General features: G+C 42.3%; 4 protein-coding genes and 1 pseudogene across 8 annotated transcripts in view; 3 read left to right on the forward strand and 2 right to left on the reverse strand.

Annotated features, from left to right (window-relative positions):
• The first annotated feature begins 12,192 nt into the window (after positions 1–12,192).
• Positions 12,193–36,041, forward strand: zgc:65811 (uncharacterized protein LOC393524 homolog). 5 transcript variants are annotated; one of them, XM_048991548.1, is made up of 8 exons: positions 12,193–12,473; positions 13,784–13,886; positions 14,430–14,527; positions 15,433–15,507; positions 16,345–16,449; positions 16,897–16,986; positions 17,456–17,536; positions 17,728–18,890. In XM_048991548.1, exons 1-8 carry the CDS (start codon positions 12,408–12,410, stop codon positions 17,851–17,853), a joined length of 744 nt encoding a protein of 247 aa, XP_048847505.1. In that variant the 5' UTR covers positions 12,193–12,407; the 3' UTR covers positions 17,854–18,890. The 5 variants fall into 5 exon arrangements, with proteins under 5 accessions (XP_048847505.1, XP_048847508.1, XP_048847504.1 ...); XM_048991551.1 differs by having other exon boundaries at positions 12,194–12,473; positions 18,289–18,890; XM_048991547.1 differs by lacking the exons at positions 13,784–13,886; positions 14,430–14,527; positions 15,433–15,507; ... (2 more) ...; positions 17,456–17,536; positions 17,728–18,890 and adding exons at positions 30,742–30,844; positions 31,390–31,487; positions 32,394–32,468; ... (2 more) ...; positions 34,416–34,496; positions 34,907–36,041 and having other exon boundaries at positions 12,203–12,473.
• Positions 36,042–48,898: 12,857 nt separating this feature from the next.
• On the forward strand, positions 48,899–55,655 carry LOC125718311 (epithelial membrane protein 2-like). The gene is made up of 5 exons (XM_048992080.1): positions 48,899–49,219; positions 51,126–51,208; positions 51,908–52,007; positions 52,350–52,490; positions 54,167–55,655. Exons 2-5 carry the CDS (start codon positions 51,131–51,133, stop codon positions 54,322–54,324), a joined length of 477 nt encoding a protein of 158 aa, XP_048848037.1. The 5' UTR covers positions 48,899–49,219; positions 51,126–51,130; the 3' UTR covers positions 54,325–55,655.
• Positions 55,656–55,927: 272 nt separating this feature from the next.
• On the reverse strand, positions 55,928–62,257 carry LOC125718416 (germ cell-specific gene 1-like protein). The gene is made up of 7 exons (XM_048992270.1): positions 59,649–62,257; positions 57,643–57,690; positions 57,140–57,327; positions 56,896–56,920; positions 56,609–56,759; positions 56,102–56,305; positions 55,928–55,988 (listed from the first exon to the last, which is right to left on the reverse strand). The coding sequence occupies exons 1-7, from the start codon at positions 59,944–59,946 to the stop codon at positions 55,928–55,930; spliced, it is 975 nt and encodes a 324-aa protein (XP_048848227.1). The 5' UTR covers positions 59,947–62,257.
• On the forward strand, positions 58,658–58,740 carry LOC125718550 (U4 spliceosomal RNA; annotated as a pseudogene).
• Positions 62,258–63,469: 1,212 nt separating the features above from the next.
• tcf20 (transcription factor 20) overlaps positions 63,470–71,595 on the reverse strand; it is a 12,244-nt gene continuing 4,118 nt past the window's right edge. Inside the window, exons 2-6 of the mRNA XM_048991986.1 lie at positions 64,947–71,595; positions 64,594–64,687; positions 64,403–64,452; positions 63,926–64,027; positions 63,470–63,603 (exon numbers count right to left, since the gene is read on the reverse strand). The exon at positions 64,947–71,595 is cut by the window's right edge and continues 783 nt beyond it. Of these exons, the coding sequence (XP_048847943.1) occupies positions 63,968–64,027; positions 64,403–64,452; positions 64,594–64,687; positions 64,947–71,595 (6,853 nt within the window). The 3' untranslated portion in view covers positions 63,470–63,603; positions 63,926–63,967. The remainder of the gene's footprint in view (positions 63,604–63,925; positions 64,028–64,402; positions 64,453–64,593; positions 64,688–64,946) is intronic.

Genomic DNA, 71,595 nt, shown 5'->3' on the forward strand with positions numbered 1-71,595 from the left:
ACCATTTTTCACCATTCACCATTTTGACTGGCTACAGCCCTGTTCCCAGTCATCAATTTCATTTTGCATACAGCTCACATATGCTCTGTTTGTTCAAATTAAAACTGGGGATGCTGGATGCCGTTGTGTCTGCATTCATAGCTGATGCACTGAATGCATCACATTGTTACCCCCCCTTGCTGAGTAAATGTAAAATGTAACCACAAACAAGCAGAATGTGTAAGGTAGTGAACGTATTCTCCGCCATTAGTTCCAGTTCGTCGTGCTGTTGAGCTTCCTGCTGACCTTCACGATTGCGGCTGGGACACTGGCCATCGTGAAGAGCGAGGAGGTAAGTGGGAAAGAAAGAGGGGCGGGGGGAGAAGGTATGCAGCAGCCAAATCTAATAAGTACTAAATGATTTAACCAGTGTGATGGGTGAAAAGTGCAACAGGATTTTCTGTTTGCGGCCATTAGTAAACTGCGGACAAGCACAAATTTGGTAGCGGGTGAGGGGCACTTTCCAAACAGCGTCCTAAGGGCAGAGGGGGAGAGAGAACAGCAAAGTATCCTCCGGTTAGCTAATGTTGCCTGGTGCCACATAACTTATTGCTACTGCAAAAAAGGTACATGTGGCCTACATTTACAGAAGGAAATGGCTCCTTACTGTCATACATCACAAATATAGGTTATAAAGCAATGCAGTGAATCGCTACAGCAGCCATTAAAGCACGAGTACCATCATATTCACAGCTGAGAGGTGTTAGGTTGTTACCCTGTTGCCACACCTGTAACAAGTTATTCCTAATAAATAAGCACTGTACAGTCTTGCATGATTATGCGGTCAACTATCCTAATACAGTTATATCCCGTTATAACGAACTTCAAGGAACCTGGCAAAACAGTACGTTATATCCAAAGTCCGTTATATCAAGAGCTGTTGTATGGCCAGAACACAACCACAGGACATCATTTACTCATGCCATACCCCAGCAGACACACATGTGGTATAGATTATTATATTATACATATAGTAAATCAACTTTATCTAACCAGATGCGTGACCGGCACGCCTCGAGCCATGTAGGCGGGGCTTGCATGTCCGTTATAGCGAACAAAACTACAGCCAAAAGCGTTTGTCCGTTATAAGAGAAATTCCCTTATATGTGAGTCCGCTATATCCGATGCTTTTTCTGCATGTTCTTAAAGCCGCACGGCCGGGACCAGCGGACCTCGTCCGTTATAGACAATATTCCGTTATAAACGAGTCCACTATAATGGGATTACTGTATGTAATCAACAAAATAAGTTAATTTAGGAATACAAGAAGGAATCAAAAAAGCACAATTTCGAGGAAGTTAAGATTTTCAAATACAATTTCCTTATATATACATATATCTTACGTTGTTTGAAAACGTGTGTATTTATGTCTTAGCAGTAGGTGGCGCAAATAACTCCATCTATAATTGCCTATGCTAAGTGTATCCTGTTACAATGCTGTCTGGGGCAGGACAGAAAGTGGGTAGATTGATGTGAATATATGGACAGTCAGAATGAGAGAGAGTGAGGTGGAAGGTGCATTATAGGTGCCGTCACAGTGACCTGATCACCTGTCACACGGTCCGGCAGGTTGGAAAGCTGCTCTCGGATGCATACACAACCACATACGCTCAGTATGTCGACAAGGTCGGAGACCCCAGCATGGCCATCATGCTGCAGTTCTTCCACAACATGGTAAACCCCCGAGCTCTTCATGCAGTACCAAACCTACCTAACATGAATCTCTTCATATCATTATGCCTTGTTACGGAAATGAGTCAAAATGAGTACAAGAATTATGTAGAACAAACGTTTCCTACAATTTAAAATGCAGGTTTTTTATACATTACAGTAAGAAACCAAATTTGAAAAGTATTGTCTATACAAAGTCCTCTTAACGAGGCCAGGTGTATCTTGTCTGATTGTATTTGTGTATATATAGACACATACACAAACTTGGACAAGAAATATAATGTGTGTTCAGACTTGTTCAGACAAGTATGCAGACACAGTTATTTTTTATGTTACCAAGGAAACCGAACACACACTGTATAATAAAAAAAAAAACAATATATATGCTCCTGTATTGTAGAGTGACTGATCTCACTATTGTTTTTAACATATTAACCTTCTCTTTTCTATTCTGGCCCTTCTTTCCTAGTTTGATTGTTGTGGAATCTTGGGAAGTATTGAACCCGTGGTCAGAGAAACGTGCCCTAAAAAAGGATTTTTGGACTCCTTCTCTGTACCGGTGAGTCCATTTCTCTGATTAATGTCATCCAGCTGTTGGAAATGCCCAAAGTCCCATCCATCATATATTGTGCAATCGTTACGCTGCAAAAAAAGTAACAAAAGTTCCACATCATATTGTCACATTTGGAAGATATAGCGGAATTTTTGTGCTCTGTTGTGGGGCGGATGGGTGCATGGGGGGTAAAACAAACAGGAGTACAGTAAATGACAAGAACATGGGGTAAATAAAGTCGTGCGATATGGGGATGAGGTAGCTATGTGGGATGTGCTAATTGACATTTATACAGTAATACACCATGGATTTGTGGCCTTCTGGATTTAAAGCATAAATTTTCCTTGAAAGAATTTTCATTGTTGGTAGCAGTGTTAAAGAAAGGAAGTCCTCCATTGTGTGTGCAAGAGCATTATGGGAAAATGTACACCTCCATTGTTTTTTTACCATCAGCCATGTCCTGTAGTCATTGTGACCACAAATTACTGAGGACCTTTTATCGGAGGATTATTTGGAATGTTGGCCTTGATGGTAGGTACAATGATATGTATTGAACACTAATGTACATTAAAAATAAATTTAGCATGTGTTTTTTGTAGGAATCCAGTGAGACTGCCGAACACAGCTATAGAAATGGCCAGTTAATATTAATAAGGCTACTATATTCAAAGAAATACAGAGGAGCAAGGATTTACTTGAACAGCACGAATGGATATAAAAAATGGATGGATGGAAGAATTAACATGGATATTCTCCTGCCCCCCCCCCTTCTGTGTCTCATTGTATTGGTCACTGATTTTGGTTCCTTCCTTGTTCACCCTCCATGTCAGATATTGGCGCTGATTTGCAGCATCTTCCTTCGCAAAGGGATCTCATCTTCATCTGATGACGGCTACAACATTACGGCCTCCACCACCGTCCAAGGGATACCTCTTGGGAAGACGCCAAAGCCCTGCAGCATCATTCCTGCCAGCCTTCACCAAGCCAGGGCCCACACCAGGATGTGTCCCCTGCCTGCTTTGTGGGGACTATTCCTGTCTTGTTTTATGTAGTTCGCAGTCAAAAAAAGATGAAACGTCAATATTATTCTGTTACAAGTTTTACCAGACTTGCCTGCTTAAAAATGCTTGTACTTTACAGTGCTGCAGACTGACATTATCAAAACATTGAGCTGATGTCATGTGATGTCAGTGAAACAAGGAAGCAAGGAAGTAATAAGCTGATTTCCAGCTATTATCTCACAGGCCGCAGTGTCGCTCGCGGAAACATGAGGACTGCAGGGTCCAGTTAAGGTTTCTGTGGTTCTCAACCCCCATCCGTGCATGTCAGTCACTGTCAACCACTGCTTAGCTTTGTCGCGTCTGCTAGCGTGCTACCATTAACCTGAGATTTTGCTAATTGTTTCTAATTATAATAATTCCTACCTCCATACCTTACATTAATCTCTTATTATGTCCCACCTTGGCGGTAACTTTAACGGAAAGGAGGGTAGATATGGCAAAGATGACTGGATGTGTCACGTCCAGGGGTAGACGAGCATGTGGGAAACGGGGAAGAATGAGGCAGGCAGGCGAGAATGCAGGATACGAGGGTTTATTCAGATGCGCAGGGCAGATAGGGACGAACATCAATGACAGGTCTGGGGAATACGGACTCAGACGCCGACTAAATACACAGAACATATCAGACTGATGGAAAACAGCTGGGCACAATCAGGGACGCACACGTGGATGATCAGGGGGTGTGGCACACACGAGGACTGGACGCGCAGGTCATGACAGGATGTTTAAACTAACAGCTAAATACAGCTTAAAACGCTGAAGAGCCATTTTCGTAACTGACAGCAGAACAGGCTTCATACGAAAATATTTTTTTTGTTCTTTTGGAAGCACAGAAGCTGGCTACTCCGACCCATCAGTAAAGTATGATGCTATAAATGTAAACTGCATCAAATACTTTTCCCCGGTGGGCCTTTGGTTAAATACAAAATTCATTGTAGGCGACAGGTGGAAAATAAGACAACTTTGTTACTGTTCTTAAGCACATTTGGCAGTTATCTATACTTGAGTTCTTTCCGTTTTATTTTACTACTTTTTACTTTTATTCACTACATTTCAAAAGAAATGTTCATGTTCTCTACTCCATTTTTTTTAATAGCGTTACAGTACTCACCAACAGTAAATCAACTTATGTGATTTTTCAGCTGCCATAAAACGCAGCGCATTCGTCAAGCATCATTTTCGGAATCTACTGTTCCAAACATCACCTCTGGTCTACACTGTTGCTTCTGTCTCTTTCCTGGCTTTTTTCTGTCATGGAAGGAAAAAAGCTTGCGTTAAGATGCAAATGAAGGAGCAGTCAATCGTAGATAAAATATGTAAATGTGTGAATCTATATATGAAATGACTGTCTGCTCACCTATTCTGTTATCATGTCTATTCATGTAGACTTGACACCTTATAGTGAAATATACACTCACCGGCCACTTTATTAGGCACACCTTGCTAGTACCGGGTTGGACCCCCTTTTGCCTTCAGAACTGCCTTAATCCTTCGTGGCATAGATTCAACAAGGTACTGGAAACATTCCTCAGAGATATTGGTCCTTATTGCCATGATAGCATCAAGCAGTTGCTGCAGATTTGTCGGCTGCACATCCATGATGCGAATCTCCCGTTCCACCACATCCCAAAGGTGCTCTATTGGATTGAGATCTGGTGACTGTGGAGGCCATTTGAGTACAGTGAACTCATTGTCATGCTCAAGAAACCAGTCTGAGATGATTCGAGCTTTATGACATGGTGCATTATCCTGCTGGAAGTAGTCATCAGAAGATGGGTACATTGTGGTCATAAAGGGATGGACATGGTCAGCAACAATACTCAGGTAGGCTGTGGCATTGCAACGATGATCAATTAGTACTAAGGGGCCCAAAGTGTGCCAAGAAAATGTCCCCCACACCATTACACCACCACCACCAGCCTGAACCGTTGATACAAGGCAGGATGGATCCACGCTTTCATGTTGTTGACGCCAAAGTCTGGCCCTACCATCCGAATGTCGCTGCAGAAATCGAGACTCATCAGACCAGGCAACATTTTTCCAATCTTGTATTGTGCAATTTCGGTGAGCCTGTGCGAATTGTAGCCTCAGTTTCCTGTTCTTTGCTGACAGGAGTGGCACCCGGTGTGGTCTTCTGCTGCTGTATCCCATCTGCCTCAAGGTTCGACGTGTTGTGCATTCGGAGATGCTCTTCTGCATACCTTGGTTGTAAGAAGTGGTTATTTTGGTTACTGTTGCCTTTCTATCAGCTCGAACCACTCTGGCCATTCTCCTCTGACCTCAGGCATCAACAAAGCATTTTCGCCCACAGAACTGCCGCTCACTGGATGTTTTCCATTTTTCGGACCATTCTCTGTAAACCCTAGAGATGGTTGTGCGTGACAATCCCAGAACATCAGCAGTTTCTGCAATACTCAGACCAGCCCGTCTGGCACCAACAACCATGCCACATTCAAAGTCACTTAAATTACCTTTCTTCCCCATTCTGAAGCTCGGTTTGAACTGCAGCGGTTCATCTTGACCATGTCAACATGCCTAAATGCATTCAGTTGCCACCATGTGATTGGCTGATTTGCATCAACAAGCAGTTGGACAGGTGTGCCTAATAAAGTCACCGGCGAGTGTATATATAAACTAGATTTAAAAAGGGTTCAACGTATGGCCGAAAACGAGCCAAGAGCACCATCTAGTGGGCTCATTCCGCAGGAAGGAAATTATGTGTCAGGACTGAAGACCATCATGTTTAGAAGTTAAAAAGTACTCCACGTGCTTCGTAACCAAAAACTGGCAGATTTAAACTCTCTTGTGGTGACCCAGCCTTTTCCACAGCTCTCTGGCAGTCCCACACAAACAGCAATCTCTTTGTCTCCCCTCCACATTTCCTGTTTCATCTGGAACCAATTTCACCCTTGTGCATTGTCCCCCTGGGGAACAATTGTCAGCGCGCATCTTAAAGGGAGAGTGGGCAAAGTGACCAGTAAAAAAAAATTCAAAAAACAAAGGATATATGATACAAAGTTAGAACCCTGGACACCCCCACCAAAGGCGCACGAAAGCAGCACCCTCCATAAGGCCTCCACACAGAAAATCAGCTTTGTTTCTGACTGCAGAGATTATCGTCATCATCTGCCTAGTTGTGATTAAACACCCCTGGGGGGTGAGAGGCGCTCACTTGTAATATAATATCGCAAAGATCCACCAAAGCAGCTTAGTCACACGGCAGCAGGATCCCCTCACACTCCTGGACACTCCGTTATTCACGGGGAAACTTAAAAAAGAAAGCAAAAAAATAAACAAATAAGGGAAAAAGTGTCCCCTGTTTTCCCTCTCGTTTTCTTTGTTTTTTGGAAAAGAAACTCGTAATAAAAGAAAAAATAAGTCATGGGAGAGGATCGTTTGAAAAGAGTATGAGGGTGCAATTGTACGGCTGGGGTGCAGGCAGGCGAAGAGCAGACAAAAATGGAGGAGGAATGTAGGTAAGTAAATATAACTAGGAGGTGGCCAGGAGTGAGAGAGTAACGAGGGACCATCCTCATCCAGAAAGTCCATTAAACAGGGAGACGAGAGCAAGCGGCAGGGTGTCTGATACACTACAAAGGATGAGAGGGAAGAAAAACACTCCAAATTTGACATGTCAGCAAGAATAACATGACCAAGGAAGGCAGTGACGGAATGGCTGCGCTGTAGCGGTGACGTGACGTCCGGCCATCGCTGGCTCCATCTCGGAACGGACTGAGAAGCAGAACCCAGGATCGGTCCCCCCTCCCCCGCCAGAGACCGGCCTGGTTAATGCCCTCCCCTAAATGAGCTTTGATCTTGTTAGTGCAACACAAAGCCTCTTTACCGCCAACGATAGGGAAAATGGGCTCTGGGAGGGAGGGAGCGGCTGGGGAGGGGGGGTTGGGTGGTGGTAAAGTAAACACTGTACACTGTGGATGACGCCGAGCAGATAAGTGCATCGATACTGTACAGGCTGACAGGCACAGAGCATTTCATTGGGTAAAAGAGAATCTGTTCACCAGGAGTCAATTAATTTGGAAATTTGCCTTGGGGGTGGGAGGGGGGGCTTTTCAGGGGATGCAGAGAAAGTACTGGGGAGGAAGCAGAAAGAACAGTGCTGAGCACATTCTCCTGCCCATTTGGCCTCACCTGCCCCCACCATCCCACCCCCGCCTGCTCAGGCCCAGTCAGCCACCAGCTCACTCGTCCCACTGTAAGGGTGTCTCCGTGGGATCCTCGCAATCAGCAGCCGTGACCTTTCCTAACCCCCCCCTCACACACACACACACACACGCTCTTCCTCGCCATCACCGTTCCCCCACCATCTGGGTCATGATCCACACAGTGACTTCACCGGCTGCAGGCCCATGTGGCAGGCATGTGTGTTTGAGGGGGGAAGGGAGGGGGGGCCTCATCTCTGTGATTTGACCCGTCCGAAAAAAAGACAGATGCACCACTTCGTCCGGCCGATCAGGGTTAGCGGGTGATTAGTAAGGAATCCTGAGATCACCACTCCAGCGGTTCGGTCAGTGTGTAGGACGTGGGCTTACAATGAGGTCCTAGGTTACAAAAATTGTCACTGAATAACTGGGTTTGCATTCTGCGTTATATCACGTTAAGAGGTCTAAATGGGTCAATTTGGATCGAGAGAGGGCGCATTTTGACAGTCTTAATGCAGCATTGCATATTGTTGGCCCGAATATTTCAACAGATTTTCTTATAAAAATAGCTGGGGACGACATGAAACACTTCACATTGTCTAAGATAAGATAAGATAAGATAGGACTTTATGGATCCCACAGTGGGAAAATTTGTGTGTTATCACAGCTCCAGACAGATAGCAAGAAAGAGTTACAACAGTAAAGAATATAAAAAATACAAGAATAAGAATACAGAATAAAAATAATATAAAATAAGATAAAACACTAATACAATAGTAGTAATAATGCCTATGTACACCCATACACCGTATGAAATATGGATAGTGGGTTGTGGAAAAGTGCAAGTAATAATAAATATCAACTATTTAACTACTATAGCTACAATTTACTATTCAGGTAGTGCTGGGTATTGGTATGTACATATATACACCTGTGCAATGCACATACATCCATACATACATACATCCATGCATTATATACAGATATGCCTCTACATATATGTAAACTGTAGATGCAGAACCATATACATACACATATACATGCACATGCCCATACCTCTATAAGGCGCGTTATGTATGAAGTGGTAAGTAATGGTGACCTTAGAGGTAGCATCTGGGTGACTCATGACATCATGATGTGTTATAGAGTCTAACTGCTGTCGGGATGAATGATCTGCGAAAGCGCTCCTTCCTGCAGCGAGGGTGTATCAGTCTCTGACTGAAGGAGCTGCTCAGCGCACTTACAGTCTCATGCAGGGGGTGATGAGGGTTGTTCATGATGGATGTCAGCTTCGCTAACATCCTCCTCATACCCACCACCTCCACAGTCTCCAGAGGGCATGTCTATGGCCTTGTCCTCAGTGCTGATCCATATATGATATAGTATTGGCACAATCGTAGTAATAAGGCAGCCTCTTACCTGTCCGATCTCAGCGACAGTCCCCGACCCGTCTATCCTTGGTCGCTTGCATTCAGCCCCGGCCAGTTCTGGCAGAGATACTGCGGTCGTTTGTCCGTCAGGCTCCGGATCACCTCTTTTCATACCTCTTACAGATGCTGATCCTCCGGCCGGGTTTTCATTGTCAACGTCCCTTTCCCGGTCCATTATTCCCCGGGATACAGGTAAAAGAATTGATGTGACGTCGGTCGACATTAACATTGAACGATAGTGTCCTGCAGAAAAGTAAATTCTCTACCTTTCCCGTTGCCTCCTTGCCCCTTTTTATGGAAGTCCTGCCTTGAACGTGCCGAACGCTATCTAATCTCAGTACAAGTACCCTTCCCTTTACGCGAAAAAAACGGAATGATAATGAAAAATATTTAGCACCATGAAAGCCGTAATTCCAAGGCGTGGAGACTGAAAAACATAAATGGCAGGAAAACTTACAGTGTATCGATCAGCAATGTGCGTGATTGCTTATGGCTGTGTTTGCGTGATTAAACAAAATGTGCAGCGACAGGCCGGCTTGCAACGCAAAAATACATAACCCTAAAAATAACAAGGCATCAGTATATTGTGACACCAGAATCGAATTTATATTTACTTCAGTATTTTAATATTTAACTTCTAAAAATAATTACGTGGGAGTGAAAACGTGAGTATGGCATATACTTACTACATCGGGAAATACAATCTTTTTGCGTATTCCACTATATATTAGGTAGCCTATAGGAAGTTACTCTGCAGATTATGTAATAATGTGAACTATTTCGTTGTCTTCGAAAAGGCAGCTGCAAGACGTATCACATTTGCGAGAACATTTCTCTGTCCCTCAGTAAATCTTTCTATATACACTCACAGCTGATTACGTTCTATCGGGCACAAGAAAAAAAGACCATCGCTATAAAACCAGCGTTCGATTATGCACAAATTGTCGTCATTCGTCGTGTAATTGGAAGTATTCTTTCAGACACATTCACACAATTCATAGAACAGTCTTAAATAAGTCCGGATCGGTTCTTCTTAATTGCACATTCCGCTAACTCAAAGTGGATATTTCTGTCTATGAACGCCACTCCAATCCTGTTACTTGATACGATTCCTTTCTTCTTTCGTACAAAAGGGTATCCCGACATAAACAAATCATTCGTTCTTATGCGGCCTCCTCTTTCCTTCCTTTATTTCTTTCTTTGTTGCGGCCCGTCTTTTCCTTTTCCAATCCGCTCCGGTTATTCTTACGGCGTGTGCGCTGGCTGCTAGGAAAACGACTAGGTCCCTGTCGTGCGCCTAATCCCCAACTCCTTCCACCCCCCAAATGTACTCCGTTCTCTTCCCCCCTCCTTCTTCGCTTTAATACACACCGATATGGGTGAACACACAGGCGTATAGGTTTTCCCTTGAATTTTACATATTCTGTTAAGACACGTTGTTGGTCACTTATACCGCATACAACAATATTTCAAATAACGCCACGCTGCAAGTAATTAATAGCTTGCAGGTTACAAAGTGTCGTCCCATTTTGAATGTATCAAACTATGGGGCGCTCTAAAATGTGTCCTTGAGAGGTACAGTGGGCTGTCCCACATGTCAGTCAAAAATTAGTTTAGTGTCCAATATTAATTATTGAGGGTCTATCTATCTTTTAAATATTCAGAGATCTGTGCTACCTATGATATATTTCAATTGTAGGATATAGGCACACTGATTTATTGAAAAAAAACTACTTTGGAGCTCATTTTCTCAAAACTTTGTTTTTGTGGGATAGCCCACTTTGCCTCTCATGGACAATATCATCGGGCAGATCATATATCAAAACGTATGGATATAGCTAATATTGATAACAGGCGGGGGAGGGACAAAAAACATGAGCGAGGAGTCAAAGGAAAGAGGTGATTCACTCCTTTTGGAAGTCGACGACATAACAGTAAGATGGCGGATGTTCCGCAAGCGACGTCGAAAGACCAGTAAATAACACAACAGGGCGCGCTGCAGCGGCTACACTGACGTCGTGGTGCGGGCGCGACGCACAGCGGACGTGAACAGTAGTGTTCAGTGAATGCCGAAGCCTGTCGGTAAACCACACCCTGGGTTGTTCCCTACCTTGTGCCTGAAGCCTCCGGGACAGGCTCCGGACCCCCCGCGACCCTGAATAGGATGAGCAGCTTTGGAAAATGGATGGATGGATGGATGGATGATCTTCATGGTGGTGTAAAACTGTGCTATTAAGTCTGTCAGAATGTCTTAGTTTAGCCATATCAAAACCCTTGCTACAATCACCACACTGGAATTCTGTAAACCTTTATAAATTACGAAAGGAATAATTTAATTACTTAGGAAAATTCCGACTATGTTATATCACTCTGTAGTAGAGAGTGTGGTGCTTTTTGCAGCTGTGTGCTGGAGCAGAACCCGAAATGCCACAGGAAATCCTTTCTACCTGTGGCAATAAAACTGTATAACTTTCCTTTTCTGTATAGGTGATCTTTTTCACCATTTCTGTCATTCTGTCAATATTATCTGCTTTTTATTTACTCACCTGTATGCTATTGAATATTTGTTTCATCCCCTCATTACAAACTGCTGTCTCATTTTATTTAATGGCACAAACACTAAGTCACTTTTCATAACCACTTACACTAATAGTCTGTTATTTTATTATATCTGTTATAGTAATCAGTTACTTTGTTAGATTTATTTTGTTATTCTGTTTTGCACTATTATTACTGTTCTTTTAAAGATCTTTACTGTCTTATCTTTATTCCTCTTGTTGCACTGAGCACGTTTATGACAAAGGAATTTCCCTCGGAATAAATGAAGTTCTTATCTTATCTTGTCTTATCATCTTAAGGAACTACTAAGGAACTATTATAGGAACTACTTAAGGAAGTATACTAATGAACTACTGAAGGAATACACCAGTGAAATACCGATCTCACGTTTGTTCATCATTAATGAATCTTTTGCCTCAGATAGCTACTACATTTGTTCATGATTTGTACTTCAGTAGTAACTGAGTTACTATCAAATACTCGTTTCCCCGTCAAATGTTAAAATGAAGGAATGCTGCATGATTCATAAATGATCAGAACCGTCTATGTATTTTCATTAGCAATTAAAATTTCGATTTTATTTCGATTGCGCCACCAAGCTTAAGATTCGATTGCCTTTTTGCGAAAAACAAGTGTCGTTGGTTTAGTTTTCTTCTTTAAGGTAGAGAAAGTGATTTCCATCTCAGCCAATGGAGTCACGCGCTTGGGGTTCGGTCGATCTCGCAAGGAGTTTAAAAACAGAAGCGGGTCAGAAGACAGACCATTTTTACCTGTGGTATCCTTCCTTGTTTCTTTCCAGCTATTAAATATATTTCAGTTTTTATTTCAGTGATTTCTGCAGTCTGTTGATAACAAGGCGGAGTAACATTACCCTAACGGTGGGAAAAGGTGTTGTGAACCACGCAGGCACCCAGAGCAATCAGAATTTGCGAAAATGGCACTCGGCGGATGTTCCCAGCTGTGTAAATGTATTCTTATTCTCGTCAATATCGTGTTGGGCGTAATCGCAATGCTGATACTAATTACGTTACTAATCCAACCTCAGTGGGCGGTTTTATTGATTTGCTAAGAGCCGGACAGAAGCACATTGAGCATCAGCTTACCTGCCATCCGCGCAACAGCGTACATGTATGCTTACAAAGAGCGGTCCTGTTCTGGGCGAGTTTCTAAGCACGTTTATTAAAGTCTACTTCTGACTAAGTTTCTCACATTTTACTCTAAATAAGTTGTTTTGTCAATCTACAAGAACTGGAATGCAATGAGGAAATCCGTAATTTTCTTCACTACGTGAAACGGTGGATGTAGGCCTATATAGAGACAGATCATAAGTGCTGGCGAACTAGTGATTAGTTTTTTTTTTAACTCTTAAACTCTTTTAACGCCCTTAGTCTAATTCGCCTTAGGCGAGGCGACCTTAATTTCTATTGGTATTAATAGCTTGTTAAAATTATTGTTCAGAAAAAAATAATTATATATATTCTCTACCGTGCCTCAGTTTTCGGGAATATTTGCACTTTCAAAATTACTTTTCAATGTTTTTGAAATACTTAAATGAAATCTGAAAGTTTGGTAAGAAGTGTCACGCGGGGCAGGACAGGTGCGCTGTGCGTGCGTGGCCGGAGCGGTTCGGAGAGCACATAAAGCAAGCCTCAGGCAGGACACGGGACGAGCTGGTTTTACTTCGGTGATCGGGACAGGAAAAACAGCACGGTCACAGAAATCACCGACAGACGTAACATTGCTCAATGACAGACAAAGGGTTCATCCACACCAGAGACTTAAATACACGGAAATAAGCAGAAGAGAACAAGACACGACTGGGCACGATCAGGGAATCACACGTGGGTAATTAAGGGGCGTGGCACGCAAGAGGAGCGGACGGGCCGGGCGTCACAAGAAGCATGACAGGCTCAAACGTAAAACGTAATTAGTACCGACCGCTCGATGTTAAGAAAGCAGACCACCTGGAGGTTGAGTTGAATACCCCTGCACTATACCATAATCCTCTGAGGGATTTCCAGAAGAGCGCAAACAGACAAAGCGTTGGAATTGTCTTCATGCGGAGTAGTCCCTGGATTTTTTCTGTTTTAATTTTGGGTTCCCTCGTTTAAGAAATTGTGAAAATCCATACTTCAGGCATTGCACTATGTCACATCATAACGGTAACGACAGTGATTCAGTGGTCGGGGGTCACAGGAGACTCAAGCTGCCTCAGATCGCGGTACTGTCAGGGAGCTGGGATAAAATTAATGCACTGAGCGGAAAATATGACAGCTCTTCGAGCCTAACAACCGCCTTGTTTATCTGCAGCTTATTGGCTTTGCAATAATGGCACTTGGACTGTGGGTGAGATTCAGCGCTCAGACAAGAGGAATCTTCAATGTGGATCTGCACACGACGTCCTTTGCCATCGGTACAGTGTCCTTTATATATACTGCTCTCCAAAAAGTTACTGATATCTTTTTGGACGGCTAGATGGACACTGCTACGGTTCCCAAACCTCTCCTCAGGGGCACCTCAGCCATTCCATATATTTGTTAAATTTCACTACCAGCTCAAGTAATTCATTTGCTTTAAATTAAATCTGATTGAGGTATTGATTAGCCACCAACTTTAATATCGTGTAAAAACAGAATTTTCTTTGACCAATACTTTGTTTTATATGTTATTTATAAATATCTTAAGCAAGAAAGAGAAGAGTAGGTGCAGGAAGTTGCCTTGAACATCCAAAACTCTTCTGCTACCAAGTCTTACGTTTGTACATTTTTGTGTCCAAACACTCACATTCAAAGCTGCCACATTTAAAGCTAGAGAATTCACATAAATGTTACATAACATTAATTTAGGAATTTAACATAGTTCACATTTCTTTAACAGACATTTCTTTTTACTCATGTTTTCAAAGTAGTATATTTTCTCGTGTACCAATCTGAGTTTTTTCTGCTCTCTCCTTCAGTTGTGACCCTGCTTATCGTTCTCGGTGCATTGATGATGGTGATCTCTGCATTTGGGAACTTTGGAGCCTGTAAAGAGAGTAAAGGTGTCCTGACTGTGGTAAGAGGAAAAAATACCAGTAACGATTAAGAACAGCCACAGCAAACAGCACATAGACGTCTCATTGGAAATGTAGGTCTTAATTAAAAATATCCCCACCCCCAAATACACAGCATATTATGATGCAATACTCCAAATGTCCTTAGTATTAATACTAATTCTCTTTACCCAATGAGTTTAGTTCGGACCTCGGTAAAAAAAATTAAGAGCTAAAAATAATATTTGAAACTAAATATTCACCTTAATAAAAAAAGCATTTTGCAAGGGAGGGTGCGGGGGGGCTCCACATCATTCGGTAAGACAAAACAATGATCGTTATCTGTAAAAAACACCCTGAAACAGCAATGTGGTATAGCGCCTGGGGTATAGATAACTGTACGAGACATGTTAAATAAGAGGCCAAAACCCACTTTTAAATAAATGAACAGCTTATGAAGGGGATGGTATCACTAATAGTGTCCACAGAAACATTTCAAGCCAAACTTGGATATCAAAACAAAGATGTTAGCTTGTAATGGTGTTCATTCAAACGATAGCTCCACATGGCTTGGTAAGCTAACCAGACTCAATATCATTCAAAATCTGTTTCTTGCAAACAGAAACTGGCCTCATATATGTAATGTGTGATTGACGAAACCCACCCCCCTCAGCCCCTCCCACCCTCCCAGACCTCACCATTTTGACTGGCTACAGCCCTGTTCCCAGTCATCAATTTCATTTTGCATACAGCTCACATATGCTTTGTTTGTTCAAGTGGGGATGCTGGATGCCGTTGTGTCTGCATTCATAGCTGATGCACTGAATGCATCACATTGTTACCCCCCCTTGCTGAGTAAATGTAAACCGTGACCACAAACAAGCAGAATGTGTAAGGTAGTGAACGTATTCTCCGCCATCAATTCCAGTTCGTCGTGCTGTTGAGCTTCCTGCTGACCTTCACGATTGCGGCTGGGACACTGGCCATCATGAAGAGCGAGGAGGTAAGTGGGAAAGAAAGAGGGGCGGGGGGAGAAGGTATGCAGCAGCCAAATCTAATAAGTACTAAATGATTTAACCAGTGTGATGGGTGAAAAGTGCAACAGGATTTTCTGTTTGCGGCCATTAGTAAACTGCGGACAAGCACAAATTTGGTAGCGGGTGAGGGGCACTTTCCAAACAGCGTCCTAAGGGCAGAGGGGGAGAGAGAGAACAGCAAAGTATCCTCCGGTTAGCTAATGTTGCCTGGTGCCACATAGCTTATTGCTACTGCAAAAAGGTACATGTGGCCCACATTTACAGAAGGAAATGGCTCCTCACTGTCATACATCACAAATATAGGTTATAAAGCAATGCAGTGAATCGCTACAGCAGCCATTAAAGCACGAGTACCATCATATTCACAGCTGAGAGGTGTTAGGTTGTTACCCTGTTGCCAGAAGTGTAACAAGCTATTCCTAATGAATAAGCACTATACAGTCTTGCTTATGTGGTCAGGTACCCAAATACGTAATCAACAAACTATTTAGGAATACAAGAAAGCATCAAAAAAGCACATTTTCGAGGAAGTAAAGATTTCCAAATACAATTTCCTAAATATATATATATTTGTTACATTGTTTGAAACCTTGTGTGTTTCTGTCTCAACAGTAGGGTGTGCAAATGTCCTCCTCTATAATTGCCTATGCTAAGTGTATCCTGTTACAATGCTGTCTGGGGCAGGACAGAAAGTGGGTAGATTGATGTGAATATATGGACAGTCAGAATGAGAGAGAGTGAGGTGGAAGGTGCATTATAGGTGCCGTCACAGTGACCTGATCACCTGTCACACGGTCCGGCAGGTTGGAAAGCTGCTCTCGGATGCATACACAACCACATACGCTCAGTATGTCGACAAGGGTGGAGACCCCAGCATGGCCATCATGCTGCAGTTCTTCCACAACATGGTAAACCCCCGAGCTCTTCATGCAGTACCAAACCTACCTAATATGAATCTCTTCATATCATTATGCTGTGTTACGGAAATGTACATCTTCTGGCAGCCTGGCCAAAAAAACCACTTTTAAATTTAGCCGGTGCTGAAGCGCACTTTCCCAAATGTGTCAAAAATGAGTACAAGAATTGTGTAGAACAAATGTTTCCTACAATTTAAAATGCAGGTAGGAAACCAAATTCGTAAAGCATTGTCTCTACAAAGTCCTCTTAACGAGGCCAGGTATAGCTTGTTTGACTGTCTTTGTGTATATGTAGACACATACACAAATTTAGACAAGAAAGATAGAAAGAAGAAAGAAAGAATGAATGTATATACTCCTGTATTGTAGAGTGACTGATCTCACTATTGATTTTAACATATTAACCTTCACCTTTCTATTCTGGCACTTCTTTCCTAGTTTGGTTGTTGTGGAATCTTGGGAAGTATTGAACCCGTGGTCAGAGATACGTGCCCTAAAAAAGGATTTTTGGACTCCTTCTCTGTACCGGTGAGTCCATTTCTCTGATTAGTGTCATCCAGCTGTTGGAAATGCCCAAAGTCCCATCCATCATATATTGTGCAATCGTTACGCTGCAAAAAAAGTAACAAAAGTTCCACATCATATTGTCACATTTGGAAAATATAGCGGAATTTTTGTGCTCTGTTGTGGGGCGGATGGGTGCATGGGGGGTAAAACAAACAGGAGTACAGTAAATGACAAGACAGCACATTATAAAATAAAAATACATGGAGTAAATAAAGTCATGCGATATGGGGATGAGGTAGCTATGTGGGATGTGCTAATTGACATTTATACAGTAATACACCATGAATTTGTGGCCTTCTGGATTTAAAGCATAAATTTTCCTTGATAGAATTTTCATTGTTGGTATCAGTGTTAAAGAAAGGAAGTCCTCCATTGTGTGTGCAAGAGCATTATGGGAAAATTTACACCTCCATTGTTTTTTGTCCGTCAGGCATGTCCTGCAGTCATTGCAAGCAAAGATTACAGAAGTCCTGCTTTTATGGGAGGATTCTTTGGAATATTGGCCTTGATGGTAGGTTTAATGATGCTTATTGAACACTTAAGCATAATGCACATAGAAAATGGACGGATGGAAGAATTAACATGGGTGTTCTTCTGCCCCCCCCCCAACTCAACTCATCCCACCCCTCCCATTCTGTGTGTCTTTGTATCACTTTGTATCGCTTTGTATGGGGTTCCTACCCTGTTGACCCTCCACATCAGCTATTTGCGCTGGTTTGCAGCCTCGTCCTTCGCAAAGGGATCTCATCTTCATCTGGTCCCCCTTACATCCTTATGTCCTCCACCACCTTCCAGCAAGAGATGCCTCATGCTGAGCCCAACTATTAGCTACAACCAACATCCAACTAATCCTGTTTCTTTTTACTGTCTTCCAAGTTGTGGGTTTCACTAGTGATGGTTAAATCAAGCCTCACAAACCATTTTCTGTATTTTCTGACCCCACTTGTTCAAAAAAGGCACAAAGCAAACCAAGAGCTCCATCTAGTGGGATCAGAAAATACAGCAAATGGTTCATGAGGCTCGGTTTGGCCATCACGGGGTTTACAGTCTTTCCTTTAGCTGATGTTGGCACTTTTGCTACATAATCTGTTTTATTCTGTGTGCACGATGGTATTCCCTTGATTCAGTTTTCCTAAATTTTCTGAACGTTTAATAGGAATTTCTCGATGTCTGTCTCTATCTGGTACAGAGTACACAAGCATTCAAAGTTTGGTCCCCTAAGTCCCAAACCCTCTCCTTGTTTGCATACCCACCATTTCCCAGGTGTTTGCTATGGTGTGTTGCAGCATCTTCATGAATGGCATTAAGCATAGCCAGGCAAGCTTCCCTGTCTACTAGCTGAATATCTGCTACAAACAAGACGCCAAAGGCCTGCATCATTCCTGCCGGCCTTCACCAAGCTGCAGTCAACACCAGGACTTGTAAAATGCCTGCTTTGTGGCCATTCCTGTCTTTTTTAATGTAGTTTGCAGTCAAAAAAGAGAGATGAAACGTCAATGTTATTTTGTTACAAACTGTGCCAGGCTTACCTGCTTGGAACATGCAAGTGAAACAAGGGAGCAAGGAACTAATAACTAGCTAGTAACTGATTTGTTTTTACACAGCTGCCTCTTATCTCATAGGCCTTAGTGTCTCTCACGGAAACCTGATGAGCTCCGCAGGGTCCAGTTAAGGTCTCTGTGGTTCTCAACCTCTGTCTGTGCATGTCAGTCAGTCGACCAGGTGTTCTGTGGCCGGACCGGACCGATGCGGAGAGCTCGAAACCCGGGAGGCTCTGCTTAGCTTTGTCGCGTCTGCTAGTGTGCTACCATTAACCTGAGATGTTGGTAGTTGTTTCTTTAATAATTAAAAAGGTGTTTCCCCAAGCTGTGCCTTGTGCTTATTTGATTTTAGAGAAGCCAGAAGAAAAAAACTATATTCCATTAGTCCTATGGAGCACAAGACATTTAAAAATGTACTGGAGTCAGTGCTGCTGAGAGGAGAACACTGGCAGCTGGCAACAAACAAGACAGGGATGGACCTGTGCACAAATGGACCAAGGAGGTTTTTGATGCCAGCTTTTTGATTTTTTTTGTTCTTTTGGAAGCACAGAAGCTGGCTACTCCGAATCCTTCAGTAAAGTATGATGCTATAAATGTAAACTGCATCAAATACTTTTCCCCGGTGGGCCTTTGGTTAAATACAAAATTCATTGTAGGCGACAGGTGGAAAATAAGACAACTTTGTTACTGTTCTTAAGCACATTTGGCAGTTATCTATACTTGAGTTCTTTCCGTTTTATTTTACTACTTTTTACTTTTATTCACTACATTTCAAAAGAAATGTTCATGTTCTCTACTCCATTTTTTTTTAATAGCGTTACAGTATTCACCAACAGTAAATCAACTTATGTGATTTTTCAGCTGCCATAAAACGCAGCGCATTCGTCAAGCATCATTTTCGGAATCTACTGTTCCAAACATCACCTCTGGTCTACACTGTTGCTTCTGTCTCTTTCCTGGCTTTTTTCTGTCATGGAAGGAAAAAAGCTTGCGTTAAGATGCAAATGAAGGAGCAGTCAATCGTAGATAAAATATGTAAATGTGTGAATCTATATATGAAATGACTGTCTGCTCACCTATTCTGTTATCATGTCTATTCATGTAGACTTGACACCTTATAGTGAAATATACACTCACCGGCCACTTTATTAGGCACACCTTGCTAGTACCGGGTTGGACCCCCTTTTGCCTTCAGAACTGCCTTAATCCTTCGTGGCATAGATTCAACAAGGTACTGGAAACATTCCTCAGAGATATTGGTCCTTATTGCCATGATAGCATCAAGCAGTTGCTGCAGATTTGTCGGCTGCACATCCATGATGCGAATCTCCCGTTCCACCACATCCCAAAGGTGCTCTATTGGATTGAGATCTGGTGACTGTGGAGGCCATTTGAGTACAGTGAACTCATTGTCATGCTCAAGAAACCAGTCTGAGATGATTCGAGCTTTATGACATGGTGCATTATCCTGCTGGAAGTAGTCATCAGAAGATGGGTACATTGTGGTCATAAAGGGATGGACATGGTCAGCAACAATACTCAGGTAGGCTGTGGCATTGCAACGATGATCAATTAGTACTAAGGGGCCCAAAGTGTGCCAAGAAAATGTCCCCCACACCATTACACCACCACCACCAGCCTGAACCGTTGATACAAGGCAGGATGGATCCACGCTTTCATGTTGTTGACGCCAAAGTCTGGCCCTACCATCCGAATGTCGCTGCAGAAATCGAGACTCATCAGACCAGGCAACATTTTTCCAATCTTGTATTGTGCAATTTCGGTGAGCCTGTGCGAATTGTAGCCTCAGTTTCCTGTTCTTTGCTGACAGGAGTGGCACCCGGTGTGGTCTTCTGCTGCTGTATCCCATCTGCCTCAAGGTTCGACGTGTTGTGCATTCGGAGATGCTCTTCTGCATACCTTGGTTGTAAGAAGTGGTTATTTTGGTTACTGTTGCCTTTCTATCAGCTCGAACCACTCTGGCCATTCTCCTCTGACCTCAGGCATCAACAAAGCATTTTCGCCCACAGAACTGCCGCTCACTGGATGTTTTCCATTTTTCGGACCATTCTCTGTAAACCCTAGAGATGGTTGTGCGTGACAATCCCAGAACATCAGCAGTTTCTGCAATACTCAGACCAGCCCGTCTGGCACCAACAACCATGCCACATTCAAAGTCACTTAAATTACCTTTCTTCCCCATTCTGAAGCTCGGTTTGAACTGCAGCGGTTCATCTTGACCATGTCAACATGCCTAAATGCATTCAGTTGCCACCATGTGATTGGCTGATTTGCATCAACAAGCAGTTGGACAGGTGTGCCTAATAAAGTCACCGGCGAGTGTATATATAAACTAGATTTAAAAAGGGTTCAACGTATGGCCGAAAACGAGCCAAGAGCACCATCTAGTGGGCTCATTCCGCAGGAAGGAAATTATGTGTCAGGACTGAAGACCATCATGTTTAGAAGTTAAAAAGTACTCCACGTGCTTCGTAACCAAAAACTGGCAGATTTAAACTCTCTTGTGGTGACCCAGCCTTTTCCACAGCTCTCTGGCAGTCCCACACAAACAGCAATCTCTTTGTCTCCCCTCCACATTTCCTGTTTCATCTGGAACCAATTTCACCCTTGTGCATTGTCCCCCTGGGGAACAATTGTCAGCGCGCATCTTAAAGGGAGAGTGGGCAAAGTGACCAGTAAAAAAAAATTCAAAAAACAAAGGATATATGATACAAAGTTAGAACCCTGGACACCCCCACCAAAGGCGCACGAAAGCAGCACCCTCCATAAGGCCTCCACACAGAAAATCAGCTTTGTTTCTGACTGCAGAGATTATCGTCATCATCTGCCTAGTTGTGATTAAACACCCCTGGGGGGTGAGAGGCGCTCACTTGTAATATAATATCGCAAAGATCCACCAAAGCAGCTTAGTCACACGGCAGCAGGATCCCCTCACACTCCTGGACACTCCGTTATTCACGGGGAAACTTAAAAAAGAAAGCAAAAAAATAAACAAATAAGGGAAAAAGTGTCCCCTGTTTTCCCTCTCGTTTTCTTTGTTTTTTGGAAAAGAAACTCGTAATAAAAGAAAAAATAAGTCATGGGAGAGGATCGTTTGAAAAGAGTATGAGGGTGCAATTGTACGGCTGGGGTGCAGGCAGGCGAAGAGCAGACAAAAATGGAGGAGGAATGTAGGTAAGTAAATATAACTAGGAGGTGGCCAGGAGTGAGAGAGTAACGAGGGACCATCCTCATCCAGAAAGTCCATTAAACAGGGAGACGAGAGCAAGCGGCAGGGTGTCTGATACACTACAAAGGATGAGAGGGAAGAAAAACACTCCAAATTTGACATGTCAGCAAGAATAACATGACCAAGGAAGGCAGTGACGGAATGGCTGCGCTGTAGCGGTGCCGTGACGTCCGGCCATCGCTGGCTCCATCTCGGAACGGACTGAGAAGCAGAACCCAGGACCGGTCCCCCTCCTGGCCTCACCTGCCCCCACCATCCCACCCCCGCCTGCTCAGGCCCAGTCAGCCACCAGCTCACTCGTCCCACTGTAAGGGTGTCTCCGTGGGATCCTCGCAATCAGCAGCCGTGACCTTTCCTAACCCCCCCCTCACACACACACACACACACGCTCTTCCTCGCCATCACCGTTCCCCCACCATCTGGGTCATGATCCACACAGTGACTTCACCGGCTGCAGGCCCATGTGGCAGGCATGTGTGTTTGAGGGGGGAAGGGAGGGGGGGCCTCATCTCTGTGATTTGACCCGTCCAAAAAAAAGACAGATGCACCACTTCGTCCGGCCGATCAGGGTTAGCGGGTGATTAGTAAGGAATCCTGAGATCACCACTCCAGCGGTTCAGTCAGTGTGTAGGACGTGGGCTTACAATGAGGTCCTAGGTTACAAAAATTGTCACTGAATAACTGGGTTTGCATTCTGCGTTATATAACGTTAAGAGGTCTAAATGGGTCAATTTGGATCGAGAGAGGGCGCATTTTGACAGTCTTAATGCAGCATTGCATATTGTTGGCCCGAATATTTCAACAGATTTTCTTATAAAAATAACTGGGGACGACATGAAACACTTCACATTGTCTAAGATAAGATAAGATAAGATAGGACTTTATGGATCCCACAGTGGGAAAATTTGTGTGTTATCACAGCTCCAGACAGATAGCAAGAAAGAGTTACAACAGTAAAGAATATAAAAAATACAAGAATAAGAATACAAAATAAAAATAATATAAAATAAGATAAAACACTAATACAATAGTAGTAATAATGCCTATGTACACCCATACACCGTATGAAATATGGATAGTGGGTTGTGGAAAAGTGCAAGTAATAATAAATATCAACTATTTAACTACTATAGCTACAATTTACTATTCAGGTAGTGCTGGGTATTGGCATGTACATATATACACCCGTGCAATGCACATACATCCATACATACATACATCCATGCATTATATACAGATATGCCTCTACATATATGTAAACTGTAGATGCAGAACCATACACATACACATGCCCATACCTCTACAAGGTGCGTTATGTATGAAGTGGTAGGTAATGATGACCTTAGAGGTAGCATCTGGTGACTCATGACATCATGATGTGTTATAGAGTCTAACTGCTGTCAAGATGAATGATCTGCGAAAGCGCTCCTTCCTGCAGCGAGGGTGTATCAGTCTCTGACTGAAGGAGCTGCTCAGTGCACTTACAGTCTCATGCAGGGGGTGATGAGGGTTGTTCATGATGGATGTCAGCTTCGCTAACATCCTCCTCATACCCACCACCTCCACAGTCTCCAGAGGGCATGTCTATGGCCTTGTCCTCAGTGCTGATCCATATATGATATAGTATTGGCACAATCGCAGTAATAAGGCAGCCTCTTACCTGTCCGATCTCAGCGACAGTCCCCGACCCGTCTATCCTTGGTCGCTTGCATTCAGCCCCGGCCAGTTCTGGCAGAGATACTGCGGTCGTTTGTCCGTCAGGCTCCGGATCCCCTCTTTTCATACCTCTTACAGATGCTGATCCTCCGGCCGGGTTTTCATTGTCAACGTCCCTTTCCCGGTCCATTATTCCCCGGGATACAGGTAAAAGAATTGATGCGACGTCGGTCGACATTAACATTGAACGATAGTGTCCTGCAGAAAAGTATATTCTCTACCTTTCCCGTTGCCTCCTTGCCCCTTTTTATGGAAGTCCTGCTGAACGTGCCGAACGCTATCTAATCTCAGTACAAGTAGCCTTCATTTTACGCGAAAAAAACGGAATGATAATGAAAAATATTTAGCACCATGAAAGCCGTAATTCCAAGGCGTGGAGACTGAAAAACATAAATGGCAGGAAAACTTACAGTGTATCGATCAGCAATGTGTGTGATTGCTTATGGCTGTGTTTGCGTGATTAAACAAAATGTGCAGCGACAGGCCGGCTTGCAACGCAAAAATACATAACCCTAAAAATAACAAGGCATCAGTATATTGTGACACCAGAATCGAATTTATATTTACTTCAGTATTTTAATATTTAACTTCTAAAAATAATTACGTGGGAGTGAAAACGTGAGTATGGCATATACTTACTACATCGGGAAATACAATCTTTTTGCGTATTCCATTATATATTAGGTAGCCTATAGGAAGTTACTCTGCAGATTATGTAATAATGTGAACTATTTCGTTGTCTTCGAAAAGGCAGCTGCAAGGCGTATCACATTTGCGAGAACATTTCTCTGTCCCTCAGTAAATCTTTCTATATACACTCACAGCTGATTACGTTCTATCGGGCACAAGAAAAAAAGACCATCGCTATAAAACCAGCGTTCGATTATGCACAAATTGTCGTCATTCGTCGTGTAATTGGAAGTATTCTTTCAGACACATTTTTGAAATTCATAGAACAGCCTTAAATAAGTCCGGATCGGTTCTTCTTAATTGCACATTCCGCTAACTCGAAGTGGATATTTCTCTGTCTATGAACGCCACTCCAATCCTGTTACTTGATACGATTCCTTTCTTCTTTCGTACAAAAGGGTATCCCGACATAAACAAATCATTCGTTCTTATGCGGCCTCCTCTTTCCTTCCTTTATTTCTTTCTTTCTTGCGGCCCGTCTTTTCCTTTTCCAATCCGCTCCGGTTATTCTTACGGCGTGTGCGCTGGCTGCTAGGAAAACGACTAGGTCCCTGTCGTGCGCCTAATCCCAAACTCTTTCCACCCCCCAAATGTACTCCGTTCTCTTCCCCCCTCCTTCTTCGCTTTAATACACACCGATATGGGTGAACACTCAGGCGTATAGGTTTTCCCTTGAATTTTACATATTCTGTTAAGACACGTTGTTGGTCACTTATACCGCATACAACAATATTTCAAATAACGCCACGCTGCAAGTAATTAATAGCTTGCAGGTTACAAAGTGTCGTCCCATTTTGAATGTATCAAACTATGGGGCGCCGTTTGTAAAGGTACTAAACATTTTTGTACTTGCCACTTTTTCAACATTTAGTGCAATTTTCTGACATTTAGCTAGAAGTCAATGGTGTTGTGGATCATCAGGTTTTTCTACTGTGTAGATTATGTTCAAAATTGTTTATCATATGTAAATATAAATGGTATGTCTATATATAAATGTTAAATGTATATGTTAAATATAAATCTTAAATGTTAACTTATATATAAATGTTAAATGTAAAACTTAAATGTTAAATATAAATGTTATATTCTAGAGAACGGTATGCAAATTAGCCACTCCATCTGCAGAGAAATGGGCGGTACCGACGAGAGCGCGCTAAGTGGTTGCAGGTTAGGGCTGATGTAGGACAACATGACGAATTCCACTCACTTTGAGCGGGTTTGGTTTGTTAAGAATTTATTTTATTAAACATAAATTTTCCTCATAAATTTTACTCACACCTTAGCGCGCTCTAGTCGGTGCCGTCCATTTCTATGCAGATAGGAGTGGCTAATTTGCATACGTTCCCAACATTTTGAGTCTACATTGAATATTTATATTTAACATTTATATTTACATTTACGTTTTACATTTAACATTTATAAGAACACAAGAACTATACAAACGAGAGGAGGCCATTCGGCCCTTCAAGCTCGCTTGGGGAGAACTTAACTAATAGCTCAGAGTTGTTAAAATCTTATCTAGCTCTGATTTAAAGGAACCCAAGGATTCAGCTTGCACTACGTTATCAGAAAGACTATTCCATACTCTGACTACGAAGTGCTTCCTTAAATCCAGTTTGAAGTGTTCTCCCGCTAATTTCCACCTATGGCCACGAGTTCGTGTATTTGAGCTAATGCTGAATTAATTTTATATTTAACATTTACATTTAATATTTATATATAGACATACCATTTATATTTACATATGATGAACGATTTTGAACATAATCTACACAGCAAAAAAATCTGATGATCCACAGCACCATTGACTTCTAGCTATCCATCCATCCATCCATCCATCCATCCATCCATTTTCCATACCGCTTATCCGACTGGGTCGTGGGAGGTCCGGAGCAATAGGCACGAGGCAGGGAACAATCCAGGACGGGGGGCCAGCCCATCACAAGGCACACTCACACACCATTCACACCAACGGGCAATTTAGCAAGTCCAATTACCATGTTTTTGGACTGTGGGAGGAAACCGGAGTACCCTGAGAAAACCCCACGACGATGAAAAAGTGGCAAGTACAAAAATGTGTACCTTTACAAACGGCGCTCCATATCAAATATATGTTGTTTTATCTCATTTTCCACTTCAACCTGTATATACAATAATCGAGTGTGAGAATTCCTTCGTTTTTGGCTGTTTTCAGGAGCCTCGTTTTGCTCTAAAATGTGCCCTTGAGAGGTAAAGTGGGCTGTCCCACATGTCAGTCAAAAATGAGTTTAGTGTCCAATATTAATTATTGAGGGTCTATCTATCTTTTAAATATTCAGAGATCTGTGCTACCTATGATATATTTCAATTGTAGGATATAAGCACACTGATTTATTGAAAAATAAAAATCTACTTTGGAGCTCATTTTCTCAAAACTTTGTTTTTGTGGGATAGCCCACTTTGCCTCTCATGGGCAATATCATCGGGCAGATCATATATCAAAACGTATGGATATAGCTAATATTGATAACAGGCGGGGGAGGGACAAAAAAACATGAGCGAGGAGTCAAAGGAAAGAGGTGTTTCACTCCTTTTGGAAGTCGACGACATAACAGTAAGATGGCGGATGTGCCGCAAGCGACGTCGAAAGACCAATAAATAACACAACAGGGCGCGCTGCAGTTGCTACACTGACGTCGTGGTGCGGGCGCGACGCACAGCGGACGTGAACAGTAGTGTTCAGTGAATGCCGAAGCCTGTCGGTAAACCACACCCTGGGTTGTTCCCTACCTTGTGCCTGAAGCCTCCGGGACAGGCTCCGGACCCCCCGCGACCCCGAATAGGATGAGCAGCTTTGGAATGGATGGATGGATGGATGGATGGATGATCTTCATGGTGGTGTAAAACTGTGCTATTAAGTCTGTCAGAATGTCTTAGTTTAGCCATATCAAAACCCTTGCTACAATCACCACACTGGAATTCTGTAAACCTTTATGAATTACGGAAGGAATTATTTAATTACTTAGGAAAATTCCGACTATGTCATATCACTCTGTAGTAGAGAGTGTGGTGCTTTTTGCAGCTGTGTGCTGGAGCAGTGTGGTGAAGACAGCTGATGCCAACAGGCCGAACAAGCTGATTTAAAAGGCTGGTTCTGTCCTGGGTGTCACACTGGAGAACCTGGCGGAGATGTCTGAGAGGAGAATGCTGAAAAAGCTTCTCAGTATCATGGACAACAACAACAACAGCAACAAATTTATTTTTATATAGCGCATTATCACAACATTACATTGTCTCAAAGCGCTTTACAGCATCCCCACCCAAAGCCCCCAGTGAGCAAGCCATAGGCGACAGTGGCAAGGAAAAACTCCCTAGAAGGAAGAAACCTTGGGAGGGACCAGACTCAAAGGGGGAGCCCATCCTCCAGGGGCCGGCAGGGATAGTCAAATAGAGAGATGGTTAAGTGCCAGAGATGGGCCAAGTCACATTGTCCTAATCATAAGATTTGGGAAATAACTGGAGAGCAAGGAAGATGACAAGCCAATGCCGATGCCGAGTCTTCTTCCAATTGCCAGGCAACCAGAGGTAAGGCAGCGGGTCATACATGGAAGATCAGAATGGCGAGCTGGATGCAGGGACGTCACTGGTGGTGGCGACGTCACATGTGGCCGGGTGTGCTGGATATCTTGATAGATTGAGGTCTCCAGGCATCACCCCCCAGGAGGAGTAGGGGAAATAAAATGTACAATTAGGCAAAGTAGAGGAGGCTATTGGCAGTGCTAAAAGCTAGGTGAGTGCAATATGAAGTGCAATGTGCAAGCTCCGGCAGATATGGCTATGGCAGCATCAGTATGAGGGAGAGGCAAGTGGGAATGTAGGCATGGGGAGTCCCTGAAATTTTGGCTTTGGTTTATCCAAAGCCAATGGCGCCGATCCCCACCCAGCTCTACACCTCACACTACAGGTCTGACTGGGAGTGAAGAGTTAGCTAGGGCTAGAACTAGTGTCCCTATACGCTAAACTAAACAGGTGTGTTTTTAGTCTGGACTTGAATATTGAGAGTGAACCTGAAACCCGCACATCTGGTGGAAGACCATTCCACAGCTGAGGAGCTCTGTAGGAGAAAGCTCTACAGCCTGCCGTAGCTCTTTCTACCCTAGGCACTAACAGATATCCCATGGCTTGAGAGCGAAGCAAGCGTGGAGGGTTGTGTGTGGTCAGCAGATCACCAAGGTATTCTGGTGCAAGGCCATTTAGTGCTTTATAAGTTAATAGCAGTATTTTATAGTCAATTCGAGACTTAACTGGCAGCCAATGAAGAGAGGATAAGACCGGTGTAATATGATCAAATTTTTTAGTGTTTGTTAGAACTCTGGCTGCAGCATTCTGACAACCCCTCGCACCCCATGCACACCTCCAGGATGTCATAAGAGCACGCACAGCAGAAGACTCATTGCCTGAAAATGCAGAACCCGAAAAGCCACAGGAAATCCTTTCTACGTGTGGCAATAAAACTGTATAACTTTCCTTTTCTGTATAGGTGATCTTTTTCACCATGTCTGTCATTCTGTCAATATTATCTGCTTTTTATTTACTCACCTGTATGCTATTGAATATTTGTTTCATCCCCTCATTACAAACTGCTGTCTCATTTTATTTAATGGCACAAACACTAAGTCACTTTTCATAACCACTTACACTAATAGTCTGTTATTTTATTATATCTGTTATAGTAATCAGTTACTTTGTTAGATTTATTTTGTTATTCTGTTTTGCACCATTATTACTGTTCTTTTTAAGATCTTTACTGTCTTATCTTTATTCCTCTTGTTGCACTGAGCATGTTTATGACAAAGGAATTCATTTGTTCATCATTAATGAATCTTTTGTCTCAGATAGCTACTACATTTGTTCATGATTTGTACTTCAGTAGTAACTGAGTTACTACCAAATACTCGTTTCCCCGTCAAATGTTAAAATGAAGGAATGCTGCATGATTCATAAATGATCAGAACCTTCTATGTATTTTCATTAGCAATTAAAATTTCATATTTTTTATTTTATTTTATTTCGATTGCGCCACCAAGCTTAAGATTCGGTTGCGTTTTTGAGAAAAACAAGTGTCGTTAGTTTCGTTTTCTTCTTTAAGGTAGAGAAAGTGATTTCCATCTCAGCCAATGGAGTCACGCGCTTGGGGTTCAGTCGATCTCGCAAAGAGTCTAAAAACAGAAGCGGGTCAGAAGACAGACCATTTTTACCTGTGGTATCCTTCCTTCTTTCTTTCCAGCTATTAAATATATTTCAGTTTTTATTTCAGTGATTTCTGCAGTCTGTTGATAACAAGGCGGAGTAACATTACCCTAACGGTGGGAAAAGGTGTTGTGAACCACGCAGGCACCCGGAGCAATCAGAATTTGCGAAAATGGCACTCGACGGATGTTCCCAGCTGTGTAAATGTATTCTTATTCTCGTCAATATCGTGTTGGGCGTAAGTATTATAATTTTATTATCACCATTAGTGTTTTATTTGCACAGGTCCGCCGTAAGGTAACCATAGTCGCAATGCTGATACTAATTACGTTACTAATCCAACCTCAGTGGGCGGTTTTATTGATCTGCTAAGAACCGGACAGAAGCACATTGAGCATCAGCTTACCTGCCATCCGCGCAACAGCGTACATGTATGCTTACAAAGAGCGGTCCTGTTCTGGGCGAGTTTCTAAGCACGTTTATTAAAGTCTATTTCTGACTTTAAATTAAGTTTCTCACATTTTACTCTAAATAAGTTGTTTTGTCAATCTACAAGAACTGGAATGCAATGAGGAAATCCGTAATTTTCTTCACTACGTGAAACGGTGGATGTAGGCCTATATAGAGACAGATCATACGTGCTGGCGAACTAGTGATCAGTTTTTTTTTTTTAACTCGCCCTTAGTCTAATTCGCCTTAGGCGAGGCGACCTTAATTTCTATTGGTATTAATAGCTTGTTAATATTATTGTTCAGAAAAAATAATTATATATATTCTCTACTGTGCCTCAGTTTTCGGGAATATTTGCACTTTCAAAATTACTTTTGAAAATAATGTTTTTGAAATACTTAAATGAAATCTGAAGGTTTGATAAGAAGCATGACAGACTCTGAAACGTAAAGCGTAATTAGTACCGACCGCTCGATGTTAAGAAAGCAGACCACCTGGAGGTTGAGTTGAATACCCCTGCATTATACCATAATCCTCTGGGGGATTTCCACAAGAGCGCAAACAGACAAAGCGTTGGAATTGTCTTAATACGGAGTAGTCCCTGGATTTTTTCTGTTTTAATTTTGGGTTCCCTCGTTTAAGAAATTGTGAAAATCCATACTTCAGGCATTGCACTATGTCACATCATAACGGTAACGACAGTGGTTCAGTGGTCGGGGGTCACAGGAGACTCAAGCTGCCTCAGATCGCGGTACTGTCAGGGAGCTGGGATAAAATTAATGCACTGAGCGGAAAATATGACAGCTCTTCGAGCCTAACAACCACCTTGTTTATCTACAGCTTATTGGCTTTGCAATAATGGCACTTGGACTGTGGGTGAGATTCAGCGCTCAGACAAGAGGAATCTTCAATGTGGATCTGAACACGACGTCCTTTGCCATCGGTACAGTGTCCTTTATATATATACTGCTCTCCAAAAAGTTACTGATATCTTTTTGGACGGTTAGATGAACACTGCTTCGGTTCCCAAACCTCTCCTCAGGGGCACCTCAGCCATTCCATATATTTGTTAAATTTCACTACCAGCTCAAGTAATTCATTTGCTTTAAATTAAATCTGATTGAGGTATTGATTAGCCACTAACTTTAATATCGTGTAAAAACAGAATTTTCTTTGACCAGTACTTTGTTTTATATATTATTTATAAATATCTTAAGCAAGAAAGAGAAGAGTAGGTGCAGGAAGTTGCCTTGAACATCCAAAACTCTTCTGCTACCAAGTCTTACGTTTGTACATTTTTGTGTCCAAACACTCACATTCAAAGCTTCCACATTTGAAGCTAGAGAATTCACATAAATGTTACATAACATTAATTTAGGAATTTAACATAGTTCACATTTCTTTAACAGACATTTCTTTTTACTCATGTTTTCAAAGTAGTATATTTTCTTGTGTAGCAATCTGAGTTTTTTCTGCTCTCTCTTTCAGTGGTGACCCTGCTTATCGTTCTCGGTGCATTGATGATGGTGATCTCTGCATTCGGGAACTTTGGAGCCTGTAATGAGAGTAAAGGTGCCCTGACTGTGGTAAGAGGAAAAAATACCAGTAACGATTAAGAACAGCCACAGCAAACAGCACATAGACGTCTCATTGGAAATGTAGGTCTTAATTAAAAATATCCCCACCCCCAAATACACAGCATATTATGATGCAATACTCCAAATGTCCTTAGTATTAATGCTAATTCTCTTTACCCAGTGAGTTCAGTTTGGACCTCGGTAAAAAAAATTAAGAGCTAAAAATAATATTTGAAGCTAAATATTCACCTTAATAAAAAAAACATTTTGCAAGGGAGGGTGCGGGGGGGCTCCACATCATTCGGTAAGACAAAACAATGATCGTTATCTGTAAAAAAACACCCTGAAACAACGATGTGGTATAGCGCCTGGGGTATAGATAACTGTACGAGACATGTTAAATAAGAGGCCAAAACCCACTTTTAAATAAATGAACAGCTTATGAAGGGGATGGTATCACTAATAGTGTCCACAGAAACATTTCAAGCCAAACTTGGATATCAAAACAAAGATGTTAGCTTGTAATGGTGTTCATTCAAACGATAGCTCCACATAGCTTGGTAAGCTAACCAGACTCAATATCATTCAAAATCTGTTTCTTGCAAACAGAAACTGGCCTCATATATGTAATGTGTGATTGACGAAACCCACCCCCCTCAGCCCCTCCCACCCTCCCAGACCTCACCATTTTGACTGGCTACAGCCACGTTCCCAGTCATAAATTTCATTTTGCATACAGCTCACATATGCTCTGTTTGTTCAAGTGGGGATGCTGGATGCCGTTGTGTCTGCATTCATAGCTGATGCACTGAATGCATCACATTGTTACCCCCCCTTGCTGAGTAAATGTAAAACGTGACCACAAACAAGCAGAATGTGTAAGGTAGTGAACGTATTCTCCGCCATCAATTCCAGTTCGTCGTGCTGTTGAGCTTCCTGCTGACCTTCACGATTGCGGCTGGGACACTGGCCATCATGAAGAGCGAGGAGGTAAGTGGGAAAGAAAGAGGGGCGGGGGGAGAAGGTATGCAGCAGCCAAATCTAATAAGTACTAAATGATTTAACCAGTGTGATGGGTGAAAAGTGCAACAGGATTTTCTGTTTGCGGCCATTAGTAAACTGCGGACAAGCACAAATTTGGTAGCGGGTGAGGGGCACTTTCCAAACAGCGTCCTAAGGGCAGAGGGGGAGAGAGAGAACAGCAAAGTATCCTCCGGTTAGCTAATGTTGCCTGGTGCCACATAGCTTATTGCTACTGCAAAAAGGTACATGTGGCCCACATTTACAGAAGGAAATGGCTCCTCACTGTCATACATCACAAATATAGGTTATAAAGCAATGCAGTGAATCGCTACAGCAGCCATTAAAGCACGAGTACCATCATATTCACAGCTGAGAGGTGTTAGGTTGTTACCCTGTTGCCAGAAGTGTAACAAGCTATTCCTAATGAATAAGCACTATACAGTCTTGCTTATGTGGTCAGGTACCCAAATACGTAATCAACAAACTATTTAAGAATACAAGAAAGCATCAAAAAAGCACATTTTCGAGGAAGTAAAGATTTCCAAATACAATTTCCTAAATATATATATATTTGTTACATTGTTTGAAACCTTGTGTGTTTCTGTCTCAACAGTAGGGTGTGCAAATGTCTTCCTCTATAATTGCCTATGCTAAGTGTATCCTGTTACAATGCTGTCTGGGGCAGGACAGAAAGTGGGTAGATTGATGTGAATATATGGACAGTCAGAATGAGAGAGAGTGAGGTGGAAGGTGCATTATAGGTGCCGTCACAGTGACCTGATCACCTGTCACACGGTCCGGCAGGTTGGAAAGCTGCTCTCGGATGCATACACAACCACATACGCTCAGTATGTCGACAAGGTCGGAGACCCCAGCATGGCCATCATGCTGCAGTTCTTCCACAACATGGTAAACCCCGAGCTCTTCATGCAGTACCAAACCTACCTAATATGAATCTCTTCATATCATTATGCTGTGTTACGGAAATGTACATCTTCTGGCAGCCTGGCCAAAAAACCCACTTTTAAATTTAGCCGGTGCTGAAGCGCACTTTCCCAAATGTGTCAAAAATGAGTACAAGAATTGTGTAGAACAAATGTTTCCTACAATTTAAAATGCAGGTAAGAAACCAAATTCGTAAAGCATTGTCTCTACAAAGTCCTCTTAACGAGGCCAGGTATAGCTTGTTTGACTGTCTTTGTGTATATGTAGACACATACACAAACTTAGACAAGAAAGATAGAAAGAAGAAAGAAAGAATGAATGTATATACTCCTGTATTGTAGAGTGACTGATCTCACTATTGTTTTTAACATATTAACCTTCTCTTTTCAATTCTGGCCCTTCTTTTCTAGTTTGATTGTTGTGGAATCTTGGGAAGTATTGAACCCGTGGTCAGAGAAACGTGCCCTAAAAAAGGATTTTTGGACTCCTTCTCTGTACCGGTGAGTCCATTTCTCTGATTAGTGTCATCCAGCTGTTGGAAATGCCCAAAGTCCCATCCATCATATATTGTGCAATCGTTACGCTGCAAAAAAAGTAACAAAAGTTCCACATCATATTGTCACATTTGGAAAATATAGCGGAATTTTTGTGCTCTGTTGTGGGGCGGATGGGTGCATGGGGGGTAAAACAAACAGGAGTACAGTAAATGACAAGACAGCACATTATAAAATAAAAATACATGGAGTAAATAAAGTCATGCGATATGGGGATGAGGTAGCTATGTGGGATGTGCTAATTGATATTTATACAGTAATACACCATGAATTTGTGGCCTTCTGGATTTAAAGCATAAATTTTCCTTGATAGAATTTTCATTGTTGGTATCAGTGTTAAAGAAAGGAAGTCCTCCATTGTGTGTGCAAGAGCATTATGGGAAAATTTACACCTCCATTGTTTTTTGTCCGTCAGGCATGTCCTGCAGTTATTGCAAGCAAAGATTACAGAAGTCCTGCTTTTATGGGAGGATTCTTTGGAATGTTGGCCTTGATGGTAGGTTTAATGATGCTTATTGAACACTTTTGTACATTTAAAGCAAATTTTGCATATGTTTTTTGTAGGAATGCAGTGAGACTGCCAAGCACAGCTAGGGAAATGGCCAGTTAATATTAAGGCTAAAAAACGTTAATAAACGTTAAAAATATTAAGGCGATCGTCCTTCGCAAAGGGATCTCATCTTCATCTGGTCCCCCTTACATCCTTATTCAAAGAAATACAGAGGAGCAAGAATTTATTTGGACAGCATAAATGCATATAGAAAATGGATGAATGGAAGAATTAACATGGCTATTCTTCTGCCCCCCCCCCAACTCAACTCATCCCACCCCTCCCATTCTGTGTGTCTTTGTATCACTTTGTATCGCTTTGTATGGGGTTCCTACCCTGTTGACCCTCCACATCAGCTATTTGCGCTGGTTTGCAGCCTCGTCCTTCGCAAAGGGATCTCATCTTCATCTGGTCCCCCTTACATCCTTATGTCCTCCACCACCTTCCAGCAAGAGATGCCTCATGCTGAGCCCAACTATTAGCTACAACCAACATCCAACTAATCCTGTTTCTTTTTACTGTCTTCCAAGTTGTGGGTTTCACTAGTGATGGTTAAATCAAGCCTCAGAAACCATTTTCTGACCCCACTTGTTCAAAAAAGGCACAAAGCAAACCAAGAGCTCCATCTAGTGGGATCAGAAAATACAGCAAATGGTTCATGAGGCTCGGTTTGGCCATAACGGGGTTTACAGTCTTTCCTTTAGCTGATGTTGGCACTTTTGCTACATAATCTGTTTTATTCTGATGGTATTCCCTTGATTCAGTTTTCCTAAATTTTCTGAACGTTTAATAGGAATTTCTCGATGTCTGTCTCTATCTGGTACAGAGTACACAAGCATTCCCCTAAGTCCCAAACCCTCTCCTTGTTTGCATACCCACCATTTCCCAGGTGTTTGCTATGGTGTGTTGCAGCATCTTCATGAATGGCATTAAGCATAGCCAGGCAAGCTTCCCTGTCTACTAGCTGAATATCTGCTACAAACAAGACGCCAAAGGCCTGCATCATTCCTGCCGGCCTTCACCAAGCTGCAGTCAACACCAGGACTTGTAAAATGCCTGCTTTGTGGCCATTCCTGTCTTTTTTAATGTAGTTTGCAGTCAAAAAAGAGAGATGAAACGTCGATGTTATTTTGTTACAAACTGTGCCAGGCTTACCTGCTTGGAACATGCAAGTGAAACGAGGGAGCAAGGAACTAATAACTAGCTAGTAACTGATTTGTTTTTACACAGCTGCCTCTTATCTCATAGGCCTTAGTGTCTCTCGCGGAAACCTGATGAGCTCCGCAGGGTCCAGTTAAGGTCTCTGTGGTTCTCAACCTCTGTCTGTGCATGTCACTCAGTCGACCAGGTGTTCTGTGGCCGGACCGGACCGATGCGGAGAGCTCGAAACCCGGGAGGCTCTGCTTAGCTTTGTCACGTCTGCTAGTGTGCTACCATTAACCTGAGATGTTGCTAATTGTTTCTTTAATAATTAAAAAGGTGTTTCCCCAAGCTGTGCCTTGTGCTTATTTGATTTTAGAGAAGCCAGAAGAAAAAAACTATATTTCAGCAGTCCGATGGAGCACAAGACATTTAAAAATGTACTGGAGTCAGTGCTGCTGAGAGGAGAACACTGGCAGCTGGCAACAAACAAGACAGGGATGGACCTGTGCACAAATGGACCAAGGAGGTTTTTGATGCTGTGCCAATAACACATACTTAGCAATAAATTCCTACCTCCATACCTTACATTAATCTCTTATTATGTCCCACCTTGGCGGTAACTTTAACGGAAAGGAGGGTAGATATGGCAAAGATGACTGGATGTGTCACGTCCAGGGGTAGACGAGCATGTGGGAAGCGGGGAAGAATGAGGCAGGCAGGCGAGAATGCAGGATACGAGGGTTTATTCAGATGCGCAGGGCAGATAGGGACGAACATCAATGACAGGTCTGGGGAATACGGACTCAGACGCCGACTAAATACACAAAACATATCAGACTGATGGAAAACAGCTGGGCACAATCAGGGAAGCACACGTGGATGATCAGGGGGTGTGGCACACACGAGGACTGGACGCGCAGGTCATGACAGGATGTTTAAATTAACAGCTAAATACAGCTTAAAATGCCAAAGAGCCATTTTCATAACTGACAGTAGAACAGGCTTCATACGAAATTATTTTTTTTGTTCTTTTGGAAGCACAGAAGCTGGCTACTCCGAACCCTTCAGTAAAGTATGATGCTATAAATGTAAACTGCATCAAATACTCTTTTGGGCTGTGCACTGGGCTGGTGTATTGGACATGGCCCCGGTGGGCCAATGGGCAAATGCAAAATTCTTTGTAGGAATTGTAGTAACTCTGTTACTGTTCTTAAGTACATTTGGCAATTATCTATACTTGGGTTCTTTTCGTTTTGGTTCTTTTTACTTTACTTTATTTCAAAAGAAATGTTTATGCTCTCTACTCCATTTTTTAAAAATAGTGTTACACTATTCAACAGTAAATCAATTTACGTGATTTTTCAGCTGGTATAAAAGGCAGCGCATTCGCCAAGAATCATTTTTGGAATCTACTGTTTCAAACATTTCTTTTATGTAAGCAGTGATGGTAAATTTCCCGTGACGCATTTGTTCTTTAGATAGCTTCAGCTGATCCTGCCTTATAACTAGTGCGATGGTGCCATGATTCCTCAGCTGAACTCGTCATTCACTTCTCTAGTCTACACTGTCGCGTCTGTTTCTTTCCTGGCTTTTTTCTTTGTTGGAAAGAAATGAGCTTCCCTTAAAGTGTAGATGTAGCAGCAGCCAATCGCAGGTAAAATGTTGAAATGTGTGAAACTTTATATGAAATGATTGTCCACTCGCATATTCTATCACTTCCGTTCATGTAGACCTGTTGGTATTTGACATCTGATTGTGGAAAGTAAAACCAATGATAATTAAAAACCTAGATGGTGATCTGTTTAAAAAAGGGTTCAAAGCATGCGCCAAAGTGAATCAAGAGCACCATCTAGTGGGGTCAGAAAATGCAGCGAATGGTTCATGAAGCATCATTTTGGCCATACGTCATATCTCATAACATTTTTGAAGTTTGCTTAGCATTTGGTTTAATTATAGTATTTTGTAACAGTTTCCAGAAAAAGTAATTCATTTATCTTGCATTACTTAGTCCTGCTTAAAAAAACGGCATAGACCAGTGTGATTTCCATGCTGTGCTATGCTGATTAAGATAAGATGAACTTTATTACTCCCATGAAAGGAAATTTCGATGTTACACCTGTTATAGACAGGATCAGACAATAGACACAACATGAGCACAGTATGAAAGGACATGAATATATAAACAATATACTGTATACAAAAAAACAAATGGCAGCCATAGTCTAAGACCTGGGGGGTATTCCATGAAAGTAGCTAAAGAAAGCCTGACTCCCCTAAAAAAAGTGAGACTTAAACTAGCGCCATCTCCCAATTAAGCCTGAAGTCGTTCCACTAACGCAGTTCAGGTTTTTCTAATCAAGACTACCTCAAGACAGACTTGCATAGACTCACTTAGTGCACGCACCCGAGATATTTAAGAAGCCCACATGAATGGATGGCCGCGAGGTAGATGAAATGACGCAGAACGAGAGCAAACCCAAAGCAGCTTTTTTTTCTGCAGCAGAACAAATGCTTCTGATGGAACTACACTACTCACAATAAGTTAGGGATATTGTAATATATATGAGTGCTTCTCCAATTTGCTCTGAATATTAATGAAATATGTAAAGGTTCCCTTTGATATTACTAATAATGTACAGAAGACACACCATTGTCATTAGCTTAATATTTATTACCCCAAAAATTTAGACAATAACAGGGACAGCCCCAAATAACAAAAATTGACAATGTCAGTCATGTTTCCTCCATTTGCCGCAATGACAGCTTGAGAGCGACGTCTCATGCTCCTCACTAGCCTCATGACGTCCTGAGGCGATGCGGTCCACTCTTCCACAAGTGCTACACGCAGTTCTGCCAGGTCACGTGGGGGTGGGGTACGATCATCCAGTCTCTGCTTCAATTGGTCCCAGACGTGCTCTATGGTGTTCAGGTCGGGGGACATTGATGGCCATACCATATGAGGCACTCCAACTTCCTGAAGTTGAGCTGTGACAATTCTGCCACGATGTGATGGAGCATTATCATCCATGAACAGAAAGTTGGGGGTGTGCTGGCAGAATTGGAGGATGATGATGGGTTCAATGATGTCTCTGAGGTAAGAACGTGCAGTGACTGAGCCATGGACAATAACCAAATCTGTTTTGCGCTGACTGGTGATGCCTGCCCAGACCTCCTCTACCAAAGCAAACCCTGGGGACCATGTTGATCTCAGCGTATCACTCACCTTGCCACCTCCAGCAACGCTGACGGCGTTTCTGTGCAAGGTGACCCGACACTCATCAGTGAACAGGACGGTAGACCACTGCTGCATTGTCCAGGTCACATGGTTTTGTGCCCACTGCAAACGTTCACGGCGATGTCTTGGTGTCAGTCGAGTCACCTGCAACGATCGTCTGGCATTCAAGCCAAAGCAGTGGAGTCGGTTGCGAATGGTTTGTCTGGAGACCGTAGTATCCCGCGCATCTCGTAAACGGGCCTGCAGCTGTGTGGCAGTCGCATAACGATGTCTGAGTGCAGTGGTCCTTAGGTACTGGTCATCGTTGCAGTCTGTCACTCATGGGGCTCCACTCCTGGGTCTGTCCTGACCTCTGCCAGTAGTTCTGTGTCTTGATGCAAGTCTGCTGATGACACTTTGAGACACATCAAGTTCACGAGCAACATCTGACTGCCTGCCACCGACCCGAAGGCGCGCCATGGCCAGGTGGCGCTGGTCGTCCGTTAAGTGACGTCGTGTGTTCATGGCTGTTTGACTGATGAACTTGGAATGACTTGCTGACAATACCAGCTTTTTATCCTCACAGACTGTTGAAATTAATGCCACATTGAAAAAGGTTGTGTTGTGGTATTGGCTCCAATAAGGCACACCTGTACACAATGAGACCATTACATGGAAAACACAAAATTAGGTGTGTCTATCACCCCAATACAATTGCCTATCCCAAAAATGTCTGAAGTGTAACAATCACCGTATGTATGACATCCACTGAGTCTCTCACAGTATCCCTAACTTATTGTGAGTAGTGTATATGAAGAATACAAAAATATTACAACAAAAAAGGCAATACTGTAGCCATCAATAAAGCCAGAGTGATGGCTTGGCAGAATACAACAGACAGACTAAATGTGCAAGTCATGTACATGCTACAAGTATTTGTGACTATAGTGATTCGGTGAAACAGTAATTAACACTGTCATTTCACAGCAAGAAGGTTCCCGGTTTCAACCTCCCAGCCAAAAGGCTCCTCTATTGGTTTTATATGTTCGTTTTACTTTATAGTGTAATTCTTTATTCTTTGATCTTCATAAGGTACTTTAAATTACATTTAAATTGCACAAATAACTATCTTGTTTTTCCATGTTACTAATAAACTTAAATTGTTGATCTATGTGACTTGGCAGTGATCTAGAAAATACAATTTAAGCCCACGTGTGTCACGATCACGGCGGAGGTATGCGGCGATCGTGCGGGTAAAGCGAGCAAGGAGCAGGCAGACAGGCGAATACAGGAAATACTGGGGATTTATTAGATAAACAAGGAGCGGGAAACATGGGACCACAGCTAACTACAATGACGGACAAGGGGAACAGGTCAGACCAGGACTTAAATACACAAAGACTAATCAAAGGAAGCGGACACAGCAGGAAACGATCAGGGTAGTACACGTGGGTAATCAGGGGGCGTGGCACACACGAGGAGCGGACGAGCCGGGCATGACAACGTGTAACCCCCATAACTACAAAGACTATAGGTTGTTAATTGCAGCTCTAATGACTAAGGTGTGTGTGAGCTCCACTGACCTACTTGTGTAACTCTTGACTTGCGTATCCATCCTTCACTATTATATCTCAACAAAAGAACCTGGCAGCAAGTAAAAAAATATAAAAATATCTTTCACAGTGGTAAGTATCTTATAAAGAAATGTCAGTTTGATCACAATAGTTTACAAAATTCATAAATGTAATTGTAGCCACGAAGAAAAAGAGCCAGGCCACTGCTACTGGTGGGAGGAGGGCTTCACCTGAGGACCACACCAGCAGAGGAGCTGGCACTGAGCGTCAATCAAGGACGGCCTCAGGTGGAAGGAACAGAAGGGGGGATATCGTCAGAGATCATCCCCCCAGGTGCCTGGGAAAAGTATGTAGAAGGTACTGTCCCCTTATTTCCCTTAAGTGTCCATCCCTTAATAACTGCTAACACTTAATAACATGCCTGTCTCTGCAGTGAAGGGAGATGTAATCTTTTTGGCTCATCCCACAGCCACATCAGTGCATGACACTCTTGACCCATGGATAAGTATGTAATGTTTTTTGTTGTAAATAAAGGATACAACGGGGGCGGCATGGTGGTGCAGTGGTTAGCACTGTTGCCTCACACCTCTGGGACCTGGGTTCGAGTTTCCGCCTGGGTCACATGTGTGAGGAGTTTGCATGTTCTCCCCATGTTGTCGTGGGGTTTCCTCCGGGTACTCCCCACAGTCCAAAAACATGCTGAGGCTAATTGGAGTTGCTAAATTGCCCGCAGGAATGCATGTGAGAGTGAATAGTGTGTGAGTGTGCCCTGCGATGGGCTGGCCCCCCATCCTGGGTTGTTCCCTGCCTCGTGCCCATTGCTTCCGAGATAGGCTCCAGACCCCCCGCGACCCAGTAGGATAAGCAGTTTGGAAAATGGATGGATGGATAAAGGATACAACGTCATGCAATGTTCTGCTGCTTCAACAACTTCAGTGTTCCACATTTTGCAGTTTGATGGCCCCAGTACATCTAGCTGCTGATGAAGAAACGGTGTCAGCAGACACTGACATGTCAGAGGTACGACCACATATGAAATGCTTTGGATGTGTTTGCAGTATGAAGAATGAATTTTTTATTAACAATATACTTTACTGCAGGATTTCACCAGACCACGGTCCCCTTCAGCAAGGAGTGAAGAGAGTAACTACTTATTACTAACAAAATGCTAAACTTCTTTGTGACCCATTACCTTTTGTCACAGGATATACGTGCCATTTATAAAAGGAGGCTGCTCCTGTCTGTTGAAAGGGAAAAGCTGGACAAAGAATACAAAAGGTTTCTGATAAAAAAAACAGTTGGAGATCAAGAAACTTGAGAAGGATGTAAGTACACACTAAAAGTGCAAAGGTATATGGTTTGAACAAAGTTAAATTTTCTGTTCTCTTCCTCCCTTCCTCTACAGCTTCAAACAATGTCTAATTAAATCAAATATCTTTTGATTGAATCTCAATTTTCAGCATGTGTGGGGGTTTTTTAATTCAGGAAGGTGGGGGCATGACCATCACCAGTGGCTATGTGAAGTAGGTGTCTATAAAGGTTCCTCACACTCCTTCCATCTATTCCATCTTCAGGAGCAGGAATGTCCTCATACTGCTCCTCTACCATCAGCGTGGGCAGTCACTCTTGGCATGTATTTGCGATGTTGTGTAGGGCTATACAGGCAACCACAATATTGCATCCACAGTCTGGCCTTACTCTGAGGCCTTTCAGGCACCTAAATCTACAAGGAGAAATATGTCAGCCTGACATACAAGAAATGTGGTGTGTATTTTCGAACCTGGATTTCAGTTGGCCAAAGGTCATCTCGATTCGTGCCCTTGTTCGATTGTGGCCATTCTCTGCCTCAATTTGAGGTTATGGGTAAGGGGTTAAAAGGTACGGCAGGCAGGCATAACCCCTGTCCCCAAGCAGGACGCAATTAAACTCCCCTGTAGAAGAAAGTATTGCTGTGTATGACATTCCTACCAATCAAAAGATGCCCCCCCACCAGCATGAAAGCAATATATACAAAATAAGTTGAAAAACTACATCTCATTAGTTTCCATGAAATGTACATGTTCAGTGAAAGTGGTTGATATAATCTCTTGCCTTCTGCAAACTTGTGTGCCAGTGAGGATGCTTTAAAGATCCTGGAGTCATGGACAGAGCCTGGCCATTTTGCCTAAACATTAGAAATGAGGCAAGTCCCATCAGAGATCATCTAAACACAGAGAGTGGATTCAGTGGTACAGCACACTTTGCCTGGCAGAGCTTTCATTGTTCTGTATAACCAATTAAATCATATTCAATGCTAAATCCCTCCACCTGACAATGAGTTTCTCCAAACTTACATACCTGTATATTGAGGCTATGAACAGATTTCCTGTTCAGTTAGTCTGCCTCCATTGGGCCAGCTGGGGCCTGGATCTGTACAGGGGTGCAATCTATAGTACCCAGGACATTTGGGAAACCTGAAGGCGAGGTTTAGCTTAACACAGATATAACCATACTCAATACAGCCTGGAGGCGACCTTTACATTAAAATGTTTTTAAATTTATAGAAGACCCTCCTCCATTCTATAAATGGACAGGCCATACTTGTGTGTCTGTCTTCTTCTTTATGCTGACTCTCCATGCAGGTGTTGGTGTCACTCAGTAATGCTTAAATAGGCCTGACCTTAATTATCTTATTCTCTCAATAATTAATAGTTAATGATTATTACTTTTATTCATGTTATATTTCAAACGTAATAAAGCGTTTCATTAGTTTATTTTTATGTCTAATTCCAATAGTTGCATTTATTATTTGAGATTTGCGATACTGTAAAGATTTAATATTTTAATACAATGAAAATGCTGAGAATCGACATTTATACTCTATTATTTTTTATATGAGTAATGATAGCGCGGGAATTCGTATGATGGAACAATCTCTCGGGAATCTCTTTCCACACGTCCGACATTCTTTGAGACAACACATTAACTAAGCGACAGTTAACCTGATCCGGAGCAGACTTGTTCACTCACCTAAGTTACCATGGTAGCTCAGCAGGGATTCATTTAAGACACGTTGATGAAACGGAACTCCCTCTTAAATGAGCCAGACTTGTCGAAATAAGTCCTTTCCCTTAATCCTGCTTCGTATAATACCTCTCTGGAATTGCACTGTATAAAGTAACGAGTGTTAGAATGTGTACACATAGGCCGTGAGGTTAGATGGTTCAGTAAGGAGACTCGGCATATAGCAGTAATAATAATGATACACTAACAAGTAGAAGTAATAGTTTATTATTATTAATAATAATAATAATAGCACAATGATGCAGGGAGGATGAGGCAGTCTACAGTACAGGTACACGTATATGTGCGAGTGACCAGAGTATTGGTGATTGTTGTTGTAGAGTGCTGTAGATTGCTTGGTTTTTTTCCAGTAGAGTTAGGTCTTTGAAGTCATTTGAAGGATCAACCAATAGTCTGTCCAGGTGACAGCTTCCTCTGAGGAGTACGACTTTTTCTCCAACGTTAAGCAAACCGAAGTACAGGAGCACCAATCAACTAGAAGCATATTTATTCAATCCTGCTGATACCATAATCTGAAGAGGAGTTTGTAACATTGGAGCTCCCGTTTTATTTTACTTGGAAAGTTGGCACAGTAATGTATAAGAAAAAAAGCTGTTTTAAATATGTATTAAAATGCGAAGTTATGGAGCAGCTTTTATTTTTACACTTTAAGTACATGTATAAAAAGTATAAAATCTGTACTTTTTTATAAAATCTGCACAACAACCTCGTTCGGCAAAATGCATTGCTCGGCAAAAGTTACCGTATGGGACTCCAGTCCAGGTTGGGGAGAAAGTTGCATTACGACGCCTCATAGTAAAATACAACAGAACTGCGTTTGAAGTACACTATAGTTGGCCAGTGATAAATATCATTAGCTCCCTCTAGTGGAAAACTTCGTGTTTTCAACTGTAAGAGAGCGACTGGTCCAGGGAAACTACGGTAAACTCAAATCAGGTACAATGACTACAGAGTCCAGACAATACTTACATATAGGAGCAAGATGAGTCCATTTTCTGCATACATACATAAAACACATTAAGGGCAGTTCACTCTGCTCATATCTCAAACGACTGCTTCTTTTGACATTTTACAACTTCGCACACCCACAAATAAAGACTACTGACCTACAGACTCATTGAATAGTGTCTCGAGTAATCCAAGTGATGTGATGGTAGTGACGGAACACTACAAGTGATGGTAGAGGCCTACAAACGTTACCGTATTACGTTTACCCATTAAAACAAACAAAAAAAAAAAATCTGAATTGCATTTAAATAATTAAATTTATTTGAACTGTATTTATGTGTATTCGCAACAAATTACCTTTAAATGTTTAAAAATTGATGTGGATTAAAATTTCAGCTCTTCAGCAGAAGTACTTGGACTCCCTTTAGGTATATCTTACGTCCGTTATTAGTTATGGTACCCGTGACGCTGACGTCAGTCCACCGAAGCTGGGGCTGGCACGTGCACGGTCGTGGTCGCCGTTTTCTACAGTTTCTGAGATTCGCAGAAACGCCGCCTCGCACTGCGCGCGCCAATAACAGAAAATGGCGGCGTCGAACAGAGGGCAGTCAGCTCTACTTTAAGTCAATAGCCGACGTAACCATTAAACGTGACTGATTATTGAAATGTACGCCTGATATGCTGCTTTGATCAAGTCGCCAAAGATTTCAGTATTTCTGTCATCAAATCTGAAGTCGGTCAGATCGGCATACTTTGATAAAAGCAAACGCCTGCTGTTACACCACTAACATTATACGCGTAGCATGCCTGATGCACATATTTGTAATGTACACCTTAATATTTCAAACATAATACATTAAAAATAGTACTTTTCTTTGCATAGTCGACGGGGATAAAAAAAAATATGACACACACCGGATGAGCGCGAAGGGGCTGGATTTCAGAGGAAACGAGAAGTTTAAAAAGACTCAGAGTAAACTGGGTGGGGCTGGGCGGTGAGGGGGTGGCGAACAAAAGGGCGCGGTTGTGCTGTGACTCATATTTTAGGTTGCCTAGTTACAGTGAGTTGTTTTTATGTTATAGTCATTTTTTTGTTTTATATATATCTTCATGCTTCTGGGTTTAATTTAGAAAAACAAAGCAGAAAGGGAGTGGGGGAAGCCTAAGAGATTTTCGCAATCAGATTAAAAACAAAATGTGTCATCGTTAATAAAAAAAAAAAAAAAAACACTTCAGCGTTTATAAATTCTGGAATTATACATTTATAAAAATGTCTCAGGATTTTTCTCTAATTACACAATATCAATAATTATAAATACTTTTGCTTGAAATGCAACTTACAGATCATAAAACGTTTCTTCGTATTTAAAATAATAATAACTATATGGCTACAATTACTACAATCCCTCTAAGATATTTGACAAGATCCCCTAACATTTGTCGTTTCAGCATGGTAGCATGTTATTCTAAAAGAATAAAGAATTCTGCTGAGAGAGAAATTTTGTGAATTAAGCACAGATTTAGCAACAGTTCTGGGACATCCATGAGAGTTTGCAGATGCTATAAGTTCAGAAGGCAAACACTGTGTCTGTGGAAGGGGTGTGTGGTGAGTGATGTCAGCAGTGCTTGAGGTGGGCCGGTACTCACCAGTGTGCAGTACCAGCATCCCTTTGTCTATCTCTTCTGTGTACTGGCACCTCTCAATATCTGCTGGTACTGAATAACAAGCAGAATACTGCCACTTGCTTTTCCCGACTTCAAGCACTGTTCTGCACTGAATGTATTTGTTTTTTGCTAAAGGGGATGTATTTCTGTGTCTGGGGTTGAAAAGCAAACAGAAAGGTAAATATACAGGAGGTACTGGAAATTCTCCATGAGTGGAGATGCAGCAAGCTTTAACCAAACCATTCCTTCCCTAAGCCACACCCCAGCCAGAGGAAGAAGGCAGGTGGAGGATCTGTAATTTTCAGGGAAGCTTGGTCTAACAGGTGAACATGGGTTGGGGGCGGAATCATTTAGTGTCTGCGAAACATTCCTTGGTTGCTGTCATGCCAACCGAAGTGGCATGCGGGGACAAACTGTTTGACAGAGACATGTGGGAACACCTCACCACTGGGTGTGAGAAGTGCAGTGACTCACGGAGGGAACTACTTGGTACAGCCTTCGGATCTTCAGACAGGCTTTGTGTCACCCTTTTGCGGTTATTCTGAACATGCAGAACCCCCCGGACATAAAGACTCCTAAGGGAAGTAAGATCAACACAAAAAAAAAATCCTTAGCGAACCAACATATTGGTTAGGAGGTATTGCAACTTAACAATTTAAAGCCTTTTCATAAAATGCTCATCCCGCAAACTAATTTTTCATTAGCCTGCAGCCTCATGAGAATGAAGGGATGGTAAGAAGTGTTAAGTGCTTAGAATTTATTTTGTGGGTTGGGTCTGTCTCAAATCAGGTTTAACGACATTATTGCACCCTTCCGTACTGTCTTTGAATGTATCATTATGTACGAGTGTGTGTATGTGAAAGCCTTTTCGTTGCGCATCAGTTACGTGTTGTGACACTATTCTGTGATAAGGTGTTCACTGGCTTATTAGAAATTCTGCCAAGATTCATACGCTTAGCTCACACCCTTACAGACGAATGAGATTTCATGGAATTCTTCCACCTCACCTCAGGAAGTGTTGAGATGATGATTGCATCACACTGATTATTTTCTCAATACATACAACTGATGTAGACAAAACAATAACCACTAATCTGCTTATGAAGCAATCCGAGATGACAACCTCATTTAAGGGCCCTGTGACATAATCGTTTGGGATCTCACCAACCTCTCTTTCTGTCACAAGTCTGCTTCCATCAACAATCTACCTACCAGTTGACCCACAGTAACTAGAGAGGTCTTACACAAAACCATTGCCTCCAGTATAATAAATAAATACAAAATAAATCACTTGAGACTGCCATTCCATAAGCTGGTACTTGCCTTGTGCCCTGTGATTCCTGGATTAGGTTCTGTTCCCCCATGACCCCATATTGGATAACTAGTTGGAAGATCAATTGATATACAATACTACCCTTTCCACAGACCTCAAGTGACAATTTGGGTACCCCATAATTCTGCAAATAATCTTCGGTAATCTCCCTATGCATATTATTTCTCTGACTGTCTGCACAGTCTGCAATTATGGGCCACCACTCGAAGAAGAATTTGGATTTAAAATGGAGTCACCGTCCATATTTCATGGCACCTAATGTTTACTTTTTGCCATGCGCTACAACTCCAAGAGAAGTCCCCTCTAAAGCTGTGTTTCTCAAACCAGTTCTAGGGACTCCTAGACAGTCCATGTTTTTTGCTCCTTCCTAACTCCCAGGAAATTGAGAGAGAACAAACATGTGGACTGTCCAGGTGGTTCCCGAGGACTGGTTTGAGAAACACTGTCGTAAAAGGGTGTTTCCCAATCTGGTCCTCAGGGACCCACAGTTGGTTGATGTTTTTGCTCCCTCCGAGGAAAAACGTGGACTGTCTGTGGGTCACCGAGGACCAGAAGGAGAAATACTGCTCCAAAGGAATCCAGTCTCTTCTTGTGTTCAGCTTCTGGTTGATGTATTGACCATGACTATTCCTTTCAGTTGGTAGCCTATAACACCGTCATTAACATACAACAGGGGCCCATTTTGGTTGGCATAGTTACCACATTACCCATCACATATTCCACTATCATTATGACAAATGGTGTATGTCTTTCCACACATGTGGACTTTACACTATACTCCTCCTCTCTCTCCCCCCCCCCCCCCCCCCCCCCAGAGTCAGGCTGTGACTTGCACTCATCCTACCGTGCTTCCCTCTCATTCCCAGGCCAACTACATTCCTTCAGCCTGACTATACTCGTGGAGGGTGGAGGACAGGAAAAACATAGCAGTCTGAGTGTTTGGGCCATACTGCCCAGGGAACACCATGGTAGCGTAATATTACTTGATGACTAATCACAGCGAGGCATCTAAAACATTACTCCCTCTTTAAACAGACGGGAAAAAGACTTTTAAAAAATAGATACCCTTAAAGCAAAATCTAAACTGATGTAGCAGGATTAGGGTTGGCCAAACGGGTAACAGGAATACATTTACATGTAGCATCTTAACTTAATTTTATGTATGTTTAGAAAAATCTATAGGGTAAAATTCGAATTAATAACCTTGTGAATTTGAGTGAAATGCCTGTATAGCTGTATAGCTTAGTGTTTATATAAGATTTGTGATAGTGCTGGTACTATTGCGTAAACGTAAAGAGACATGTGGCTGTTGAGAGGAAATAGACAAGGATGCATGGGTGGCGTGATTTGGGTTGTGGTGAGGTTAGTGAGAGAGGGACGACAGATATATTGGGAGGAGGAGCACGCGCTGGGTTGAAGGAAAAGTATCTTGCGAGTTGATGAAAGTTGCAAATGCGTAGGGCGTACAGAGAAGGACACACCTCTGGCAGCTCATCAAGATCGGACTTCATCTAACATCACTGCTAGATTTTCATAGTGAATTTAAGAAGATACACTACTTCTTTTAGCACAGATAGTATACAGAAGAAGTGTACGGATACACTTACACACGTCAAAAGTTTACGGATATCGCACTCTCTTTGCCAGCCAAGGCATTTCAGGTACGCAGAATCTACTACTGCACTTCGAAGCGGTAAAACTTCAGCGGACGACTCCCCGTAAACAAAAGGTGAGAATATATCTACTCACTATTGAAGATCGTAAATATATCTGTTTTATTATTTGCACTGTATTAACTGAGGACTAACTTAATTAGCCTATTTACCTGCAGCAATGCACTGAATGTGTTTAAGCGGGAACGCTATTTACGCAATTTACGGTTTAAAGTCCACAAATATGAAGTGAAAGCGGAATTTCTATGCATCTTTGATTATATTTTTCAAATGATAGAACTTTACAGATTGTATAACGCTGATTTGCATTTTATACTCCTTTACGTATACATAAACTTTTAAGATTGTTTTCATCTGCTTAGCTTTTCTATATTACATTAAGATGAAATTGGCGTTATAGGGAACAGTTAATTAAAAGCTAATCTCACGATGTATTCCGATACATTCTGTGTTCATGCATAACAGACATGGGTGTGTCCTGGCAGCGCCGTCCGACTGGATGAGCGAGAGGCGTGTCCTAATAAGCGAGACTGTACTATGACTCCTGAAATGAAGACGGTCACGTACGGTTATGACACCGATTAGCGTCCAGATCCACCAGATCATAGCCATCGAATATCGAAAACACCTTATGCACGTTCAGGCCGTTCAGCCCTAAACAATAAATGCAGACAGTGGGGGAAGAAATTGAAAAAGCATCTCTCATTTCATTACTTAATATTGCTGTGTACGTAAAAGAGGAACTCATGAACTTTGCTTTGTCGATTATATTTTAATTTAAGTATTTCTCATTTATCTCACTCATTCCACTAATTAAAATCTGTCTTTCCAAACGGAAAATTCGTCATTCTGTCATCATTAGTTTTAAAAATTATATATGCATATGAAAAACCTAAATTCAAGATTGAATTTCCAAAACCCTCTCAAGGCCATGGATAAAGTTTCGATAAAAAAAAAATTATGTGGACTTTATTGGATTGCATGAGGACCGAATGAGTTTTGGTTCCCAATCCTCTAACATGTGAGGAAGCCCGACTTTAGGTCTCATCTGAAAAACAACCAAAAATGCACGGAACGGGTTTTGGTATTTCATCAGTAAGTAGCCGCTGTCCAGTTCGAAACTTTTTGCAGCTTTTACTATTTAATTACCTACCTAATTAATCCAGAGTAATCAAACTATCTTACGATCTGAAGACTCACAATGTTACAGTACTACAGAGTACTTATATTAAGCTGCAGAAAAGACATAAACTCACATTTAATATGTGTATATTTGGCAGGAAGTTCAATAGCATGAACTTGAACCAAGAAAACAACAACAATGAGTAGTTGGTAGCCGTTCGTAATAATGCTGCCATGTTCGCATGTATGCAACTAAGTTAGGGTGTGTTCCCAGGGTATGAAGCACTAACTGCGAATCAGGTATTTGCTATAGTTATTTTAAGGTGTGGCCATTTTTAAAAAACCTTCTTGAAACATTGGGGGCAAGTCTCGACTCATTTGAGAGTGAAGAATGGCTACCTTCGTGACTCTACAGTCCTCATTTCCCCAAAGCTGTACCCTGTAGTAACTTGTTCACCCGGACACGGTGACTCTGTCAGGGACTCTCTTTTCCGCAGGTGCGCCATTCTCACTGTGTGGGCTTTACAACTTAATTCCATGTCATTCACTCTGGATGCTATCATGTTACTGCTTGGTGTTCCCTACTTAAACCACTATTCAACATTGGTTTGTCTTACTGCAGTTCAAAAGTCATATTAGACTCACTTTTCAAAAGATTTTCTTTTTATAAGGATATTTTACAGGTGCAGTTCAGGTTATATATGTTTTTACCACAGCCTTGGATATTTGGTCTTCAGTGTAGCAATCTGTGTCCTCACCTGCTACTGTTCAGCGTGTTATAACTAGCAGATGACGCATTCTTTGCCGTCTCATGGACGACAACTCATCTTCTTTTTACAGGCACCATGTTGATTCTCCTGGCAGGAATCTTCCTCCTTCATATTGCCAGCATTGTCTTGCTCCTTGTGGCAACCATCGACAACGTGAGTACCCCCCCCACAAAAAAAATACACACCTATTAACAATTCAACAATGTAATATAGGAAAGTAACAAGCACAGGAACCAGGGGGTGGGTAGATATGTACCCCCCAGTATTTAATTTGGTTTCATTCCCAAAAATACCCTTTTGCATTTAAATGATTAAGTTGTAGCCCTCCACTATCAAACCCTTTCCTCAAACCTTTCATCGACATTATATCTGAATGACATAATTCTAACCACTCATAATGATATGCAAAAATACACAAAATATCATTTTGGAATACATTTTGACATGTTGTGTATTTATTGACAGAAGTCTTACCAAAATATAAATTACAAATTGGGGAAATTAACCCTGTGTGAGGTGGGGTGGTACGGTGGTGCTGTGGCTAGCACTGTTGCCTCACACCTCTGGGACCTGGGTTCAAGTTTCTGCCATGAATGTGGAGTTTGCATGTCCTCCCTGTGTCGTCATAAGGTTTCCTTCAGGCACTCCGGTTTCCACCTGCAACCAAATTGTCCGTAGGTGTGGTTTTGTGAGTGGATAGGATAAGTGGTTACAGAAAATGGATGGATGGATCTCTGTGAAGCAACTCTTTACCCACATGCTTAGTAACTCTAATACAATCCTAAAATGACTCATTATGACTATAATGACTTATTATGACTAAGAATACTTTAACCCTTCTGTGTCTTACAGTCATGGTGGGTGACAGAGCAGACGGCCACAGACTTGTGGGGGACATGGGTGTACCAAAATGGAAACTGGAACCTCACTAATGTTGTTACCAACTCACAAGGTAATGCCGCTTGAGGCATTCTCTCAGCCAGTGAGGTCAGGCAACTGTTCAAGACTTTGCTAAAGTGCAGTTAGATCTATTGGTCTGAAGGGTGTGACGTCAGCTGTTCACGCCCTAAAAACTGGTATCCGTATGCTGTACAGATAGACATAAGAAAGGAATAAGTGTTGTGACATATCATTATTTCTCTTCTTAATGCTTATTTAACAACTCATTTACCTTTCCATATAAAATGAGCTTAAAAGGTTTTTTTGTCGATAAACTGCTGGCCCACGTTATGTGTGACTGTGTTAATTTGGACCATTTGACCTATTTCATGCTTCTCTCTCTCGCCCCCTGCAGAGTACCTCCAGGCAGTGCAGGCTACTTCAGTGCTGGCCTGCATATTTGCCATCCTCGGTCTATTCGTGTTTATTGCTCAGCTCTTCACCCTGCAAAAGGGACAAAGGTTCATCTTCTCTGGCGTCTTCCAGTTCCTCGCCTGTGAGTTCTGCAGCAGTTGGAAAAAACTGAGTGACACATACATTTAATTTACACAAAATCATCCCAGAAGGCTACAAGCCATTGGCACACCATAGGAGCTACTTCCATAAGCTATCATTTCTTTATCTTATAAAAATGTAGAAATTGAGGCATCATTTGGTACTTCTTACATCTTTCATTATGTGCCTTATTATCTTAAGATCATGACAAGATAAATCCAGTCTGAAAGATAGTGATAGACAAATGAAGCTTCATGAACCAATTGCTGTATTTTTTGACTCCACTAGATGGTGCACTTGGATTGCTTTAGGGCATGCTTTGAGCCCTTTTATGAACAGATAGCACTTAGTGGGGTCAGAAAATAAAGCAATTGGTTCATGAAGCTTCATTTGGCCGTGACACAATAACTATCGAAAATGATGTGGTCACCCCTTCCAGTTATCGAGTACAACTACTTCAGCCACACCCACTGCTGTATATGTGTATAAAATCAAGCACAGAGCCATGCAATCTCCATAGATAAAAAATTAGTGACTTTCAATGTCGCACCACCATAGACTGCTACCATTGCAACAATTCAGTTCATAAGATTTCTGCCCTGTTAGACCTGCCCTGTTCAACTTTTATTGTAAAGTGGAAGTGTCTAAGACCGTCTTTCCCAGTCTGATCCTTGGGGACCCATAGACAGTCCACATTTTTGCTCTCACCCAGCTCCCTTTAAGGGACTGTCTGACAGGGAGTTCAGAGGGAGCAAAGATATGGACTGACTGTGGGTCCCCAAGGACCAGACTGGGACTCACTGATCTAGAAGCTCAGCTCAGCCATGAAGAATTAGGCTATGCAAGCTGACATCGGGATCATGGAGTGCTGAAGTGAAAATCACTTTTTCTCAGCTGATATACTAGCTGCAGAGTTTCACATTGCCTCAGGAAGTACCAGCAGCTTGATATAGACCAAGTTTTCATGGCCAGGTTGCTATGTGCAAAAAGGTGAAAAAAGCACATCACCATTGGACTGCGGAGCAGTGGAAACATTCACTGGCTGATGCCAGGAGGACACTGCCTGTCTGAGTGCATAGTGCCACCTGTAAAGTTTGGTGGTGGGGGCATTAATGTTCAGGGCTGTTTTCCATGGTTTGATATAAGCCCCTTAGTTCCAGTGAAGGGTAATCTTAATTTGCCAGGAGGCAAAGACATTTTAGACAATCGTGTGCTTCCACTTTCTGGCTGAATAGTCTGTGGAAGGTCCTGTCCTATTTCAGCATGACTGTGCCCCAGTGCACAAAGCGAGACCCAAAAATCCAAGGTTTGGCAAGGCTGGTGTGGAAGAACTTGATTGGTCCGCACAGAGCCCTGACCTCAACCCCATCAAACACCTTTGAGATGAACTAGAATTGCCAGGCCTTCACATCCAACATCAGTGTCTGACCTCACAAATGCTCTTCTGGATGAATGGGCAAAAATCCCACAGACACTATAGCTGCAAGGGAGGGTTCCAACTCCACATTAGAGCCCATGATTTAAGAATGGGACATTCAACAAGCCCAAATAGGCGTGATGGTAGGGTGCCCACATACTTTTGGCCAGGGAGTGTAAGTGTGCATGTGATTATCATAGATTAAATAATAAAGTTGGCTCCGATGCATTCATCTCACTGACTTTTGCACCTTCTCCCAGGCTTGTGCATAATGATCGCCGCCTCCATCTACACGGACATCTTCCACAAGACTGACCGGGGCCAGTACGGATACTGTTTCATCCTTGCCTGGATTGCCTTCTGCTTAACCTTAATCTCCAGCATCATTTATTTTGTGCTTCGTAAAAAGGTGAAATAAGGAAGAAGTCCTTGACAGAATCCATCAGTTTTTCTATGTAGTATTTGTGATGGGGGGGGGGGGGGGTGGTGTAGGAGTTCTTTGAGATTTAACCATGCTCATTTTGGTTTATAAAGTTTTACCAGTTGACAAATCTACAACTGATTTAAAAAAACTATAAACGATTAGTATAAAGTTAAACTAGGGCTATAGGGACACTTAAAGGAAGAAATTATCAAAATACGTGGATTATTTAATATTTGTAAGCATTGTATAAACATCTCGGAATTTCCACAAAATTCTCTTCTCAGTTATGTATGTACTGCAGGGTGTCAAATTTTGCATTGCTGTAGTTGACATGAGCGCAGAATCCAGGCAATATCCAGACAGACAGGTGGACAGATAGACACAGCAATAAATAAACCAGTCAGTATGTTGAGGCTAAATGTGTCAATATAATTTTTTTTACTTTTGTGTCCAAAGACAGCTACTACAGTTTTTCTATTCCACAGTAATTGTTATTCAGTTACTTCTGTGGGTCATGTTTTAATTTCTAATGGGAGATTTTTAAAGGCATGAATCTGTAAGTAACAGCATTACAATTCATTAACAGTTTAACGTATTGGATTAATCTTATTCTCCGCTATACGTTGTTGCAGAAATAAACATGTATTAAATACACGCACATATCTCAAAATAAGACATATGAGAAGAATATTCATTTAATTAATAGGCTTGCGTCTTCCGTAGTTACCGTTATTAACTGTACGTCTAGAACGTATTGTCGCTTCGTAAACAAATGATTTCATGATGAAGAAATAAAGTAAACGCTGCATGAGGATGATAGATTGGTTGCAACTAACAGCATTATGTTCAGACTATGCCTTTGGAAAAACGCTGTCCCGTGAAGCCTTTGTGTGTGTTGCCTGATTGAAGAGTTTTACCGGACACAGTTCCGCAGAATGCGTCACGCGGCGGGTTCCGGAACGAGTAGGTTCTCGCGCGCTGTTCACATCTGCTTTTAGGCATCACTTTATGTCTTTGTATGACTATTTTTTTCCTGGCTTTGCGAGCGCTCGGCACGATTGCGCAGGACTGCGGTACAAACCAACGCAAACAAATGACGCTGAACTGCGATCAGTTCCTGCGGGACCGAGTGCGGCGCCGTACCATCATGCCAAGCGAAGGGGGTGGGGGCGGTCCGGCCATCTACAGAGCAGACTTTGGTGATTCCTTTACTGTAGCCAACCGGTGGCGTACGTTTGAGGAAAAACGTTGACTTATACTTTGACTTTATTGTGACATAAAATAAAGTCTTTATTAATTTTTTTTAAATAAAGTGACTAAACATAGCCTGTGTGTTTGTTCCTTGCTCCGAGGCATTGGAAAAAAACAAGCGAAAATGCAGGGAGTTTTTTTAAAAATTATTATTATTTATTTAATGAGGGTGCCTTGCATTACTATTTTAGCCACAGGTTGAGAATGACGCCACACAAATAGTTGGGAAGTTGTGGTAGAAGGAGAGTACAAGCCATAAAAATAGCATTAACACTGATGAAAATTGCGAGCTACAGTGTACAGGTTTTATGTTATTAATTTGATGAGCTCGGAAACAGGATGCAGTTCAGGGTGTCTCCATGGTTACCGACTGGGCATCCTCAGAGTGAGTCACTGTCATCTGGACACTGTGGAATGTAGACGAGATTGGAGCGGGACTGGGAGAGAGACAGATATGGTGCAGATGGAGGGTAGCAGGGAGGAGGGGGGACAGCTAGTGGGGGGGGGTGGGGGAGGTGACTTAGCTGGGGTACTGTAGTATGGGGATAAGGGTGAGAGAGGTGGGACGGGCAGGGGGGGAGGCGGGTAGAAGAAAGGGGCCATGGGCTGCTTGGCAGGCTGTTGAAGTGCGCATGCGTGCCTGTGCATCAGCACGCTCTCGGTGTAGCTGTTGAGTGTGCAGACGCCTGACGACATGCATAGAGAGAAGGCGACCCAGGCCACGCTGTGGACAGAGTGGGACAGATCGGAGCGGGAGGGAAGGAGAAGGGAGGGAGAAGCTAAGCAAGGAGGGAAAATGACTCCATCTTCCGGTGTCTTATAGTCGCAAAAGAACAACTGCAGCAGCTGGGACATGGCATGCACCTACGGGGAGTCATGTGTAGTGGGTTGCAGCTGCGGTGTTTACCACTTAGCGAATAATGCATTGGTGTAGCGCCCTCTGTTGGCCACAAACAGTCACTACAAGGGGAGTGGCCCCAAAAAGAACAAACTCGGCCCCGGTGAGACGTGTGGTGCAGAGACTCACTAGAAAGCCCAGGAGTATCCGTAACTGTGGGGCTTGAAATCCTCTGGCCCCATGGAAGCTGCGACCTGGAAGACCTGCATGAACATCATGTGACCCACCATACCCAGCAGTCCTGTGAGAAAGCGGGAAGGATTGTAACATGGACAAATGACTGTGCGTGATCAAATAACAGAGCATGACAGACTCTCAAATACTGTTTCCCTTTGTCCCCTCTGGTGCTACAGATAAATATAATTAATAAATGTATGACACACACTTATATGGTTGGGAGGCATCTTCATACTTACGTATCATTAGGAAATCCATGAGGATCTCATCATAGGTGGGACGTTCATGTCCAGAAAGTAAAAATCCAGACCAAGATTTTGTTCCAACCAGCCAGTTGAGTATAAAGACTCACAGTCACAGTGCGCTCAATTGGTTGGTTGGAACAAAATCTTGTTCTGGATTTTTACTTTCTGGACATGACCTACCCATCTCTGGATCTCTCATTAGCACTATAGTGTGGGACATCCACCCACACAGTCAGGCATGACAGGAGCCCCCCCTACCTGCCAGCACGGTGAAGATGGCAGAGAAGGCATTGAGAAGCAGGCCCCAGCAGGCGGCCGAGGGCAGCCAGGCACGGATACAGAGCTGCAGGCAGAGCAGCAAAGAGCTGGTGGTCAACAGCCCCATGTACATCAGCTCCATGGTCACGGACAGCCAGAGCATGACTGCTGTCAGGGAATGCCGGGGGGGTGGGGGGGTGGGTTGGGGGTGACAGGCAGTGAGAGGAAGCGGAAGATGGGATGAGGTGGGGAGATTCAGAAAATGGAGGAAGGAAAGAGATATGGACAAAGAGAGGGGGTGGAGGGTGAGACACAAATGAGGAAAGGAGAAAACAGAAAGATAACAGGCAGGATGAAAAAAGGAAAAATAAGAGAGGAGGAAGACACAAAGAGGAGAAGAAAGAGTATAAGGAAGAGGAGGTGGAGATGATGTTTTCCGGCCCAGTGCGAGGTGTCAGGCAGGATTGGGCCCCAACAGCCTACCTTTCTCAGACTGAGGCATGATCTCCATAAAGCTTCGGCACTTTTCCTCTGGAGAAGAAAACACACAGGCAGTGGAGGTGAGCCTGACGTCACCAGGCATTTCCGTCACCCAGGTAACAACCCCTGCTTCTAAAATTAAATCGGGAAAATTATTTGCAGAACAACGTGTTATTTCCTGCACACCACTGTACTTCGGCGCGACACAATGGTGGGCAAATGACAGCCGATGCATTTGGGACGTCCCGGTGTGGGCTCCGAGGGTATAAGACAGGAAATAGAGGAAGGTTCTTTCCAGGAAAGCTCATTTGTCGAAAAAACACACAGTGCTTTCTAGCGAAAATCTGCCCTGAGGTCGGAGTTGCTTAATAACTTTCTGGCAAAAGATGGATTTCTATGAAAGCCAGTGAACCTCCCACCACCTAACAATGCCCCTTTCTCAAAAGCTCCCAGAACAATGGAAATATGTCCGGTTAGCTGCATTCTTTGCTTAACGTCAATCCTTCTCCTTTTTCAATTACTGTCTCCAATTCAGTCCTGCTGTTGGGTCATAAATCCCACTGGGTCAAACCATTATAATCCTCTTTAGAACCGGGTTAGGCTCAACAAAAATCATTGTAGACTTCTCTGGCTTTCCTTAGGGAGCGACACTGCCACCTCACCAACTAATCCTCGTTATCCTGTCCTTTTGCTGACCACTGCTGTCCAAAATAATATTCTCCACAGTCTTGTTGGGTCTTGGGAGTTTTACTTACACAAAACTGTTCTGAGGGCAGAACGAAAAATGATTGGTTCAGAGAGGTAAAGGAAATGGGTCCAAGCAACTAGGATCTCAACTAGCATCTGATTGGTTGGTCCCACCTCTTTTAGTTGCTTGGATCCTCTCTGAACCAAATATTTTTCATTCTGCCCTCAGATCATTTTTGTGTAAGTAGAACTCCTATGAGCGTTGTGTTGGGTCTCTCTTCTGACAGTTTTGTGACAAATGACTGAAGAACTGGTTTCCCAAAACTATTGTATCTTTGCGCAGTGGCAAGATCGTAGCCTGAGGTTTAACCGAGGCACAATTATTGCTGGTTTTCAAAATTATTTAAAATATAATAAAAAATAAAAATAAAAATAAAAAATTATTAAAAAAAAAAAAGAAAAAAAAAAAAAAAAGAAGAGCATGTGGCTCAGTGGTTTAAGCCTGTGTGCCTGTGATCACAAGGTTGCTGGTTCAAACCCCAGCCTCAGCACATCTGCGGGCCCTTAAACAAAGTCCTTAACCCCCAGCTCCCCGGGCGCCCCAACAGGTGGCTGCCCTTCATGGACAGCTTACTCTACAAAGAACAAGTTGAGGAAGGTTTAAAGAGAATTTCCCCACAGGGATCAATAAAGTATCAATTATTATTTATTGTAGCACCACCTAACAGGAGAAGCTCTTCCTACCTGTATGGCACAGAGTTCTTTTGTGGCCACAATCAAATTAAAATGATCTCGCCTCCAAATTTTAGAAGAGCGAAAAATTTTCCCCGCCAGGCAAACACACCCTCAGCCTTTAAGTTCTGATCTTTTAAGACGGTCTTATCTCGTAACTTGCCTCATCTATCGTAATCTAATCTATCCCTGTCAGTCATCTCCTTGCCTTATCTTGACTTGTTATGCACACATGCCATTACGGTGCGTGACGAGCACCCTTATCTGGCATGTTTAAAATAGGCTGAAAGATGCATCCTGGATCCTTGGGAATTTCTCATTCCTGAATCCCAGCATTCATTCACCACGTCAAGCATTTAGGTTCTGGCTTGGCTTTGCCTCGTTGAACAGAAGGGACACTCTGTTCTTTTTCCGCCCAGGTCTGCTCCTGAAGGAGCAACCGTTCCTGAGACTGTACCTTGTGCGCACCAAGCACATGGCCTCCATAGGGACAGCTGTCCTCACACCTCCTCTTTTCTTATTTGTCCCCTCATCTACCCTGTGGGTTATTGTCATGACGGCACCTCCAAATGCCCCGCCCCACCGCTCACCCCGTTGATCCAGGTAGATGTTCTCCTGGCAGCTGGTCCACAGGCCGGAATGGAAGGAGGGAAACACAAAGCGGTCGTCGCCTGTTTCCCAAGAGAACTGGGCGGAGCTTGAGTTTGACGACATGCCCGGCACGGGGATGCAGTCTCTGGTCTTGAGCAGTGAGCACAGTGGCTTGGGCATCTTCTGCTTGCCCACGCACCAGTAGGAGGAGAGCAGGGCCACAGCGGACAGCAGCAGGGACACGCCCGTCTGGCAAAACGTGATGACGGGGGAGCGCACTGCAGTGAGATGGGTCATAGCTGGATCGGTGGGGGGGCGGGGGTCACTGGGATTGAGGAAGAGTGAGTAGAAGTGTCAGGGACTGAGGGAGCGGCGGGAGAGCAAATAAATTCACCATCAGTGCAAATTACTGGATCGTAGGATTTACTTTCTTATACGTACCGTGTCTATAATTCTGATTATGCCAGTGAATGTCACCATGCACAGAAAGAAATGCAGAATAGTTAACAGAGGGTTGGGGGTCTTTCCCATTTAGTCGTGTCTGATCCTCAGCCTCAGAGTGCACACATGATAAGACGGCAGGCATCACGTACGGCCTTAATGGACGGCTGAGCTGCGGCATTAACAGCAATGACTGCAACCAGCAACATCTCATCATGTGTTGACCAATAGTTATTATTCAACTATAAGCATCTGGTGGTTAACAAATCTCATCAAAACCTTTATCATCCTTCACAGAACAAATTCTGAAACATCTTTACCAAATAAATTGTCTCCTTCCACTTCTTCTTGGTGTTGCAGTGCTGTGACATCCAATAGATCGCTGTCTTGGCCAGAGGTACCAGACCGCTCAGGAACTCGATACAGTAGACGAAGTGCTTCTCTGTTAAGAAAAACGACACCCGCGTCCTGCAGCAATCACATCTAAGATGCACTCAGTCTGGGTGGTACTTTGAGGGGACTCTATTTTGTAGACTATATATTAACCCTCCTCTTTAAAATCCTCATTAATCCTTCGATATTTAATCCACGTTGAGCGACTCCATTCAATCCGTTGGCTCCGTTTTAATCCTCCAGCCTCCCTTCTGTCCAGGCTAATTTAATTGTCATTACGTGATCGTAGGTTTTATGGTTATTTTGCTCAATTATTCCTTTCAAATTCATCATCAATAAAAACATGACTTGGTCATTTTCATTACATTTAAACATATTTCACGGTAACACACCTTGAGGGGGCACAAATAATGCAGTAGTACACTCATACTTAATGCAGTAGCACACTCATACTTAATGCAGTAGCACACTCATACTTAATGTATCAATAAATCAAAAACTAAGTGTTAGTTATGTACTGATCCCATGTTTATTCATCATTAATCAGTCATTAATCAGTTCATGTATTTCATGGAGCTACTATATTTGTTCATGATTTGTACTTGAGTAGTAACTCAGTTACTAATTTACTTGTGCCCCCACAAGTAAAGTGTTACCTATTCCAATTTCTTAAAATGTTCCAGCAAAAAAAGACATACATACAGAGGAATGTAGAGAAGGCCACATTTTTTTAAAGAAATCGCTCCAACCAACTGTTTATCCTGGTTGGGGCCTGAAGCCCATCCCAAGCAGCACAGGGCACAAGGTCCATCGCAGGGCACACACACACACACACACACACACACACACACACCCACCCACACACACACATACACATACACACACCCACCCACCCACACACACACCCACACACACACAAACACACACACACAGCAATTATATTTTATATAAGTCAAAGAAGAGCTAGGGTGATAAAAAGTAACACAGAGGCATTTTTTGCTGACATCTAAACACCACGAGAGGGAGACAAAAATAACATTAAAAAGCTGTAATTAGAAAACTGGAAGTCGAAAGGCAGACAGCAATTCAAAAAAACAGAGAGAAATCTGCGAAAATCTCAACCAGAAATTCCAAACCTTGTTATTTCAAAGATAAGACTGCAAAGATAAGATTAAGGTTAGAAGCACAGTGGTAATGCATCTTACAGTAATATGTAATGAAACATACTAAAATGCCTTCATGGACTGTTCATATCCTGCTCCCATCAGATATAAGTTGCAAGATCCCCCCCCACTATCCATCACAGTGGTATGGTCCAAGGGAGAACCGCTGAAACACACGAAGCCTTACCTCACGGCCACTGAGAATGCAGAGCACCACACACATGTAAAACAGTACTGTTCTCAAAGCATCGCCATTTATAAAGCAGCGATGTCAGAAAGGAAAACAGCCACGACTCACCATTTTGAACAGAATACGGTCAACAGAATGAGACAAAAGGGTACCAACAGAACTACTAATGTAGAACATCAGCAGTAACAGCAGCCAATTTGACAAAGTAAACAAATAAGTTAAATCAGTGTCCAATTTGCAGAACACAGCAGAGTAAATATTTCAGCGATTTTCTTGTGACATTGGCACTGGCTGAAAAGCTGGTTGAAATGTCTTTTTTCGCTGCATAAAAATACCGTACAGGTCTGCACTACAAAGAACCGGAGTGCCTGTCTGCTATGACCTGTAAGTAGCAGGCCCAGCCTCCACCAAAACCTTTTCTCTTCTGCACCACATTTGAAGGTCATCAACATGTATTTTAGCATGTAAAACTTACAGATACAAGTTAGATAGCCAGGACTTCAGTAGCAGCACGAGTACCTACATGATCTTTTAATAAAGACAACGGGACACAAAGAAACGTTTAAAGAAAAAAAGAACATTGTTTTCATCTTATGTATTTATCAGTAATATTGACAGGTTTGTAATGTAATACGTCAATATTTTCCCTTTTTTCAATCAGAGTAGAAAAAATAGTATTAAATATAATACCATTTACTTTTTAACAATTTTATATGGATCCTTTCACACTCGGTCTCTTAGCATCTCCCTGTATTTTTGGATATTAAATACATTCAGAGCAGAAAAATAAAGACCTTGTTCTAGAACATCCATCTGCTGTTTACCGTTTCACAAAATCATATCTCGTTCACTAAAGCCAAAGATGGTATCAATACTGTCGCTGGCTTATTTCTGAGAACAAGACTTCCTTAGTCCTGCCTTGCTTGAAAAATAACACAATTTTCATTGTATTCATAGGTACACCATTTTGCACTGTGAAATCCCAAAGATGAGAAGCAATAATCTACTACCAATGATGGAAAAGGTAGACAGACAGATGTGCACACGCAAGCACGCACACGCACACGCGTGAAGGTTGTGAGTGATGCCAAAGCAAAGGCATTGATGTCTCTGTGGAAACTCCAAGCTTGTGTCCTCTTCAGAAAAGAGGCGGCATGGCAATACTGAAATGTCATTTCTATTTAAAAGGCATTTTTATGTGATAAAAACAACAATAAAAATTAAATGCTTTCATTTATATTCAACTACAAAATACTGATGATAACATAAAAATGAATATATGCATCATAATAATGCTGTATATAGGAATAATAATACTAATATGAATAATAGATGCAACACATGTAACGTAAAAAATCCAAGCGTTAACCTCAGTCCTTTATGTGAAGCAGTTCATTTTGAATGGTCCACTTGCACTTAACTCTATCTAATAATACAGTTTGGACTTTGAAAAATAACAAATAACATTAAAAGGACAATAAGGAAAGTGATTCATTTCCAAAATATTTCACATTCAAATAGAGAGGAACAAAGTCTTCCCTTTTTTTCATCCTTTCTTAAATGTAATGTTGCAGTCAGTTCATTCTCCGAGAAGGTCTGAACATTAATCCACTGAGCTTTCATTTTTTTTCACTTCGGTTTTTAGCAAACAGGCATTGCTGTCCTCTGTGGTCTCTTTTCTTGATTGGTTAGTTCTTTTTGATTGTTTAACCACGGTCTTTTCGGTGTCATTAAAGGTTTGTGCCTTTTTTCTCAAGTCCGGCCAGCCTATAAAGAGAAACCCAAATGACAAATTTACTCAAATCCAAATATCCAGTCGAGGCATAACCAGCAACCAGTTACAAGATTCTTTCTTGGACCTTTCAAAAAAGCATAATTTGTTAATTGACACATATTACTTGTATGATTATAAAATTATTCAGGGAAAATCGGACTTCGGCGCTTAACACTACCAAACAATATTAGTGGAAAAACAAATGACCAACAGTGGCTCAGTGCCCCAGAGAAAGTGACATCACTGGACACAGTTGAAATGATGTCATTTAAATCTGACAATTCGAGGCCCCACCCACAGTCTGTCTTCGCTCACCGATCTCAATTGCTGGGGCGCCTCTCTCCCACAGCCTCTGGCTCAGCCCATTTCCGACTGCTCTGAAAGGACACCCTTCTCTACTGCATTTTTTTGGGAAAACTAAAAAATAAGACGACAGCATCCAGAGAACATGAGAGGTTTTCAGACAATAATTTGGACAGGAATGACAAATGAGAAACCAGGGAAAACAGACACAATACAGTCCCATAATATGCTGAGACAGGCAAATTACACACATGGACCTTCCAGGTATACAGCTTTATAATAAGCTTCAGGGAATGTACCAAAGAAGCAGACATCCACTCTTTGAATTTACCACATATGTGTACATACACATGCTTATTCAACAATGCAGCATTTTTCTTGTGTGTCTTACGATTGTGATAGGAATACATTCTTCAAAATTCTCCAGTATTTCCATTTAGAATGCAGTTTTTTCCCCTAGCTTGCCCAATTTGTGAAGTGTCAAATTACCTTGTGCTTTGGACATCGCAGTGAAAAGTTCTCTTCATTCAGGGAGCAGTCTAGAACGAGAGCGAATATTTAGTACAACACATATAATCATTACTATTATTACAATGTACTTAGTAAAGCCTTTTTCTGGATCAAAATACAAGATTGATTTCACAGCTGAGACAAATTTCTGTTACATTTCTGATTCTTACCTGCTTCCATTGCGCACACATAGTGGTATCTTAGAGAGCAGCCCTTACTATAGCAACCAAGTGCTGCACCCACTTGCTCACAGTAAGAGCAGCTCTGTTGAAGACAAAGGCAGTTAAAAAGCATCTACACAGAGACTGGAGGAGCGAAAACAGACAGATCTCAAAACAAAATCTTGCATTAAAATTACAAACTAAAAATTAACACGGCATATGAACAGAAAATATATAAGCAAAGGAATATGACATCACTTTAAAAATGCCATTTTATATGATGCATTAATATTCTACCAGCAGTAACAGCTGAACTAAAACTATAATGGAATTTGATAAAAAAAAGAAAAAGAAAAACTCACTGTGTCCATGGCGCCATCTAGTGCCTCCTGTAGGCCATACAGACGTCCATTAACCAGAAACACTCCACTGGCCCAGGCTATGCATCCCTCATGTACCCACAATTCATTAGGGTCCAGTGGGACTTCAGGAAGCTGAGCCAGATGAGCCAAGGGCTCAGAGGGGTCTTGGTTAAGTAGCTGAGGAGGCGGCTGGAATGGCAGTGAGGTTTTAAAATTACTCTGGGTAGTCTTGGGCAAGTCATCACCGGGTCTGTGTCGCCTTTTAAAACGTGGGTGGGAGGTAAGCTTTCTGTGTTGTGGTCTTGGCTGGATGTCTTCTGTCAACTGGTCCTGATTTTGATGTTCTTGTGGTTGTTCCAGTTGTTCTTGTTTCATCACTGCATTCACAACATCTATCAACTCTGGAAACGGACCACTTGTTTGGGTCATGTCCATATTGTTGTACACATTATCAATGTTTTCCAAAACTCTTCCCCCATCCACTGCAGAGGTTGCATTTGTCATAGTAACAGTAGCCTGTTTTTCTGCTTCAATTCCTGTATAAACCGTATCTAATGTAGGCTTTAACATTTGTGGTTCTATTTGTTGTGTATCCTGTTTTGTTGATTCCGTTGTACATGCTCCTAAATCTGCTCCTTTATTACCAAGCTTGGCAGTCCCTAGACTATTTCGAATCTGAGGGTGGTTCTTAGGAAGGCTTGCCACATATTCAGGAGGGTAATAGGGTCCATAAAGATCCCCTAGATTCTTGTAGTTGGCCCACTTCTTGCATAAACAACACAGCAGTTGACCAGAATTACCTGTCTCAGAACTTACAGGCCCTGAAAGCACATACCCAGACAATGGAATCGTCTTTCCTGCTGTGCACAACTGAAGAAGACTAGAATCAACTTGTTCTATCTTTGTTTTCTCCTTCACTACCTCAATATCTATATCCATTTTTATCTCAGAAGAAAGTAAGTTCAAGAGATTGTCAGCCTTTACACCTTCTTTCTTTTCTCCTTTTGACTTTTCTTGTTCTTCATTCACTATAGTACACACAGCACCAATTTCCTCTTTTCTCTCGACGTGAATATAAGGTGAAAATACAGATTTCCTGTGATCTTGAAGAATTCCAGTTGCACATTTTTCTTCAGTTACTGCACTGGTTTGGAGGATCTCTTTTCCCACCAGTCCACCTACTCTTCTTCTCCTCTTTTGTTGCTTTTCCTCTAGCTTTGCTCTTTGACTGTCATCTTCCTTGCATAGTCCTTCGCCAGTTTGTTCAAATTCAACCTTGGGGTGAACTTCCTTGTTCTCTATATCCATATTCAACATCTGAGAAGTATTAGAGGGCACTTCAGATGATTCTTTAGTGTCTGTTACAGAAGTAGTTTCAGAAATTTGCGTTGTGGTCATGGTACTTGGAATACTGTCAGCAGTAGCAGTAGGGTCAGGTATTTGTATAGGTGTAGATAAAACAGGAGAAGCATTAATGGACGCATTCTGGGATTGAACTTGTGCACGCTTCTGTTTATTCACGCTACCAACAGGCCGTCCCTTTTTCTTGCCAGATGGAAAATAACCCTTAGGAACAAGATTCTCAAGGGGTTTCAGTTCATTTAATTGTGATGAATTTGACATTGAAGATAAGGTTTGACCAAAAGGATTTTGCTGGTGCATCTGATGACTATTTGGGTGTCTGGGTAACAGGCACTGTCTTTGATGCTGGTTATGGTGAAATGAGCTGGGTCCATAAAAGTCTCTGCTTGAATAATCATCTAAACCTAATCCCATCCCAGAATCTGTTAACTTTTTTCTCAAAAAGCTTTCTGCAGAGTCCTCTCCTCTCCGTGTCTCCAGTTGCTGGTATGTATTAGTGAATTGTTGAATATCAGACAAAACAGAAGATGATGGAGGTGGAGAAGCTTGTACTGGACAAGGTAATGGTGGTGCAGGTGGTAAAGGTCCCAAAAGAGTGAAATCAGTGGGCAACCTTAATTCTTCTTTGCCTTCTCCTGAATTGTCTCTTTCTGTGAATTGAGGACCATGACTTTCTATCCTAAAATGGGATTCTTGCTTCAAATCCTCAACCACACTCCGGTTAATATTCCCTGAGGTCCCAAATTTTACAATAGGGGGATTCTGTTGGAGGTCACAAGGGTAGGCAGTGGGAGCCAAGGGGCCAATCTCCTCAACACCCTTGTAGGACATAATTTCATCCAAGGAGAGACCTTCATCCAGATAAGAATGAGAACTTCCATGTCCAGTTACAGATTCAGATAAACTGTCCCCAATGCAAGACTCTTGTTCTTGGTTGTCAGAGTGGTAATGTACTAGATCTGTATGAGAAGATCCAGTTAGTGGAGTACAAGCAAAATCAGTGAGACTCCTATTATTTTTAACATTGGGTGTTATTTTCTGCACTATCGCTTCCAGTTTCAAGCCACGACCTTTCCTAGGTGGTAAAATGTTGGTTTTACCCTGAGAAGATGGAGATGTTAGCATCATATTCTGAGCTAGCTTATTACAATTAGCATCTGGAATGGCCATTCCGGAATGGGGTACATCAGGACTTGATGGACCAGTATCATGATGTCTGGATGCAGTGTTACTCAAAGGAGAAGGATACACGGTCTGAGTACTCCTTTGTTGCTGTGGTAAATCTTGATGCTGCCTCTTTGCTGGAATTGGGGATATGAAAGAACGAACCCTCCTTCTCATCATTAATGGATTAGTTTCTCCAGTACGCTCTGTTTTCACTGGACTACGACCTTGTTGATTCCCTAAGTTAACTGTACTACCAGCAAAACTACCATGAGCAGATGGTTTATGAGAACTTGGCACCGATGGAAATGATTTGACCTTTTCTGTAACTCCTCTTGAGGTATCAGACCCAGGAGTAACTACACCAGTCTGATTTGTTTGAAAGATTGGTTGGTTGCATTCAAGGGTCCCTCCACCCTCTCTTCCAGATTGTGAGAGGTTCCACATTTTCATATCATAGTAACTACCCTGTCGAGAGAATTGCTGGTGGAGTAATTTCGGCTGACCTGCTGGGTCACTATGAGAGGTCTGGGAGCTCATCCCTGGTTGGCTGTGATACTGCTGGCTACCTGATCCTGTACTGCTAGACATCATCATATCCTTTGATATCCTGTTCTTGTGTAAGGCTTCCCATTCACGTTTGTCGTCTGTATCCTGGGAGTACTGATGAGGGTGAGAATGAGAATACATTTGCAGTTTTTTGTTTGTTTGAGAGTTTCCAAACTGAAATTTGGAAGGTATATTGTGCTGAGAAGTGATCTGAGACTGAAAATGGCTTCTCTCTCTGAAGTTTTCAAACCCATATCCTGAATGACTACCGCATCCATCTATCCCTGGATAGTTTGACTGACATCTTGTTGAAGGTGATGCCTGAAGATTAAGGTTAGAGGAAAGAGTATGGGGGGCTTGATGAAAATGAGAGGAGTTGACATTTGATACATTTATATGTCTATTCTCTCCAGAGGACAAACTATGATTGGCTGTGCTTGTGTTCACAGATGTGTATGGAGATCTGCTTTGCTGTCGGAATATACTTTTCTTCTCTGGTAACTGTCCACAATAAAGGGTAGGATTATCATTCTGATTAAAGACCTCCTTAGAAGCACTGCATTCAGTTTCCATCTTCACCTCATTTTTGTTCTCTTTAATGTTGTCTTGCAGACTTTCTAAAGTAGTAGAATGTGACTGTTGAATTACAGAAGCACCAGTGTAACTAGTTTTCTTACATGTCTCTTTTACTTCGTCTTCGTGTCTATCCTTTTCCTTTTCAAGAGTGCTCTGGAAAGATACATCGCAGATTACTGAACAACGTTCTGAAGATGATGAGGATGAAGTCATTGGAGGCTTTTTTACAGGTAGGTCACTGCCCGCTAATGGCTCAGTATCCTGCAACAACAATTGCTGCACGGCAGATGATGAAGTTTGTGGGTTTGTGAAGGGTATTCGATGCGGTAGCGGGTAGTCTGCTAAATTAATGTTTTTTAGAGGGGGTTGTTGAGAAGATTCAGTGGTTTCTGGTAAAATAGATGCTGGGTGATTTGGAGATGTTGCCATTTTGGATTTCCCTGAAGACTCACCGTGTGGTCTTCCCACTCCAACAGGAGCCCAAGACTTCAAAGGAGGATCCTGTCCAATACCAGTTGTACTGTGCTGCTTAAGGTTTAGAGGGTAGTCCTTCACAGGAACTGCTGCTGGAAGTGAAGCTTGATGATCCTGACTGAGCCCTGTTTGTGGGACTAGACTGCGTGGCATCATGCTTTTACTCACACCATAGGAATGTCTTGAAAGATTATGAGCCATATTTTGAGACTGGGGATGTGGGTCAGGCACATTGACCGAGTTTTTAGTATGGTCATAGGTTTTTTCTGTGTGGTAGCCTTGAAGTACTTCTTGTAAAATACTGGCAGATGACTGCTGCATTGGAAGATTAATATCTTGATCTCTTATTGTTCCTCTTCTTCCCAGTTTCATTATGCTTGTTGCCCCCATTCCCTTTTTTTGTCCTGGGATATAAACGAGTGGTGGCTGATGCTGATTTTCATACCTTAAATTTGCGTCCTTCCCTGTACTTGTTTCTATACTGACTGCCTTCTTTAGATTCATCATACTGCCAACAGGTTCAGAGTATCCATATGGTGACCTCTGATTTCCAGAATGGTGACATGATGGTGACTGCTCATAACTGGGTTCAGGGGGAATGTTGGTTCCATTCATTGAGGGGAGGGTACAAATACTACTCCCACCTTGCCCATTGACACATCTGGCGTCTTTGAAAACATTGGAAGAATGAGTCTTGTCTGTACTATTTTGTGAATTTTGCAATTCATTGTGTAAATGTTGTGGTGCAGAGGGAGCATCTTGAGAAGATTCCAATAAAATATTATGTTCAGTCATTTCAGAACGAGTAGAGACAATCACTCCTACTCCTCCTGTATTTTGAGTTTCTCCAGTTTTCAAAATTTTATGAGGATTGTCCAAGTTTTGTGTTTTTAGAATTTTTTCACAATCTTCCACTTTTCCGCTTAGGCCCTTCTGTGCTTCATCACTTTTTCGCTTGTCATGGCTCTCTAATTTGTCATTCCCAATTCTCGGCAAGTCACTTCTCGATCCTTCCAGTGTCACTGTGATGTCCCGGTCTGCTTGATTTTTCTTTTTTCTGCCATTAGCATCATAATTTTCCTGGAGTTTGTTACAATTTCTTCGATCAATACTTCTTACAGTAGGCTCCTTAGGGGACTTCAGTGTCAGAGATGGACTGACAGAAGTAGAAGTAAAAGAAGAAAGGGTACAGGGAGGAGGTATATTTGGACTGGGTTCTACTGAAGAAGGTAGAGAAGATGGGGAAGAAGAAGGAGATGTACTATGAATACTATGCTCATTTCCTCTTGGAAAAACCGAAGCCTGTCTCTTAATTTTGGATGCTCCAACAACTAATTCTAATGGTAAACCCTGTTTTGCCAGATTTTGGGATGAATGGTTGTAACCAGACTTAGTACTAGTTCCGCTAGTTTGCCTAGCCATACTGTCTCCTCCTCCTGAAGAGTTTTCTTCTCCTTCCCGCTTCACCTCTTCGGTACTCTCATTCATTCCACTGTCAGGTTGAGCACCCCCTAAATCTATTCGTACAGTCCCTGTTGCACTATCACTACAACTGTTACTTATAGTCTTACTTTCTTCCTGATTGGCAGCCAAGCCATGTGAATTCTGAAGCATTTCATAATGTTCAACAGTTTCATATGCAGGCTCATCTTTTCCTCTGTTTTTTGAAATCAGAGAGTCTGAAAGCAACATATGTTGGACAGTATTAGGTATATTAGCCACTTGTGATGTTAATGCATTTAGACTGTTGATCCCTGGATCCCGAGTCAGCTTGTCAACAGAAGATGGGTACAGAGAAGAATAATTCTCATCACATATCTTTCCTCTTCCCAACTGGCTTTGAGTCAATACTGAATGACTCCCACTTGGACTTGCATTTATGCCAATCGTGTTTACATTACCACTGCTGCTCCCAAAACTACTAACACTGCTGTTGGAGCTGGGTGTGGGACTCAACTGAGGTGCTGCTCGCAATATCTGATTGTGGCTGTTTCGACGATTTGGAATAGAAGTAGTTGATGGCAATTCACTGGGGTTAACAGTAGAGTTTCCTGGACCTTCAGAAGCACCCAACAGGGGAGAGGGTGATGAGCTACAATTGGGTGACTGTATTCCTGAGGCAGCTGGAGATGGATTAGAAATTGGGCTGAAGTTTGGATGAACCTGTGGCTGCTGATTCTGAGTTACAGATTTGGGTATTTCTTGTGAGACAAACTGAGGCATTGAAGAATTGTGGGAGTTTGAGGATGCAGTGGAAGTCTGAGGATATTTAGGGTAAGGTGAGCAGGAAGTTAAACTGGAGGAAATAATTTTATTCGATGAATCATAGTCTGGTTTTAAATTATTCTGCGAGTAACGGTGTGGGTAAACAGATTGTTTATGATGTGACTGAGAAGTATGGAAATCATATGGTGGGTAATTTGAAGAGGTATAGCTTAGCCGACCGCTGTCAAACTGTGCCATATTACTTGGCTTAACTGAACCATGATTTGAGCCAGTTTTGGAGTTGCCACTACCTGAATTA

Source organism: Brienomyrus brachyistius, chromosome 22, assembly GCF_023856365.1.
Source record: "Brienomyrus brachyistius isolate T26 chromosome 22, BBRACH_0.4, whole genome shotgun sequence".
Classification (NCBI taxonomy): Eukaryota; Metazoa; Chordata; class Actinopteri; order Osteoglossiformes; family Mormyridae; genus Brienomyrus; species Brienomyrus brachyistius.

Excerpts from the sequence above, each read along its gene's own strand:
- zgc:65811 (XM_048991548.1), top strand. The coding sequence starts at position 12,408 with ATGGCACTCGGCGGATGTTCCCAGCTGTGTAAATGTATTCTTATTCTC. Across the intron at positions 13,887-14,429 it reads CACGACGTCCTTTGCCATCG|TTGTGACCCTGCTTATCGTT; the intron begins GTACAGTGTCCT and ends TCTCTCCTTCAG. Across the intron at positions 17,537-17,727 it reads TTGGAATATTGGCCTTGATG|CTATTTGCGCTGGTTTGCAG; the intron begins GTAGGTTTAATG and ends CCTCCACATCAG.
- LOC125718311 (XM_048992080.1), top strand. The coding sequence starts at position 51,131 with ATGTTGATTCTCCTGGCAGGAATCTTCCTCCTTCATATTGCCAGCATT. Across the intron at positions 52,008-52,349 it reads TGTTGTTACCAACTCACAAG|AGTACCTCCAGGCAGTGCAG; the intron begins GTAATGCCGCTT and ends CGCCCCCTGCAG. Across the intron at positions 52,491-54,166 it reads CGTCTTCCAGTTCCTCGCCT|GCTTGTGCATAATGATCGCC; the intron begins GTGAGTTCTGCA and ends ACCTTCTCCCAG.
- LOC125718416 (XM_048992270.1), bottom strand. The coding sequence starts at position 59,946 with ATGACCCATCTCACTGCAGTGCGCTCCCCCGTCATCACGTTTTGCCAG. Across the intron at positions 56,921-57,139 it reads GTAGGGGGGGCTCCTGTCAT|ATCCTCATGGATTTCCTAAT; the intron begins GCCTGACTGTGT and ends ACCTATGATGAG. Across the intron at positions 55,989-56,101 it reads TACTACAGTACCCCAGCTAA|TGTCCAGATGACAGTGACTC; the intron begins GTCACCTCCCCC and ends TACATTCCACAG.